The sequence below is a fragment of the Sorex araneus genome, chromosome 2, assembly GCF_027595985.1.
Source record: "Sorex araneus isolate mSorAra2 chromosome 2, mSorAra2.pri, whole genome shotgun sequence".
NCBI lineage: Eukaryota > Metazoa > Chordata > Mammalia > Eulipotyphla > Soricidae > Sorex > Sorex araneus.
This window is the reverse complement of record NC_073303.1, coordinates 245,162,810-245,234,898: the sequence shown is the minus strand read 5'-3', so window position 1 is coordinate 245,234,898 and position 72,089 is coordinate 245,162,810. Positions and strand designations below refer to the sequence as shown.

Genomic DNA, 72,089 nt, shown 5'->3' with positions numbered 1-72,089 from the left:
TGGGTGACAGAGTGAGCTGACCCGAGCCCCATCTGGATCCCGTGAAGGATCTGTGCGTGTGAAGGACCCCAACGACATCATCATTTTCAAGGTCACAAATTCCCAGTGCCCTGTGAGCGACCACAGGTGGCAGCATGAAGCCTGAACCAGACTGACCTCCCACCCCAAAGCCTTCCTAGAGCGCTTGAGTGACGGGCCCCTGTGTCCTTCACCACCCCTTCCCCCAGGCTGTTTATGAAACGTTCTTCTCCACACTGCCCCGGTTTCGCTGAACACACCACAGGGGGCCAGTCTCGGCCCACCTCTCTCCTGTCCCATGCATCATGTGCAAGAACCCAACACCCTCGTGGGACCCACAGTGAGATGTATCTCTCTCCCCGTGAGTGGAACTGGCAGAGCTGACGCCAACCCAGGTGCCGTGAAGGAAGCACCCACACCCTCGCCAGAGCCATTTCGTGTTTGTTTGGGGGCCACACCAGGCGATGCTCAAGCCTGACTCCTGGCTCTTCAGTCAGTCACGACTCTGGCTCAAGAAAAATGGGATGCCAGGAACTGCAGTGCAGTTGGTCACGTGCCAGGTAAACGTCCTACCCACCGTGCAATCTCTCTGGCCCTTCAACTGCCCCCCCCTTTGACAATAAAACAAAAACACAGGGCTGGAGACAAATGGTTCGCTCATTGCACGTGGCTAGCCCACATGAGCTATGGCATGCTAGGTGGTCCCCAGAGCCCACCAGGAGTGATCCCTGAGTGAACAGCCAGCCCCGAGCATCGCCAGATATGGCTCAAAGGAATTAAGATGATAAGAAAAAAAGCTGTAAAAGGAACCTTTCGTGCACAGGTGGTGCTGGGACAGAGCAGACCCCTCCAGCCCCAAATGGATCCCACCCAGGTGCCAGCAAGAGGGACCCCAACGCCTCTGCTGGAACCTAAGACCGTATTTCCACTGCACTCTGTGCTGGTCTGAGCTGAGTGTTCTGGCCTGAGCTGTGCCCAGCTCCGCAGCCCACTCATGTGCAATCTGGGTGCGCATGAGGGAAGGACCCCAACTCCTTCGCCAGAGACACATTCGGAAACAGTTTCCGCCCAAGTGCTCTGTGAGCACAGCGCTGGACCCACACGTACACACATGTGCCTCCATATGTGCCAGTAAGGTCCGAGCCATCACCTATTATGTATTTTGTTAATTAATTATATATTGTTGGGCAGTTACTGCCACAAATAACGATGCTCAGGGCTGACTCCTGGCCCTACACTCAGGAATCACACCTGGTGGCTCTCAGAGAACCCTTTGGGATGCCGGATATTGAACTCAGGTTGGCTGTGTGCAAGGCCAGCGCCCTCCCCACATGGCTATCACTCAAGTCCCCTTGCCATAACCTTGTCCGAACTCTCTCCTCCCCCATGCTCTGTGGTTTGCTGGACTGGCTCAGTAAGGCCCCCCGAACCCTCCCAAGGACCCCTCTCAGGATGCTGAGTGCAGCGGGGCTACCTGAGCGGAACTGGCCATAGTCCAAAGGCCCAAAGGTGTCCCAGACACTGACGGAAGGACCCCTACAATCAGAACAGAGGCATTTTGGAACAAAATTCTGCATGCACCGGAGCCGCTCTAGCCCAGCTGGCACCACTCCTGCCCCACCCAGGCCCGGCCACTTGCCCGTCGAGAGGAGGACCCCAGGGCCCTCGCTGGTGGCTTTCAGACACACCAGCATGTGGTGAGCGTGGCAGAGCAGGGCCAGAGCCAGTCAAGTCTGAGTGTCCAGCTGCATCCCACTGCGGATGGCGGGGAGGACCCGGCACCCCCATCTCACCCACGCTCTAGGTTCTGGAGTGGCCAGAACTGAGCCAACCCCGGCTGGGCACCCCACAACTCTGCAGTCCAGGTGCGGGTGACTGAAGCACCCCAAAGCCCTGGGCAGAGCCTTGTCAGAAAGGATTCCCCCACCCTACCCTCAGTGATCTGAGCACTCGAGGGCCACCTAAGCAGAGATGGTGCTGCCCAACCCTCACCTGTGCCCACCACAGCCAGGGATACGCGAGAGAAGCTTCTCCGTGCCTGCCCAGGGCTGCTAAAGATGCCCTCTGAGGACCCGGTGTCCATTGGAAAAAAACTGCCTGTTAAGGAGGTTCCAGCCCCCCACCCCAACACTATCCTGTCAGCTGTGTGCAAGGAAAAGATCAAGACCCCTTTGCAGAGACTCCCTGACTCGGTGCTCTTGGGGTCCTGGGGTCCCATGCCAGTTTAGCAGCTGCACTCTGGGTTGAGAGAACACTCTGGTGCCCTAAAGTCTTTACTCCTGCCCCATCTGGGGCGCCATCGAGTGCCGAGCACGTGTGTTCATAATTCCAAGCTCAACTGGGACTGAAGAGCAGTTGTCAGTTGAGTCAGTTGAGTCAAAGAGAGTAAGTAGGAGCAGAGTTGCTCAGCAAAGGCTACAGAAGAGCTGAATGTAAAAGGTATGTGGTGTGTGTATGTGTGTTTGTGTGTGTGTATGTGTGTAGACCTTAGAATTGTATTATAGTTAAGGTAATTTGTTTGTACCAATATTGGCATTCCTGATCTTAGCATCCACCACTATTTCACTTCACCTCAAACAAATCCAACTTTTTTTGCTTTTCCTTTGTGCAGGGGCCTGGACCATGTGCCAGAAATCCAATCTGGGGCTCCAGTGTGCAGAGCACGTGTGTTACAGCCCACAGAGCCATCTCCCCGGCCCTAAACAAAGACTAAGAATTCTGTCACTCAGGACCACTCAAGAATTTTTTGTTCAAAAAGCAGAAGAAAACTAAGGACAATTCCATTGAATTACACAACAAGAATTACAGAATAAGAATTGAGTTGCACAAGAAACCCAATTGGGAACCTAGAGACATAGAGCACTTTGGTGCTTGCCCCAGTGAATGAAGGAGAAGTCACAGAAGACCTTCAAGCTCATCCAAGGAAATGAGAGTAAGGCCAGGGTCAGAAAACCAAAGCCCTCGGCAGAGCCATGTTGGAAAGGAATCCCTGGCCCCACCCTCGGTGATCTGAGCACTCGAGGGCCACCAAAGCAGAGACGGTGCTGCCCAACCCTCACCTGTGCCCACCACAGCCAGGGACATGCAGGGGAAGCCTACACGTGCCCTCCTAGGTCGCTAAGGATGCCCTCTGAGCACCCGTGTGTCCAGTGGGGCAAATCGTTGGGGAGAGCAGATTCTGGCCCCCAATCCCCAACACTATCCTGTCAGGTGTGTGCAAGTGAAAGACCAAAACCCTTTGCACAGACTCTCTGACTTGGTGCTCTTGGGGTCCTATGCAAATTTGGCAGCACTGCTACGTGTTGAGAGAACACTTTGGTGCCTGAAATCTTCACTCCTGTCCAATCTGTGGCTACAGTGGGCAGAGCATGTATGTTGCAGCCCACAGAGCCATCGCCCCGGCCCTAAACAAAGACTAAGAATTCTGTCACTAGGGGCCACTCAAGAATTTTTTCTCAAAAAGCGGAAAACAACACAAAACCATTGAATTGCACAACACAGACCCAATTGGCAACCTAGAGACATAGAGTTATCGCTTGCCACAGTAGATGAAGGATAATTCAAAGGAGACCTTTCAACTTACTCGAAAGTGAGCGTAAGTCCAGTGTCAGGGTTGGATGGAGCAGAAGGAAAGAGCATCTTCCAGTAGGGGAGGCCTTGTCTCTCATGGATCCTTCTACTCAGGAGGAAAATGGTTGAGAAAGACGTGACTGCTTTGGAATGAGAACGTTTCACACTAGAATTTGAGTTTCTTTATATATATGTATATATATTTATTTTGTTTTGGGTCACACCCAGCGATGCTCAGGGGTTCTTCCTGGCTCTGCACTCAGGAATCACTCCTGGTGGTGCTCAGGGTGTCCCGTGAGCAGCTGGTGATCAAACCCGGGTTGGTCACATGGAAGGGAAAGCCCCTCCATGCTAGCCTTTGCTCTGGCTTGGGCTGTGACTGCTGATCAGGCCTAAGCACTGTTGCCCCTTCCTGGGCAGCCTGGGGCTTGTCATGGGGACAAAGTGAGAGGACCACTGGTTTCCTGGGAGGGGCTGCAGCTGCTAGGAGCACCCTAGGCTGGAAGTCCTTGAAGCTGGAGTTTCCCCCTTCTAGAACCCAAGTCCTGGCCTTGAGGAAAGGCCCCCAGGTGACGCCTGACACTGAACGAAACCCAATTAGAGCTTGAGGCAGGTCCTCAAGGCAGTGCGTGATCTGAAAGCTGTCCTAAGACCCACCGTGCACAGGGAACTTCCACTTCTTTGCAGGGAACACCCCTTCCTGGAACCTGTTTGAGACATTTGTGGAGGGAGGTTGTTTTGTTGTATTTTGGGATTTATGTTTTCTTGGAGGGGGGAGGTGGAGTGTATACCCCGATGTGCTCAGGACTCCTGGCTCTGTGCTCAGGTGGCTCGGAAGACCCTATGGGATGCTGGGGATGCAACCTGATCAGCCACATCGAGGCCAGCACCCTACCCGCTCTACTGTACTCACAGCAAAATTTATCCTTATCATTTCTCTCAATTTTTTTCTGCTTGTTTATTGGGGGGCCACACCGGCTATGCTCCTTGTTTGAGCAACTTGAAGTCACTGTTCGGTTGCTGGGTGGAGAACAGACCTGTCAGGTCAAGCAGTTCTGGTCCGCCCAAGAGCCCCTGTTGCGCTTCCTTGTCAGGACCTGGACTGAGCAGGAGCTCTCATCTCCAGGGAGAGGGAACTCAGGGAGAATCCCCTGCCCGGGGCCACCCCTTGGGAGGTGGGAGGCTGTGAAAATCCCCACTCAGAGGCCCAGGAACTGCTCCTCGACTCAGCCCAGCAGCTGTTTCTCAGGTGGGGTCACAAACTGCCCTGGATCCGAAGCAGCCACAACCGAGATGGAAACAGATATTGGGCCCTTGAAATTTTCTCTCTACTCAATGGGGCACCAGGGGGAAAAAATCTTCTGCTGGACCTGGAGCCCCCACCAGTCCAGGGCTGAGAATACAGAGCCCGGTGGTGGTGTCATGCGTCAGGGACCAGCAGCCACCAGACCTGCAGCCTCTGGGCAGCGCTGCAGACTCACCCCTTCCCGAGGCCGCCTGAAGCCTGCTAGATCCCAGGCCTTGGGGGCAGTAGCCAAGGCTGGACTTGAAGTGCCTTAGGCAGCATCTGAAATCACCCCCTGGAAGAGATGGAAGCTTCTAGGCAGAGACTAAGGGAAGCACTGAACATTTAACACTTTCTCATATCAGAGCAGAACCAAAAATGCCAATTCTTTTTGTTCTGGCACAGGTTTCACACTTATTTCTTTTCTTAAGAGAAGAACCTTTACCACTTGCTCAAAAAAAGGCAAAACCTAAATGAACCATTCTCTCTCCTCCCTAGGAGAGACCCAGATCAACGTTTCCTTTGTAGAGATGTAGGCAAATTTCAGGTTGTCTTTGAAACCCAAAGCCCTAAGTTACTATGTATTCCCTAGTTAACAGAAAGGTACAAATCTAAGACATTTATGAAACAGCAAAACCCACATCAACCACTTTTTCTGTTAGAACCGAGACCCAAATGACCACCTTTGCACGGATGCAGGAATAACGTCACTGCTTTGGAAAAGAACCAAAGTAGCCAGTCTTCTTGTCAGGGAGATTTCAAAAAAGAAGTAAACATCTTTAAAAGCTCATTTCCCATTCCTTCAACTTCTTGTTGGTGAGGCCTAGAGCTGCTGCCATTTTAAACTATTTTCTAGATATATCCCTCGGGGCAACAGCTTGGTTGTCAATACTGCCTTCCTTGAACAAGGCCCTTTGTCACATCCTGAATCCAGTGCACTTCTTCCCCACCCCAAGGATTTCATGAAACAGCAGCGAGATCAGGAGCTGCTAAGACAATTGTCTGGAACAGAGCTGGCCTGGGATCCATCCCCAGAATCCTTAGGGTACCCTGAGCCAGCCAGGAGTGATCCCTGAGTGCAGAGCCAAGTCAGCCTTGAGCACCACTCGGTGATTAGCCCAAAAACGAAACTTTGAAAAACCACAGAACAAAATAGCACAATCGTCATCCTTGTACCAGAGAATTTTCCCCCGGGATCCTGCAGTGGCCACTGAAGTGGGCTTTTCCCGAGGGCATTCATTCTGAGTTGTGGGGTAAGACAGACCCGATGACTCAATTTTCCATCTATCTAGCGAGCTCAGCCTTGCGGTATTCTCACGTTCAAGGTTTGACACTGGGCTGTCTGATGTGGGAACGAAAACTGAGATGGGGCTGAGGCTGGGATCACGGCACCCGGCTGAAGAGGAGAAGGAGAATACAGAGGATAGTTGGGGATTCTGGCTGTTTCGCAAAGGCGACCATGTCTCTGCTCATCTGGGGGTTCTTTGTCTTCCATGTTGGCCAATTGAGGTCGGACAGAACTGACAAAGTCCAAGTTTTTCTTCCCCAACTTCTCGGTTCAAAGAGGGCGGGGAAAATGCTACCTTGGAAGTCCTGCCCTGGCTTTTCTCTGCAGTGATGACACAGCTCACTATGCACAAGTCCACTGTGTCTCTGGTCTGAATCCAAATGTCCCTGAGGAAAGGTCAACTCCGGACACCAAGACGTGGTCCCAAAACAGTGGATTTGTCCCTTGGCATGTGGTTCCTGAGGACTGCATGAAAGAACTGCAGATAGAATTAAAGACACTGAAGCAGCGCGAGATCAGAGTGCAGTTCCCTGAAACGCTCCAGGTCCTGGAGGGATGGGCGCCGGAAGCCTGTCTGATGGAAACCTAATCATGCACAGTTTTGTAAGGGTCTGTCTCACTGATTCAATTCAAGGGAAAACAATCAAAAGAAGAGATCCAAATCACATAAAAATTTTAAAATAATAAATGAACAATTTAGAAAAATCATCAAACAATTCAGGTCCTTTCCTGATTTCAGGTTTCACTATCCACCTTCATGTGGCTGTGATGTCACTTGACCTGCTGCCAGATGCCCCGTCTGCTTTAGTATGTCGTTTGTCTGGTGCCTGCCACCTGCCAGCCTCCTGGTTGGATGTCTACAATGCTGTCAGTTCAGCCTCTCCAGTTCCTGCTCTGGCATCTGCAGCTGCAGTCCTGTCCTCTGTCTCCTCGGTGGCCCCGCTGCACCGAATCTGTCCCTGCAGTTCCCATTCCCTATGGCCTTGTACCAGCCACAAGCACTGGGGCAGAACATTTGCTAGTCCTGCAGGAGTGGGGAAGGATGGCCGGCTTGGGGGCTGCCTGTCACCAGCTGCCATATCTCACCCCTTCCCGCCCCCCAAGACCTACTTGTTCCTAATTTGTCTTCGGCGGGCCAGGTTGAAAGTGACTTGTTAAAGGAACGAAGTGACCTGGCCCCGCCTCACCTCCCCTGGTCACTCCACTCACACCATCGCAGTCGTAGTCAGGGTGGCCTTGCCCCTCACGAGCCCATCAGCCTCTGTCAAACCTTGACAGAGCAATGGCAAATGCCTGCAGTGGCGACAGAGGGTAGCTGTATTCCAGCACGAACTGCTTCTTGATACCATGCTCAAGCTGCATGACCACACGGGAAGCTGGGAAGGAAAGACATGAGGCCATTAGGACACGGTGTAGGTGCGCTGGAGAAAAGCCTGTACTGAAGGGACAGAAACAAAATCTCAGGCTGGAGCCATACGACAGCAGATAGGGCATTTTGCCTTGCGCGCGGCAGACCGGATTTGGAGGATCCCTGGCATGCCATAGGGTCCCCCAAGGCCCACCAGGTTTGATTCCTGAGAAGAAAGAAGGAGTAACCCCTAAGTAGGGCCAAGTTTGGCCCAAAAATCAAATAAGAATAAAAAAAAAACAGCAAATTCTCCTCTACACATTTATTCATCAGCAGGTTACTCTGAAACGGGAAACGGGAAAGTGAGAACAGAGAATCTCTAAATCTCTGCATGCCTCAGCACAAACTAGGAGAAACTCAAACTAGGAGAGAGACCTGTGGGGAGAGTGTTTGCCTGGCATGCAGACGAACCTGGTTTGATCCCGGCATCCCATAGGGTCCCATAAGCACCACCAGGAGTGACTCCGTGCAGAGTGCGGAGCCAGAATGAACCCTTGAGCATGTCCGGGTGTGACCCAAAAAGCAAAGAGGGAAGGTCACACTGGTGGTATTGGTGTTGGAACACTGTATACTTGAAACAACTGTATTATGAGCAAACTTGTAAGTCACGGTGTTTTAGTAAAAATATATATTAAAAATCAAAAGGGAACCAAATAATAAATCATTTTTTTCTACATTTGTAAAGAACTGTACAAGAAGGGTTAAAAATTATATTTTTTACCAGAATACTCTTTGCTATTAATGCTATTATTATTATTATACATATTAATAGAATGGAAGTTAGCCTGATTTTGGATTTGGTTTGGGGGTCACACCTGGAGGTACTCAGGGGTTAGTTCTGGCTCTGCACTGAGGAATCACTCCCAGCACGCTCTGGAGCATATGGAATAGCAGGAATTGAACATGAGTCAGCTACATGCAAGGCAAGTGGCTTACCCACTGTATTATCACTCCAGCCCTGAAAGTGACCTATTTTAAAAACATGCATGGTTCGTTTGTGGATATATATATATATATATATATATATATATATATATATATAATGTATAAAAGTAATATCCAAGAGTTGCATGTCCTTCTCTCCCAGAAGAGAGCCTAACGTGACACTTACCATAACCATGCTGCCAGACCCCATGCCAGGCTGTTTCATTCAGGGCGCCCCAGAGGGGATGGGGGAGACCCACCCCCACCCCAAGGGACCCAGCCCCAGCAGCCATAAATGTCCAGAAACAACTGCCGCCTTGCTCACAGCCCCTCTCCACATGCTCGAGGCAAGCCTCACGCATGAGTGAAACTATTCCTGGACCACCCGGTTGCATTTGCAACTGTGAGACACTTCAAGCCACACACCACCAAGAGTACTCCAAGAGTACTGCACCACACTTGATGGGGTTCAAAGTAGGAGGCAACTAATCTTAAGAGGGAAATAGGATAACATTGAAAAAAATATATGTAGGATAACATTGGTTTGTCATTTCTGCCCCGCCACAGGGAACTTAGGTTTATTGGGTTACTCCCATACAGTGCTCCCATTCCTCTGTGTTTCTTTTTAACCTCATTCTTTTTTTAAAAAAAATTTTTTTTGCTTTTAGGGTCACACCCGGCGATGCACAGGGCTCACTCCTGGCTCTGCACTCAGGAATTACCCCTGGCGGTGCTCTGCTTTGGGGCAGGGGTTGGGGTTCAGGATGGAAACATCTGAAATCTGTTGGTGGGAAGGTGCAATGGTGGTGAGATAAGTGTTTGAATATTAGATGTAATCAAATATTGTGAACTACTTTATAAAATAACAAAAATAGCAAAAAAAAAAAAACCTCAATCATGTGAAATAGTTCTGGTGTGCAACTAACATTCTCAAGCATTTCTCTCTTTGGGAAAAGTTGGCAGTCGGGGATGTTGGACCACATCTGGCAGTGCTCAGGCTATTCCTGGCTTGGTGCTCAGAAGGGCTCAAGAATAAGATGTGGTCTGCACATGTATGTTCATCGCAGCACTGTTTACAATAGCCAGAATCTGGAAAAAACCCGAATGCCCCAGAACGGATGACTGGTTGAGGAAACTTTGGTACATCTATACAATGGAATACTATGCAGCTGTTAGAAAAAAGGAGGTCAAGAATTTTGTAGTCAAGTGGATGGGCATGAAAAGTTTCATGCTGAGTGAAATGAGTCAGAAAGAGAGAGACAGACATAGAAAGATTGCACTCATCTATGGTATATAGAATAACAGAGTGGGAGACTAACACCCAAGAACTGTAGAAATAAGTACCAGGAGGTTGACTCCATGGCTTCGAGGCTGGCCTCACGTTCCGGGGAATGGTCAACTCAGAGAAGCGATCACCAACTACATTGTAGTCGAAGGCCATGTGGGGGAAGGGAGTTGCGGGCTGAATGAGGGCTAGAGACTGAGCACAGCGGCCACTCAACACCTTTATTGCAAACCACAACAGCAAATTAGAGAGAGAAAACAGAAGGGAATGCCTTGCCACAGTGGCAGGGTGGGGTGGGGGGGAGATGGGATTGGGGAGGGTGGGAGGGACACTGGGTTTACGGGTGGTGGAGAATGGGCACTGGTGAAGGGATGGGTTCCAAACTTCGTATGAGGGAAGTATAAGCACAAAAGTGTATAAATCTGTAACTGTACCCTCACGGTGATTCTCTAATTAAAAATAAATAAATTTAAAAAAAAAAAGAATAAGATGTGGGCCAGATAATCTCATCAACAGCAACGATCCAGAGACTCATTGTCTTTCTCTCTTGGAAAACAGCATAAAACAACACACGCCCTAGCCATGCTGCTGGACCTCGGCACCAGGCTGCTTCATTCAGGGTACCGGGAGGGGGCGGGTGAGGCCCCTCCCCGCCCCAAGGGACCCAGCCCTGGCCACCAAAATCCTGGACTGCACAACCACACAATATCACACACCTCACACCACTCATATTCCAAAAGTACCACACATTAGATGGGGTTTAATTTCACAACATATTAATAATCTCTTATAGAAGGGATTAATGGCCCTTGGGTGAAATACAATAATCTTCACACACTCTCCCCTAAGGAAAGCTTTTGGGAGCATTTTCAGTGGTTTATTCATAACAAACAATAGAAATTAAACTACTTCTGTTCTGCTTTGGGGCAGAGGTTGGGGTTGGGGATGGAAACAACTAATATGGTGGCAGGAAGGTCTAATGGTGGTGGAATTGGTGTTCGAATATTAAGTGTAATCAAATATTGTCAACTACTTTAGAAATGTAAAATAAAATTTTTTAAATAAATATTTTTTAGAAAAAATCAGATGTGCACTAATTGGTCCTTACTGATTTATTTTCTGTTCCTTCTATTTGCCGTTCTCAAAGTTTTCTTGGAATAAACAATATAAAGTAAAATGCTTGAAACAAGTAACTATTTTCCACCCCGAGCCTTTCTGTGTTTTATTTTGATCCCTTACTGTGGAGCAGGGGTGGTGCCTGGTAGGGTCACCCTCTCGGGAAAACTCGCCGAGGTCCAGGTCCAAAGGTTTGGGGTGCACTTCAGTATACAACTTCAGTGCTGGGGGCCACCAGGGTTGGTGCTGCTGACGCCACACTCAGCGGTGCTGACGCGGAGATAAAGGAATAAAGGGAGCCCGCGTTTGAACTTGGGGTCTTTTGCCAGCCTGGCCCGCGCCCCAGCCGGTTGAGCCGTTGCCCAGGCTCGTGGCGATGTTTCAAACCCATTTCAAATTCAAACATAAACCAAGTTATCGGCGTTCATCTTAGGTGTGAAGAATGCATTTGCTACGGTTGAAATAGCATCAATTGAAGCTTCTCCCCTGAGTCAAATGAAGATACAAGACACACCGTTTCCCTTAAATCCCAATTAAAATATAAAAAGTTGACATCAAGGCACTAGAGTGGGGAAGCAGGCTGAGTTCTGGGCTCCAGAATCACGCCCAAGCTAAATCATTAAGTTAAAAATAACCCAACTTAAATTCTAAGAAATTGGCAACGTTTTAATACGATGTCATTCAATTCCCCTCCCCTAGCCCCCAAAAGTCTTCATAAACAAGAAATTGACAAACATCTCTGATCCGGAAATTTCTCAGGTTCTCTCTTTGTCCAAATGAGGGGTGGGACACCATTGGGTAGAGCATGACAAGAAAGATTACCCTCCCAAAAAATTTAATTAAAATAAATATTTTTTTAAATGAGAATCCCTAACTTGGGGCATTTAGCACTGTGAATCACAGTTTTGAGCCGGAGATTGCTGGACAGGCGAGAAACGGGCGTTTACCCTGGGTTATTAGTTCCGAGTCTGGCACCTGTTCCCCACAGCAAAAGCATTTCAGACACACACCCCTCCCCGGGGAGTCTGGCCCTGACCCAAGGGTGACTCTGCCTGGACTTGGGGAGCAGGTCCAGGAGCTGTCAGGAGGAAACTCCCCAAGACTTTCTCAGTGAAGACCCGAACCCTATCCCTGATGCCGCCGGTATAGACGCCTCTACCGACCGGGCCCACAATATGCTGGTCACCAGCCACCAAATCCGACTCGCCCCCCAGGACTTCACCCCCACCTGCCAGCGGGACCCTCAGAGTCTCGGCTGAGGCCCCACCCTCTTCACATTCCCTTCCTCCCCTGGCGCCCTCCAGGCGAAAGCAGCCCCCATCCTGCTGACCTGTCATCTGGGGATTCTTGGGATTCCTGGGAGGCTCGGGAGGCTCGGGATTCAGAGTGCAATTGCCTAGACCTCATCCTCGTGATTTAGAGTCAGCGACTAACCACTTGGATGGCGAGACAGGCAATGAGCCAAATCCCGCCCCAGGGCCAGAAAATACCCACGGACATGCCTCCTATTGGTCCACGAGGTGCCCCGCTCCTCTCTCATTGGCTGTTGCTAAGGCCCAGAGCCAGGAGTACCGGTTTCTAGGGGCGGGCTCAAAGGCACGTGTTCTTTACTCAGGAAACCTTTCAGTTCCCGCCACCAACTGTCACTGGGGCTGGCTCCAGCCACCAGCATCTCTTCTCTATCCTTAGAAGCTGACCGTTAGGCTACAGATCCTGTGCTTCGTCAGCGGAGCTAGTCCTCCAATGCTGTTTGTAAGCCTTTCCGCATGTTTTCCAAAGCCCAGAACAAATACCCAGACCTTGGCTCTAATTCATTAGAGGGCCTCAGTGGAACCTGTATACCAGAGTTTTAGGAAGAAAAATCAACCTTAGGACATTTGAAGTTTAACTTTAACTAACAAAGAACTGCTTAAGGGTCCATAAGATCCACCTGCCACATTTGTATTTGGGGCTTTATCACTTCCTCATTGAGAAACTTTCTACAAGACTTGCCGTGCACGTGACCAGCCCGAGACTTTGACTTTGGCATCGGACACAGCGAGTGTTGATCTACCCGTTACAGACGTGACTCTCCCAAACCCTGTGATCCTGGCTCAAATAATAAAGAATCTCAGACAACCCTGCCTTTCCTCGTTTCTTTCCTTTGTATTTCTGGGTCTCGGATGCAGGCTGACAAAACCAAAGGTGACTGACAGTTACCGGAATTTTACATTCAAACTAATACACACACCATCTCCATCTTTGTTTTCTTTTATCTTGAAATTGTTTTCTTTTTTTTTCTTTTTTATTTTTTTAATGAATCACTGTGAGATACAGTTAGAGACTTACAAACTTTCATGATTACTCTTGATCTTGAATTCTTTTGAGGGGAATAATGTGTGGTTTACCATAAAACAGCTCTGGGCATGTTGTATAGTAATCCCTCAATGTAATAATCAGGAAGATTAAGGTGTTTTAAGGAGTGACTGAGAAGTTATATATTTCTCATTTTCTACATTATGGCTTGCGATACAGATGCTGAAAAGTCATCATTTATATCCCTTTATCTGCTTTCAACACTCAGTTCTTGTCCAGAGTGATCATTTCCAACTAGTGTTGTCATAGTGGATCCTCCTCTATCTTAACTACCATCCATTCCCCACACCATTGACCAACCATTGACCAGTCCTCCTGGCTTGAAACTTGTCCATTTAGATTCAATTCAATTAGAGCAAGACCGCTTTACCCAGGAGGCATCTGGTCCTATTTTCCCAATTGCAGACCTTAGGGCAGTTTAGTTTTTTGGATTTTCTTTTTCTGCCTGACCCCAGAGGGTCCTTCTAGATCTCGGAGACAGAAGCACTGTTTTCCTCTGGTTAGAGGCTATCAGTATGTGTTGGCCCCATGAAAAAATATAATGCCGGTAGATGTTACTGACAAAGGAATAAGAAAGATTGAAGACAATGTACACAGAAGTTTCAGGTCAGTGATGTTCCTCTATGAATATAATGATTGATAAATAATATGAAATTCTCCAAACATCTAGAAAGTATAGCATCGAAAGTGAACCCTAGGGCCAGAGTGATATGGATAGTGTGCTTGTCTTGTATGTGGAAGATCTGGATAAGATCCCCAGTGTCCCATATGGTCCACTTGTGCACTGCCAGGAGTAATTCCTAAGGGCAGAGCTAGGAATAACCCCTGAGCATCACCAGATCAACAGGTGTGACCTCGAAAAGACAGTAGTAATAATAATTAATAATAATAATAATGTCCATCACAACAACTTCAGAAATGTCTTAATGATTGTTAAATGAAGGTAGTCAGAAAAAGGATAAAGACAGGATGATATCAATTTTATGTCGCATTTAGAATAACTGAATGAGGAAATGAAATGTTTTAAAAAGGAGGATGCTCTTATCAACCTTAGCCTCAGTGTAGATGGAGGAGAAGGAAAGAAAGAGTGGAGGGAAGGGAGAGAAAAGACAGATAAGAAGGAATGGGGGCCAGGTCCGAGATTCAGTTACAAAGTTGTCACTAAGGAAAGATAGAGGTAAATATCCAAACGACAGTGTCAATAACACTGAAATCAAGAGACCCAAACTTTCACAACCAAACTTAAAAAGCTGCTTGTCCACAGGGCAGGGCTGGAGGTGGGTTGGGCATACGGGCAGGAGCCTAAGAACGTTGGTGGGGGACCTTGGCACTAGTGGTGGCCAAAGCTCAACTATGAATAACTTTGGAAATCACGGTGCTTTAATTTTTTTAATGTGTGATTGGAAAATAAATTTTAAAAAGAAAAGAAGAAGAAATGCCTTTGATGATTATATTTTGTGGAGAAGAAAGTCAACGAGAAGGGAGTACATCATACTTAAACGCTTCTGCACTGCCAAGAAACAACGGCCCAAATTAAAACCCTCCCTCACTGAACGGGAGACAATATCTGCACAGCATTCATGTGACAAAAACAGAAATATGCAAGATGTGCGGACATTTGCAAAACTTAGCAATAAATAATACACTCAGCACTTACTCCTAGCTCTGTACTCAGGGATTACTCCTGGCTTCGGGGACCATAAGTGGTGACAGGGATCAAACCCAGGCCAGCCTCCACAATGTGCAATGCAAGCTCCCTTCCCACTGTCTAAGTAATCCAGCCCCTGTCCACATAGCTTTAATGGATGGTTTCAGGACCTCTGAGCCTGCCTGGAGTGATCTCTGAGCAGAGCCAAGTGTACCCCTCTTCCCCCAAAAGAAAAGAAAAACAACAGCAAAAACATATCTTCCCCCTTTTTACCATTCCTTTTTTGGGTCTCCTGTTTCTTTTGATCTAGTGGCATAGATCTCTCAGACTACCTACCTTCAGATGGATCCAATCAGCCTTACTTAGTCTAGGGCAGGCAAACCTCACTCAACTTTGACCCCTCAGCCTGCCAGGAGAAATCTCTGAGCAGAGCAAAGTGTGGCCAACTTCTTCAAAAAAGAAACACAAATGGCCAAAAGGCACATGAAAAAATGTTCCACATCGCTAGTCGCCAGGGAGATGCAAATCAAAACAACAATGAGATATCATCTCACACCGCACAGACTGGCACACATTCAAAAGAACAAAAGCAACCCGTGTTGGCGTGGATGTGGGGACAAAGGAACACTCCTTCACTCTTGGTGCGAATGCCGACTGGTCCAGCCTTTCTGGAATACTATATGGAAAGTCCTTCAAAAACTAGAAATTGAGCTTCCATATAACCCCCAATACCACTTCTGGGAATATATCCCGAGGATACAAAAAAAGCACAGTAGAAATGACGTCTGTACCTATATATTCATTGCAGCACTGTTCACAATAGCCAAAATCTGGAAACAACCCGAGTGCCCTAAAACAGATAACTGGTTAAAGAAACTTTGGTACATCTACACAATGGAATACTATGTAGGTGTTAGGAGAGATGAAGTCATGAAATTTGCTTATAAATGGATAGACATGGAGACTACCATGCTAAGTGAAATGAATCAGAAAGAGAAGGACAGACATAGGAGGACTGCACTCATTTGTGGAGTATAGAATAACATCACATGAGGCTGACACCCAGGACAGTAGACACAAGGGCCAGGAGGATTTCCCCATAGCTGGAAGCCTGCTTCATTAGTGGAGGGGAGAAGGCAGATGGAATAGAGAAGGGATCACTAAGAAAATGATGGCTGGAGGAACCAGTTGGGATGGGAGATGAATGCTGAATGTAGATAATGAACCAAACATGATGACCTCTCAGTGTCTGTATTGCAAGCCATAATGCCCAAAAGTAGAGCGAGAGTATGGGGAATATTGTCTGCCATGGAGGCAGGGGAAGGGTGGGAAAGGAGGGTATACCAGGGATATAGGTGGTGGGGAATGTGCACTGGTGGAGGGATGGGTGTTTGATCATTGTGAGATTGTCACCCAAACATGAAAGCTTGTAACTATCTCACAGTGACTCAATAAAAATTTTTTTTAAAAGTGTGGCCCACATGCGGGGGAAGGGTGATGCGGGCTGAATGTGAACTAGAGACTGAACACAGTGGCCACTCAACACCTTTATTGCAAACCACAACACCTCATTAGAGAGAGAGAACAGAAGGGAATACCCTGCCACAGTGGCAGGGTGCGGTGGGAGGAGATGGGATTGGGGAGGTTAGGAGGGATGCTGGGTTTACTGGTGGTGGAGAATGGGCACTGGTGAAGGGATGGGTTCTCGAACTTTGTATGAGGGAAACATGAGCACAAAAATGTATAAATCTGTAACTGTACCCTCACGGTGATTCACTAAGTAAAAATTAATAAATTTTAAAAAATTAAAAAATAAATACATGAATAAATAAAAAATAAAAACTCCCTTTACCACAAAAAAAAGTGTGGCCCAGGAAACAAAAAGAAGGAGAACAAAAGAAAACAAATTTTTTTTTTAAAAAAACATAACATCTACACAATGGAATACTATGCTGCTCTTAGGAACTTGAAGTCACGAATTTGCTTCTAAGTGGATAGTCATGGAGAGTATCATGCTAAGTGAAATGAGTCAGAAATAGAGAAACAGACACAGAAAGACTGCACTCAATTGTGGAATATAACATAACATAATATGAGACTGACACCAAAGGACAGAAAAGACAAGGGCCAGGAAGATTTCTCCACAGTTGGAAACCTGCATCATGAGCTAGGGTAGAAGGCAGCTGGAATGAACAAGGGATCACTAAGTTAATGAGAGTTGGAAGGGTTGTTTGGGGTGGGAGATGTGTGCTGAAAGTAGATAAAGGACCAAATGTGATAGCATCTCAGTCTCTATATTGCAAACCAGAATACCCAAATGTATAGAGTGAGAGAGTATGAGGGAAATTGTCTGCCATAGAGCAGAGGTAGGGGTGGGGTGGGGTGAGGGTGGGTACTAGGGACATTGGTATTAGAAAATGTGCACTGGTGGAGGGATGGGTGTTTGATCTTTGTATGACTGAACTCAAACATGAAAACTTTGTAACTGGAGCTCATGGTGATTTCAATTAAGAATAATAATAACAAATGAATAAATAAAAACCAACATAGCTTCCCCTTTTCACCTCCCCTCTTTCCTTGCTTAAAGACTGATGAGAGTCGGTCCCTTCCTACAAGCTTGTGTGACGTCACTGAGGAGCAGCTCATGAAAGGTTCTGCTCTACTCAGTATAGCCTCTCGCCACCAGTCAAGAACTGCAGGAGTGTAAGTACACGGTTGGGGTGCTGGGATTTTTTTTTCTTGAATCTAATTTTCATTGAGCAAGTTTAGTCCATTTTATTTTAGTTTTGTTTTTAGTTGGGGAGTCACACCTAGTGATGTTCAGGACTCACTTCTAGCTCTGCACTCAGGAATTCCTCCTGGCATTTCTTAGGATGTAGAGGATCAAACCCAGCTCGGTCACATGCCAGAAAAGCGCCTTACTCCCTGCACTATCTCTACAGCTCATGAAAGGCTGGTTTTTATCTGGGATGAACTGGAATGAAGAAGCCATTCAGAGGGACACACCAACCAACATCCCTCCTCTGCTGGAAGGTCGCTCTCCAAACTTGCTTACTTCATTCATGCCCACAGTACTATTGCTCCCATAGGGTCCCCCAAATCTCACCTTTGAAACAGGACACTTCCAATTTCCTATTTAAAATAAACATTCTCTTACTAGATCACAAACCTTTTGACAGTGCACTTAATTTCTAAAATGCTACATAACATAGCCTTTTCACTTAAAATGTGAACTTAAAGGTTTTAATAATCTCCCTTGCACACGTATGCATGACCAAATTTTTTGGAGGGACCACACTAAATAGTGATCATTACTACTGGCTCTGAACTCAGGAATTAGTCCTGGCGATGCTTGTGGGACCATATGGGATGCCAGGAATAGAATCTGGGTCCAGGGCATGCAAAGCCCTGTACTGTATCTCTCCAGCCCCTACATGGTAAATTAATAACACTGACAGATCATCAATAATATTTAGCCTATGAATTTTCAATAACTTCTGACAGTTACACATTAAAAATGTTCACAAATCTTGTCAAATGATTAAGTATTTCCAGATCAAAATGTGTAAAGAGGGCAGGAGCGATAGTACATCTGGGAGGGCATTTACCTTGCATGTGGCCAATCTGGGTTCAAACACCAGCATCCTCTATGGTCCCCCAAGCGTGCCAGGAGTGATCTATGAGTGCAGAGCCAGGGGTAAGCCCTGAGCACAACCAGGTGTGACCCAAAAATAAAACAAGACAAAACAAACAAACAAACAAAACCCCGTTTAAAGAATGGATCAACAGGAAAGAGTCTGCTCTACCCCTAAGAAGTCACAGTATTAGACATGAAATTTGCCTCAAAATACTATACAAATAAGGCTGATAAAAAAATTTTGTAAGAGAAGTATGAAACGAGCAATTATCTCAAGCTTTATTCTACATGCATTTCACTGCTCCGTTCACTATAAAATTGAATCATTTGTCCATTGCACTAAGTTCCCAAAAATAGAAGGCAGAGATTCGAGTGTTTTCATTTTCAAAGGATGTTTCTTTGGATCCTTAGTATGGTCTGGCAATGGGAGAATGAGCGACAGTAGAGCAGGTAGAGTGTTCAAACCTTGCACGAGGCTAAAGCAGGTTCGATCCACGGCATCCCATTTGGTCCCCGGAGCTCTGCCATTCCTGAGTGCAGAGCCAGAAGAAACCCCTGAGCATCATCAGGTGTGACCCCAAACTAGCCAAAAATCACTGTATCGCTGTCATCCTGTTGTTCATCAATGTGCTCGAGTGAGCACCAGTAATGTCTCCCTCCATTGTGAGACTTGTTAACTGTTTTTGGCATATCAAATACGCCATGGGGGGCTTGCCAGGCTCTGGTGTGTGCGCGAGATACTCTCTGTAGCTTGCAGGGCTCTCTGAGAGGGGCGGAGGAATTGAACCCAAGTTGGCCGTGTGCAAGGCAAACACCATGTGCAGGTTGATAGTTTTTATACTTAAGATTTATCATTTATGTGTGCTGATAGTAGACTATACACCAAACGTGATGGCCACTTGCTACCTTATTGCAAACCATAGCACTCAAAAGGAGAGAGAGAGAGAAAGGGAATGTGTCTGCCACAGAGGCAGGGGTCAGGGGGATAGGGTGGAGATAGCCAGAGGGGTTCTGAGAACATTGGTGCTGGAGAATGGGCACTGGTGGAGGGATGTTTAGGAAGCCATATTTCAATCCTGGCTCTTATCTTCAAGTAAGGCAGAGCCTGGCACTTCTCAAACAGGGGCCTAATTAAAACTTCTCTAACAAGGTCGCCGTTACTGACCTTACTGACCTTACCATTCCACTAGCTGACACCTGTGCCTGACATGATAGATGAACATGCACGATCTGTGATTGACTACTGTTTGTATGGGGTCCAGGCACGCGTACCTGCCTCCCAGCAGGCAAGTATAAAATGCTGTAGCTGCCAGTGAATAAAGCGCTCTCTCTCCTTTTCTCCTCCTCCCTCTGTCTCTGCGTCTGTTCATTCGGCTGCGTCCCCTCCTCAGCCCCACAAAGGGTCCTACCTGCTGGACAGGGCAGGGCCCTCACAGGGATGGGTACTCGATCATTGTGTGACTGAAACTCAAACATGAAAGCTTTGTAAGTCTGTAACTATATGTCAAGGTGATTCATTAAATTATTTTTAATTTTAAAAAGGAATTATCATTTATAATTCTTCTTTTCCTAAGTCAGTTCAGACTTGGTTGTTCCACAATAAATCCCAAATTGAGAGAAGCCTTAGAGAAAAGCAATTACTCTCCAAAAGTTGTCAGAGATACTTGATCAGTTATGAGAACTTTTGATTTCTCTGCGAGTAGCCAATTATGCCAAGTTTGTTTTCTGCTCTGCTCCTGCAGGACTCCGAAGACTCAGACTGACGTAATGGGAAAGTTTCTGAAGTGAATACCTGAGGGGGACTTGCATTAAAAACTTTTCTAAATTGATCCATTTGCAACTCAGACAGTAATTTTTGGGTCCATGGGCACATCAGAAAGTTTCCTGAGCTCCAAGTGACAGGGTCTCTGGGGACCAAGCCGCTGGTGTTTTTATAGCCCTGGATTAACACACAGGCATTCACCTGCAGCCTGGCAGAGGGTCCCGTCAACTTCGCCAGCCTCAGACTCAGTAAGTACCTGCTGTCTCTGCGCCTGCTCAAAGGAAGAAACAGGGATTTTTCTTTAGAAAATTTCCTTTCCCTGGGCTGGAGAGATAGTGCAGGGCGTAGGGCATTTGCCTTGGACACAGCTGACCCGGGCTCCAAAATCCCCAATATTCCATAGGGTCCCTGGAGCACTGCCAGGAGTATTTCCTTAATGCGGAGCCAGGAGTAACCCAAGTATCACTAGGGGTGACCCAAGAAAAAAAAAAGATAAGAAGAATTTATTTTTCCTGATCCTGTTTTTGTGGGACACTGGGGTGCATTTAGCATTAGCTTTCTAATGCTAAACTCACCCAAGTTCCTATACTCACATTCCTTTATACTGATTATATTCTGGAGGTTTTTTCTTCTTTGTTTTGTTTTTTCCTTTGAGTCACACCAAGTGATGCTGAAGGGTTACCCAGCCTCTGCACAAAGGAATTACTCCTGGTGGTGCTCAGGGGACCCTAAGGGATGGTAACTGGTCAGCTGTGTGCAAGGCAAGCAGGAATTACTGTGGTCATGCTCAGGGGATACTGGGGATGGAATCCTGGTGGACTGAGTGAAAGGCAACCGCCCTACCCACTGCACTGTCACTCTAGCCCCATCAATTTATTATTTTCTTCTCTGCAGTTTCAACCATATATTTTGTTATGCTTTGTATTCTTCTGTTCTTTCCCTTTTATTTAATTTTGGTTGTTTGGGGGCCACACCAGCAGTGCTCAGTACTTACTCCTGATTCTGTGCTCAGGGTTCACTCTTGGTGGGCTCTGAGGACCCTATACAATGTCGGGGATTAATCCCAAACAAACCATGAGCAAGGCAAGCACCCTATGCACTGGACTATCACTCTGGCCCCTTTGATTGATCTTAATCTGCATTTTCAGTTAAAAATATTTTTAAAAACTTTATGGTGGCCAAAACTAGTTCTTAGAGTAACACAGACCAATTCACTAAGCATATTGACATCCTCACTCATCACTTTTACAGCAACTCTGTTCTCCTTTCCACTCTGATTAACCTTAGTTTTCTGAGTTCAGTTTCCTTTCATTTATTCCCCCCCACCTCTATATGCATTTCTCATTAATTGTTAACTTTTCTCCCAAATGCCTTTTTATATATTTTTTCTTATTTCCTATAATCTAATAACCAAAATTTTAGAACAGTTGGGACTGGGACTGAAGCCACAGTGCAGCGGGGAGGGCTCTTGCTATGATTCTAGCTGACCCAGGTTAAGTCCCCGAATCCCACAGGGTCACCGAGCCACCAGGATTGATCCCTAAGTGCAGAGCCAGGAGTAAGCCCTGAGCACTGCCAAGTGTGGCAAAAAAAAAAAAAGAAAAGAAAAGAAAACCAACAAAGAGTATTAGGACTACCTTATCTAATTCAGCTTAATTAATTAATTTTAAGGTTGTTTGAGGTTTATTGTAATAAATTTTAGAGGTTTTAATTGGTGAGAATTGTCTACTACAATACCATATGTTCTGATTCATCAATGATTTATGGACTCAAAGTTTTTTTTTCTGCCTTACCAAAACATCTTTCTATGAGTTTAAAAAAATTTGAGGAAGAATTTCAATCATCAAGTGAAATTACTTTTTTCAATTAGAGTATTTTATCGGAGAAATAATGTTGAAAATCCTTTAACTTTGCGACTATTTTGTGAATTGTGTTATCACAATATTTTTGGAGGTTTCAATATTAACCAGTGTAGATCATTCATTAATAGTGAATCAAGAAATCTAACAATTGTTAATTTTCAATATTTATCCTCTTTATTTCTTTATCATATGATGAAGATATAATGGAATAAGGTGAACTTCCGATAGTTTATATGTTCATACTTTTTTTTTTTCTCTACACAAAACGCGTTTTAAAAAAAGTGATGAGCTATACATAGAAAGAAAGCAACAGAAAAAAGTGGGGAGGGCGGGCGTGGGGGAGCCCACCACAACCCCTCCCGCCCAAGCCCCAAGGCTGGGGCACTTGACCTGGCAGGGGGCAGCTGTCAGCTCTGAGCTCTTCCTGCTGGGGAAGCCACTGGGGGGCGAGGCAAGCAAGGGTTTCCGTGGCCTCCTGCTCAGTAGGGGCTCCCGGCCTCCCCTGAGCAAGCAGCTTGGCGGGATTTGGTCGCTCGACTCGGGAACTGGGGGGCTCGGCAGATCCCAGATCTCACGAGGTGCGTGCATGCAGGTGTCGCGAATGAGTGGGTCCATGGGGACAGGAGTGAGCCAGGACAGGGGGTCTTTGGAGGCACTGGGAATGGCCATCGAAGGCAAGCGCAGCCCAAACTGGCTGCCCCCCACGAGCCAGGAACCCCCACCCCAGGCCCCAAGTGCTCTGCTGGGGGCGGGTGTCCCGGCTGCAGTGTGCCCGGCCCCCTGGGGACGGTTGGAGGCTCTGGCTTGCTCCTTTGGAAACGGAAAGGAAAGAGGGAGGAGAGGGTGCAGGAGGGTGTGGACTGCGCGCGTCAGGGCGCCTCGGCCACGGCCGTCTGTGCCTGCGGGGCGGGGGGCTCTCCGGGAGGGGCGTCCACTCTGGAGAAGCTCCTGTCCAGGATGCGCCGCAGCAAGTGCCGCGCCCCCTCCTCCTGGGTGGACAGCGGCCCCCGGAACTGCGCCTCGCAGAACCCGGCCCTGAGGGGACAGACGTTGCCCGCAGACTTGACGAGTGACGTCTGAGGGGGTCGTGGCCCCGGGGAGGGGGCCGGCCGGACCCGGGGCGGGGGCTGCCGACCTCCTCTCGCTTCTGTCGCAGACCGCCAGCGTCCTCCCCGCCCGGGCCCCAGAGGCGCTGGCCGGGCGCGCTTGCCGGCGCTCACACTCGTTGCTGCTCGGCCGCTGGTGCTCCTCGGCCTTCCCCGTGCCTGGAGGGCCGAGGCCAGAGGCCGCTCGCTGCCACCAGCCGCGCGCCCAGCTCCAGCCCCGGCTCCCACAGGCGCTGCGCCCCCCACAGCCAGGCCACCGGGGCCACCCCAGCGGCGGCCGCTCGTCACCCTCACGCCTGTGGCCGGCACCGCGGAGCTTCCTGGTGCAGGGACGGCCGCCCCGGATGGAGCTGCGATGGGCGCCCACCTTTGGGGGCCGCCGCTTGGTCCCCTCGCTCAGCGTCTCCATGGGGGCCTCATTCCCGCACCGCTCGGTCACCCCAAACTGCCTCAGGGGCGCCGCCCGCGCGAGGCCGCCAGCGTCTTGCGGGTCTCAGAGTCGAGGCCGCGCAGCTCGCAGCAGGCGCCGGTGGGCGAGGGGGCGGCCTTGGCCGTGAAGGGCAGCTCGGTCTGGCGCGGGTCTTGGCCGTCACCTCAGGGGGCGGGCGGGGGTCCTTCCGCAGGGGCCGCTTGGGGGCCACGGAGCCTCGGGAGCCGCCGGCTGCCGCCTTGGCACGGCTGAGGGGCGCCAGGATGAGCCCGCGGGGGGTGCGGCCCCGCCCAGCGCCCGGGGTGCCCGGCCGGCCCGCCGTGGGCACCAGCGGCAGGGCACCCTGCACGGCCCGGCCACCCGGGGAGGCCCGTCCTGCACCAGCGCAGGGGCAGGTCCCCGGCCCGCGGCTCCTTCTTGACGAGGCGCGGCTGGGGCTTCTGTCTGAGGGTCTCCCGCAGGGTGTCGGTGGGCGAGGCAGCGACAGACACTCGGTGACGCCCATCTGGCGCAGGGGCGAGCGTGCGCGGCCCGACAGGCCCCTGCGGTGCTCGAAGAACTCAGGGCAGAACTCACAGTGGATGTCGCGCGCCGGCTCCGGGCCTGAGATCGGCGCGGGCGGGGCGAGGGCCCCGGCTCAGGCTCGGCCTTGGGCCCGTCCCTCGTTGGCGGCGCGTGCGGAGCGGCTGGGCCCTGGCTCTGGGGCCTGGGCGGGGGCGGCCCTGCCGGCGCGAGCTTCGGGCGCCCCACGCGTGCGGCCCCGCCGTGGCCTTGTTGTCCGCTTTTGTCACTGGGCCCTGGGCGGTGGAGCGATCTGTTCATACTTATGATCTAAAGTGATAAGTTTGGCACCTTATAGATTTGTTAGAATAACCTTGAATCAATTAGGGGCTGGAGCAATAGCACAGCGGGTGGGGTGTTTGCCTTGCAGGAGGCCGACCCTGGTTCCATTCCCTGCATCCCTTAGGGTCCCCTGAGCACTGCCAAGAGTCATTCCTGAGTGCAGAGCCAGGAGTAACCCCTGTGCATCGCCAGGTGTGACCCAAAAAAGAAAAAAAAATCGTTCTCCCTTTATTTATCATTTGCATACTACAAGATTTTTTGGTTTCTGTTTGGAGCCACACCCGGTGGTACTCAGGGCTTACTCCTGACTTTGAACTCAGGAATTACTCCAGGTGGGGTTTGGGACGTAAGGGATACCAAGGATCAAACCGTATCAGCTGCGTGCCAGCCAAGCGCCCTCATGGGACGCTGTGTTATCACTCTAGTCCCATGTGAGATGATTGCTTGGTTGGTTGGACTTGCTTTTTGGGTCACACCTGGCAATGTTCAGGGGATTGGCTGAATCTTGGCTCTGCACTCAGGAATTACTCTAGGGGGTGCTTGGGGACCTACGAAGTGCCGGGATCCAACGGGTCAGACGAATGCAAGGTAAACACCCTCCCGGCTGTACTCTCACTCCAGCCCCATGAATGAGATTTTTCAAGGAGAGAGCTGCCTGTCTCACTTGTCCTTTGGTAATCTGACTTATTTTGCCAAATGTTAAGTCTGCACTGCACTGTAGCATTGTCATCCTGTTGTTCATGATTTGCTCAATTGGGCGCCAGTTTGTCTCTGTCCATTTGTCTCTGTCTCGTTCTAGTGTAGCCCAGTGGCGTCTGCTGGCTCCAGGAACACGAAGTGAGGCCCATTATTGTTACTGTTTTTGGCATATCGAATATGCCAAGGGTATTACAGGCTCTGCCATAATGCTAAGTCAATTCTGTTAATATGTTTCTAAAGTGATGATATTCTACCATGTTTGTGAATTCCCTAATGGTCTTATGCTGTTTGCCTTGTGTTCCTTATTGCTTTTAGGTCACACCGGCTGTGCTCAAGGCTTACTCCTTGCTCTGTGTCGGGAATCACTGCAGCTGGGGCTCAGAGGATATGTGGTACCAAGGGATCGAACCCAAGACAGCCGTTGTCAAGGCAAGTGTCCTCCCTGCTGTGCTATTGCTCTAGGTCTTCTACTTATTTATTTATTTTTTGCTTTTTGGGTCACACCTGACGATGCACAGGGGTCACTCCTGGCTCTGCACTCAGGAACCACCCCTGATGGTGCTCAGGGGACTATATGGGATGCTGGAAATCGAACCTGGGTCAGCCACATGCAAGGCAAACACCCTACCCACTGTGCTATCGCTCCAGTCCCTCCAGGCCTTTCCTTATACTATTTTGAAAACGTTGTTAATAATTTACATGCATAGTTTTGTACTTCTTTAAATAATAAATGATGACTGAAACCAGGTTTTTTTTTTTTTTTTTTTTTGCTTTTTGGGTCACATCCAGCGATGCACAGGGGTTAATCCTGGCTCTGCACTCAGGAATCATTCCTTGCGGTGCTCAGAGGACCATATGGGATGCTGGGAATCAAACCCAGGTCGGCCGCGTGCAAGGCAAACGCCCTACTGGCTATGCTATTGCTCCAGCCCCGTGAAACCAATTCTTAAAATAATCCTTTTGCTTGTTTCACTCATGAGAAATATTGTGAAACTTTTGCTGAGTATCACCAGGGGTAGAAAATAGAACAAAATTGTCATTAGCAATCAGTATAAAATAAACTCTTTTTTTTCTTTATTTTCCACCCCTGGTGATACTCAGGGATTACTCCTGGCCCTGCAGTCAGGATTTACTCCCGGTAGTGCCCAGGGAACTATATGGAATGCCAGCCATTCAAGCCCAGGTGGCCACGTGCAAAGCAAATGTCTAGCTGCTGTACTATGGCTTCAACCCTAATCACAAATTTCTATAAAATAAGTAGAATAAGAATATGTGACAATGGCCAGGACCTGAGTGAGATGTGAGAACTAATAAATGTGAGAGGGTGAGGGGATGGGGACTGAAAATGGCTTTCCTCAGCATCGCACCACCAAATGGAGCAGGGTTGGGTTAGGCACTGCCACTGCGATTAGCATCTATGGAGGGAAGACAGTGATTTGGGCTCAATTAACTTTTCTACAGGGAACTCGACAGAGGTTGTAGGTGGATGACAAGTGTTTCAAAATGAATGACTGAGAATCGACTGGAAGTAGGCTCGTGATCAAAGGGAGCACTCCAATCCTTGGGTGCAGTATTTAAGGGGCAGGAAGAAGAGAGAGACACACACACAACAAATTTCTTTGTGTGTGTGTGTTAATTGAATCACTGTGAAATATAGTAACAAGTTTCCTTGAGGGAGTTACAGTCATACAATGTTCCAACACCCATTCCTCAACCAGTGTACATTTCCCACCACCAATGTGCCCAGTATCCCTCCTGCTACGGGTCCCCTTGCGCCTGCCTCTATGGCAGGCACTTTTCATCTTTCTCTCTCTGTCTCTGTCTCTGTATCTCTATGTCTCTGCCTATCTCTGTCTGTCTGCTTATCTGTCAGACTCTGTCTGTCTCTGTCTCTGCCTCTCTCTCTCTCTATCTCTCTATCTTTCTCTCTCTTTATGGGCATTGTAGCTTGCAATACAGATACTGAGAGTCTGTCATGTTTGGCCCTTTACCCACTCTCAGCACACATCTCCCACCCAGAGAAATCTGTTCCAACCAGCATTGTCAATAGTGGCTCCTCCTCTAAACCAACTGCCTCTCCTCCAGCCCTGAGACAGGCTTCCAATCACGAACCAATCCTCCTGGCCCTTCTTTCTACTGTCCATGGTTGTTAAACTTAAACTATATGGTTTTTTTTTAATCCCACAAATGAGTGCGTTCTAATTCTGTCCGTCTCCTTCTGACTTATTTCACTCTGCATGATATTCTCCATGTCCATGCATTTATAAGTAAATTGCACAGCACCATTTTTTCTAACAGCTGTGTTGGTATACAACATCCCATAATCTCAGGCCTAGCTAAGCCTGGATGTAAACGGGTTTTTTTTGCATATGCAAATCAACCAACGGAAACAGTAACTGTCATTTAAAGTTACAGTGACAAAAACATAAACTGTTTACATCCAGGCAGAGCTAGGCCTGAGATTATGGGATGTTGTATACCAACATTTCCCCCTTTTTTGTTTAAAATGACCAGTAGTAAACAATACAAACATTTTCACAAATCTTTCCAGTAATACCTCAAGAAAATCTTAAGAAAATCTAACCTTATTTTACAGAAATTGTTTTTCATTTTATAATACAGAGTTTATACACATTAAGCAATATTTCAGTTCCAGTCCTGGTTCAGAGACATTTGTCAACGAAGATCAACTAGTCTCTAAACAAAAACAACACTTTCATGCTATTTCTGGATGAACTTCATGGTCCAGGTTTTTCCACAATCAGTAACTGTCGAAGTACTCCTGTTATCAGATACTTCTCTCAGAAGAATCACTGGCATCCATAAGTAAAATTAGAAATTTCCTCCTTCTCAAACTTCATAGATGTCCCAATAAAATGTGCATGGAATATCATCCAGTTTCTTTTTTTTTGGGGGGGGTCACACCCAGCAATGCTCAGGGGTTACTCCTGGCTTTGCACTCAGGAATCACTCCTGGCAGTGCTTGGGGGACCATATGGGATGCCGGGGATCGAACCCGGGTCGGCCGCGTGCAAGGCAAACACCCTACCCACTGTGCTATTGCTCCGGCCCCCATCATCCAGTTTCTTATTTGAACCTATTTTATATACAGTTATTTCAATTCTCTTTTAACAGCTCATTTAATAGTTCTTATATTTTAGATATTTTAAATCATTAACCTTTTATATCAATCTTTAATAGTTTTTATCTTGGTTTCATGCTCTAATTTTACAACTCTTAATAAGCTCCAAAAAACACTCACACTTTAAAAAAATTTTTGGAGTAGGATTGCCACTTCTGATTTCAATCTGACTTCAATATTTAAACACTTAATACAGACAGACATACAGAAAAACAACAAAATCACATGCATGTGCATTCATACATACCTGATCCTGATTCTGACCCTCTAAGAACCAGAGGAAAACAAAAACTGATGGACAGAGAAAGGAAGGGCAGTCCCCAGGGTAAAAATTTTCCTGTTGGCCAATTGGGATGATCCCCTGTTTCTCAGTCCAACTAGCCTGTTTCCTGCTTATAGAATTGGATCCAAAAAGAAAAGAAGCACTTCTGTTTTTACAAAACCGGCAAAAATCCATAAAAAAGGAATCCATACTGCAGTTTTTCACTTGCTATCCATTATTCACTGAAAAGCTTTAGTCTCTTTGTAGGACACCAAAAGTGGTTTCTGTTTGCTGAAATAAAAACAAAACTTCGTCCCCACCTTTCCACCTGGCCTGGCATCCAACTCCCAGAGACTGGGTCCCTGTAAAGGACCTCAAGTCTCCTATTAATTTTATATAAATCACTTTTAATTCTGTTAGAATTTATTTATTATGAACTATCCTGAATTTCCCAATGTTTTACTAGACTTGTTACGTAAAAAACTCCATTCCACAATATCAGTTCCTTGTACCAAAATCCCAGTAGAAGAATGTGAAGTACACAACACTATCAGATTTAAACTTTCTGAAGAGTCAATTCTATCCAGCTGAGCCTTTTGTTATAATGGTAGGGGATGAAGAACTCTTTAACTTAATTTTAGATTTTATTGAAGATTTCCCGTATTGTTGAAGGGGCCCCAGGTCTTTCTTTCTATCCTTTCTCTCTATCTTCCACCTATTATAATATATACATAGATGTTATGCTGCATGGTACGTAAACCACTTCAGGCTCTTCACCCTGCCCCAGCCTGAAGTCCAGCCCCTGCACAAGAGAAAATTGGATCCTCGGAGTTTTGCCCCAGAATTGCCTCCCTGGGGCTTGTTTTGAGGGGCCACACCCGACAATGCTCAGGGCTTACTCCTGGCTCTGCACTCAAAAATCACTCCTGGCAGTGCTGGGGGCACCACTTGGGGTGCGGGAGATTGAGAACCTGGGTTGGCTGCATGGAAGGCAAATGCTCTACCCCAAGAAAGCGTTCTTGAGAAGCTCTAACTCATGGTAGAGAAGTAAATGAAGGTAATGTCCAGGAAAGATATTGAGACCTTCACTGAACCAAAGTACCTATGAATTCATGGACACTGCAAGACGCCTGGGTAAGGAATAGTGAGAGGTGGGAAATTCACCCCCTAACAGGAACCCCAAGATCGGGATAGTCCCTGGGAAAACAAGTTTAGACCAGAGGGAAGCAGACACACATGTCCAGGCCAGAATAGAATAGCAAATTGACACGTAATCTATCCTTTAAGGGTGCAGCTGATTATTCGTTTGAAATATCCGGGTCTCTGTCTTCATGCACCCCTTAATTGTGCTGTGTCTACTCACAGTGCTGAACGTGTCTGTCAGCTTCAACAGCGGCTCACATGACGGGAACCAGGATGCTGGAGCGATATGTATGAATAAATGGCCGCTCTGTGTGCTATCTGTTTGGGTGACCCTAAAGCTTGGACACTCCTGATGCGTATTCCATTCTGTGTGACCGAGCTCGCTGGTCAGAGCTCTCAAATCAAACCATTTTGGAACACTGGAGGTAATGATAGAAAAGATTCAGAGGAGAACTCTACAGAATCTGATGGTCCTGTGATTCTCTGAGACAGGATCTGGGGAGAGGCCAGAATGATTTTGTGTAAAATGGAGATCCAATATTATGATTTAAAAGACTAGAATGAGGCCAGAGCGAATGTTCATTGGCTAGGGCATTTAACTGGCATGTGGCCAACCAGGGTTTGATCCCTGGCACCCCATAGGGTGCCCTGAAAACCAAGAGAGGTAACTCCTTAGTACAGAGCCAGAAATAATTCCTGAGCATTCCTGGGTGTGATCCAAAAAGCAAAGGAAAAAAGTAAAAAGACCCGATTATCAGTATCTCGGAAATATTATGGAAAGTCATGAAAGCTGTCAAGTTAAATAGAACCAATCTAAGCTACATATGACTTAAATATATTCTATCATTATATATGACATAATATAACCTATAAGATATAATATAATAAAGAGAGTCTCTTGCCCACACGCCTGGCTGTCTTCCCCGGGCCCCTCGGAGGGGATGGGCTCCAGCTTCCCTCCCCACCCCGAGCAGAGCTCCCGATGGCTGAAGACCACCGGAACCTAGCTACAGCCATGCTGGAGGTCGGGCCTCATGCATGAAAGGTACCGGCAGAGGAACCCAGGTGTGTGTAATCCCATCAACGGCCAACATCCAGAGACTTAAAAGCAAGCTCCCAGAAGTGATATCTTTAGCCTTCTTCTCCCTCTGGGAGAAACTGGCAATCTTCTGAGAGTTTCCTGCCCACATGGGACAGCCTTGCAAGCTTCCCATGGTGTATTCATATGCAAAATCCAGTAACAAGCTGGATCTCATTCCCCTGACCCTGAAGAGCCCCCAGTGCAACATCATTAGGAGGGCTGAGTCGAGATGGACTTTCTAAGATCTCAGGGAAAGGACGAAATGAGATGTTACTGAGCCCGCCCTAGAAATTGGTGATTAACGGGATTTCGTGATTGTGATATGACATAAAATATATAATTGATTAAAAAATTACTCAACAAGATACTAACTTTAGGAGCTGGAGGGATAGCACAGTGGGTAGGTCGTTTGCCTTACACGCAGCCGACCCGGGTTCAATTCCCAGCATCCCATGTCCCCCAGCACTGCCAGGAGTAATTCCTGAGTGCAGAGCAGGAGCAACCCCTGTGCACTGCTGAGTGTGACAAAAAAGACACTAACTTTACTTCTCTGGAAATAGCCAGCTGGAATAGCTTTACAAAAATGGAAACAACAGGAGTCAGAGATAGTACAGTGTGGAGGGTGCCTGCCTTGCACATGGCAGACCCAGGTTCGATCCCCTACATCTCATAGGGTCCTCCACGCGTACCAGGAGTGATCCCTGAGTGCAGAGCCAGGAGTAATCGATGTGTAATTTTGGTTGTGACTAAAACACAAAACAAATAGAAGCAATAATTCCTCCTAAATGATGTTGATAACTCTTTAAAAATTCTTTTTTACATTAATTCTTCATTTTCTGAATAATGACAGCGCTTTTACTCATTCTACTGACGTAATGGGTAAGTCACATTCACACCAGCATTTCGTGACACTTCTCTCAAGTTCACCAACCAATCTGTTATTTGTACTTTGTCTAGGTCCTCATCCAACGAACAAGAAAGCAATGGACACAGTAACTCTTCAAGATATGGTTTGGGGAGTATTATTTTGCTTCCAATTCATGGTTGGTTTTATTGGAAACTCATTGTTGCTTATGCTATATGTCAAAACCTTTCTGCAAAGAAATAAGCCAATAGATTGGATATTTACCCACTTAACTTTTGCCAATATGATGATAATTTTATTCACCGGGGTTCCAGAATTAATGTCTTTCTTCAGAATTAGAAACTTTCTGAACGATGCTGGTTGTAAGGCAATTGTATTCTTTTACCGAGTGGGTCGGGGTCTTTCCCTCTGTACCACATCTTTCCTCAGTGTGTTCCAAGCCATCATGATCACCAACAACCATACTCAATGGGCGTGGTTCAAATCAAACATCTACACATGCATTTCTTCTGCCTTCCTCTTTTTCTGGGTACTCAACATGCTCATCTATATCCGGATCATCTTGTTAATGAAGGCCCCATTCAATATTTCTGGAATTGAAGACTTTTATGACCAAAATTACTGTATAGCACGTGATACTGAGAAGAATGGAGTGTCTGCATTCCAGGGAGTAATGTCTTTAAGAGACCTGGTGTGTGTGCTCCTCATGATCTGGACCAGCGGGCACATGGTAAAGTTCCTCTTCAACCACCGCAAAAATGTCCAGCACATCCGTAGGCACAGCCTCTGCCCACAGTCCTCTCTAGAGATCAAGGCCACCCACATCATCCTGGTCCACGTGATCTGCTTTACTTTATTTTACTGTATCAACTGCTGCCTTACCATTTATGTAGCACACCGTCATGATATACGAAAGTTAGAAAACATCACTATTTTTTTCTCCTCCTGCTATCCAATGATCTGTCCTTTCTTGCTGCTAAAAAACCTTCGAGGCCCCTTCCTGAACTGCACCTTTGGAAAGATGAGGAAATCTTCTCCACAAACCACTGCCGTCACAGATGGTGTGAGACTTGAAAACTCTCACACCATCTGTGACACAAAGTTCTCCGGACAGAAAAATTCCTCTGCAAAGGTTAAGTGATGGGGGTTTGGAGAGATAGCCCAATGGGTAGGGCACTTGCCTTGCACAGGGCCAGGAGTGATTCCTGAGCATCAGCAGGTGTGACCAGGGATTAAAAAAAAAGGGGGAGAATGTGATGTAAAATGAAAGAAAATAACATTTTTTTAATTATTGAATCATTATGAGATATTAACAAAGCCTTCATGATTGAGTTTCAGTCATACAATGTTTCAACACCCAACCACTCCCCTTCCAATGTATATTCCCCACCACCAATATCCCCAGTATCTCTCCTGCCACTGACCCTTCAGCCTGCCTCTATGCCAGGCTCTCTCTCTCTCTCTCTCTCTCTCTCTCTCTCTCTCTCTCTCTCTCTCTCTCTCTCTCTCTGTCTCACTCTCCCTCCTCTCTCTCTGTCCCCCTCTCTCTTCCTCTCCCCACCTCCTCTGCCCTTTTGGGCATTATCATTTCCCATATAGATACTGAGGGGCCATTATGTTTGGTTGTTTGCCCACTCTCAGCACACATCTCCCATGCAGAGCGATCCTTCCAACCATTATTGCCATCATGGTCCCTTCTCTGTCCCAACTGCCCTCCCCTAGCCCTTGAGGCAGGCTTCCAAGTGTTGACTCTTATCCTGACCCATGAGAAAATAACGTCGTATATGGACACGTCTCCAAGTCCACAGCTCATTGTACATGCTGAGAAAAATGAAGAGCTGAATTGAATGAAACACATTATAGAAAGCTGCACTTACAAGAGGCAATTTTTTCCCAGGTTTAATGGGTTACTCCCATCACAGTGCTCCCATTCCTCTGTGTTTCCTTGTAACCTCATTCTTTTTTTTAATTTTTTTTACTTTTTAGGTCACACCCGTCGATTCACTGGGGTCACTCCTGGCTATGCACTCAGGAATTACCCCTGGCGGTGCTCTGTTTGGGGCAGGGGTTGGGGTTCAGGATGGAAACATCCGAAATATGTTGGTGGGAAGGTGCAATAGTGGTGAGATAAGTGTTTGAATATTAGATGTAATCAAATATTGTGAACTACTTTATAAAATAACAAAAAGAACCAAAAGAACCCTCAATCAGTGAAGTAGTTCTGGTATGCAACTAACATTCTCAATAATCTTCACACACACTCCCCTAAAGACAGTTTTTTGGAGCCTTTTCAGTGGTTTATTCATAACAAACAATAGAAATTACACTACTTTGGTTCTGCTTTGGGGCTGGGTTGGGGTTGGGGATGAAAACATCTAAAATATGGTGGCAGGAAGGTCTAATGGTGGTGGAATTGGTGTTCGAATATTAAGTGTAATTAAATATTGTCAACTACTTTAGAAATGTAAAATAAAATTTTTTAAAAATGAATATTTTTTTAAAAGAATCAGATGTGCACTAATTGGTCCTTATTGATTTATTTTCTGTTCCTTCTATTTGCCGTTCTCAAAGTTTTGTTGGAATAAACAATATAAAGTAAAATGCTTAAAACAAGTAACTATTTTCAACCCCGAGCCTTTCTGTATTGTATTTTGATCCCTTACGGGGAGCAGGGGCGGTGCCTGGTAGTGTCACCCTATTGTGAAAACTCGCCGAGGTACGGGTCCAAAGGTTTGGGGTGCACTTCAGTATTCAACTTCAGTGTTGGGGGCCACCAGGGTTGGTGCTGCTGACGTCACACTCAACGGTGCTGATGCGGGGAGGGAGGAATAAAGGGAGCCCGCATTGGAACTTGGGGTCTTTTGCCAGCCTGGCCCACACCCCAGCCGGTTGAGCTGTTACCCAGGCGTGTGGCGATGTTTCAAACCCGTTTCAGTGGCTGGAGTGTTAGTACAGCGGGTAGGGCGTTTTCCTTGCACGCGGCCGACACGGGTTCGATTCCCAGCATCCCATACGGTCTCCTGAGCATTGACAGGAGTCATTCCTGAGTGCATGAACCAGGAGTAATTCCTGTGCATCGCTGAATGTGACCCCCCCCCAAAAAAAGCAGCTAAAACCCATTTCAAATGCAAACATAAACCAAGTTATCAGTGTTCATTTTAGGCGTTAAGAATGTATTTGCGCGGCTCTCGGGGGTGGGGGCAGTCGCCGCCGTCCGCGGCAGCACCGGCAGCGGTGCAGGGGGTGGGTGGGAGCGCTGAGGATCCCTGCCCGCCGTCTGTCCGTCCGCGCGGGCGTCCGCGGGCCGGGGCGCCCGGGGGACGTGCCGGCCTACGGCGGCCTCGCCGTGCCACAAACAGCCAACGCTTTCTCGGGCCGCCTGTGGGCGGGCCCGCGGGCGGGTCAGGGCCACCAGGACGCCTGCGCGCAGGGCTTGCAAGTGCACGCCGAGGCCCGTTCTGTAGCCCAAGTTAGGTTTCAGCTGCTCCGGAGGCTTCCCAAACTAGTTTCGTGCGTGCTTCGGGGGGGGCGTACCGGCAGCTTTAAAGCCTTTACCCCACCACCACCACCTTTTAGTCTCATAACTCGTGCACCTGGGACCTCACTGCACACAGCTCAAAGCCCCGTGTCAGATCCTAGCCGTGACACTGACTGATCGCCCCAGTGACCTTGACCAAGTCCCTGTCTCCTGTGCTCCAATCCCTGTGCTCAACGTAATGCCTGCCTCACATGCACTGCTCAGCGAGCTGGATGTGGCTATGCCCAGCTTGTTGCTCTGGGGACCGGCCCTGTGGTGCCAGGGATGAAAGCCCTAGTTCCCACATACAGGACATACCCACAGCCCTTGGCCCAACTTAGGGTTAAGTAATGAATGTCCTAATAAAAAGTTAGGGGGGGCGGAGAAATGGTACAGGGGAAAAAAAAAAAAGAATGTATTTGCTACAGTTGAAATAGCATCAACTGGAGCTTCTCCCCTGAGTCAAATGAAGATACAATACACACAGCTTCCTTTAAATCCAGACATCCCTATTAAAATATAAAAAGTTCTTTTGGAACCTGCTGCGGAGCCAGCACGATGGAAGAGCCCAAGGAAGCGCCCTTGGACTCTAAACTGCCCACTGAACTAATTCCGGCACGGGACCAGAGACCTCACGGCGCTGAAACAGTGGGAGCCGGGCATCCCCCAATTCCTCTAACCTCTCTCTCTCTCTCAACTCCTTCTGAACAGAGCGCAGGACCCGCGGTTTTCCTGAGCGCAAAATGGAAATGCTGAGCGGGCTGAATGAGGATGCGCGCGCCTGCGGGAGGCCCCAGGGGGCGGGGGCAGTGACCCCCGCCCACCGCGATAGATACTTAAACCCACCTCCCCCACGTGTGCCTCCTTTTGGAACCTGCTGCGGAGCCAGCACGATGGAAGAGCCCAAGGAAGCGCCCTTGGACTCTAAACTGCCCACTGAACTAATTCCGGCACGGGACCAGAGACCTCACGGCGCTGAAACAGTGGGAGCCGGGCACCCCCCAATTCCTCTAACCTCTCTCTCTCTCTCAACTCCTTCTGAACAGAGCGCAGGACCCGCGGTTTTCCTGAGCGCAAAATGGAAATGCTGAGCGGGCTGAATGAGGATGCGCGCGCCTGCGGGAGGCCCCAGGGGGCGGGGGCAGTGACCCCCGCCCACCGCGATAGATACTTAAACCCACCTCCCCCACGTGTGCCTCCTTTTGGAACCTGCTGCGGAGCCAGCACGATGGAAGAGCCCAAGGAAGCGCCCTTGGACTCTAAACTGCCCACTGAACTAATTCCGGCACGGGACCAGAGACCTCACGGCGCTGAAACAGTGGGAGCCGGGCATCCCCCAATTCCTCTAACCTCTCTCTCTCTCTCAACTCCTTCTGAACAGAGCGCAGGACCCGAGGTTTTCCTGAGCGCAAAATGGAAATGCTGAGCGGGCTGAATGAGGATGCGCGCGCCTGCGGGAGGCCCCAGGGGGCGGGGGCAGTGACCCCCGCCCACCGCGATAGATACTTAAACCCACCTCCCCCACGTGTGCCTCCTTTTGGAACCTGCTGCGGAGCCAGCACGATGGAAGAGCCCAAGGAAGCGCCCTTGGACTCTAAACTGCCCACTGAACTAATTCCGGCACGGGACCAGAGACCTCACGGCGCTGAAACAGTGGGAGCCGGGCATCCCCCAATTCCTCTAACCTCTCTCTCTCTCTCAACTCCTTCTGAACAGAGCGCAGGACCCGAGGTTTTCCTGAGCGCAAAATGGAAATGCTGAGCGGGCTGAATGAGGATGCGCGCGCCTGCGGGAGGCCCCAGGGGGCGGGGGCAGTGACCCCCGCCCACCGCGATAGATACTTAAACCCACCTCCCCCACGTGTGCCTCCTTTTGGAACCTGCTGCGGAGCCAGCACGATGGAAGAGCCCAAGGAAGCGCCCTTGGACTCTAAACTGCCCACTGAACTAATTCCGGCACGGGACCAGAGACCTCACGGCGCTGAAACAGTGGGAGCCGGGCATCCCCCAATTCCTCTAACCTCTCTCTCTCTCTCAACTCCTTCTGAACAGAGCGCAGGACCCGCGGTTTTCCTGAGCGCAAAATGGAAATGCTGAGCGGGCTGAATGAGGATGCGCGCGCCTGCGGGAGGCCCCAGGGGGCGGGGGCAGTGACCCCCGCCCACCGCGATAGATACTTAAACCCACCTCCCCCACGTGTGCCTCCTTTTGGAACCTGCTGCGGAGCCAGCACGATGGAAGAGCCCAAGGAAGCGCCCTTGGACTCTAAACTGCCCACTGAACTAATTCCGGCACGGGACCAGAGACCTCACGGCGCTGAAACAGTGGGAGCCGGGCATCCCCCAATTCCTCTAACCTCTCTCTCTCTCTCAACTCCTTCTGAACAGAGCGCAGGACCCGAGGTTTTCCTGAGCGCAAAATGGAAATGCTGAGCGGGCTGAATGAGGATGCGCGCGCCTGCGGGAGGCCCCAGGGGGCGGGGGCAGTGACCCCCGCCCACCGCGATAGATACTTAAACCCACCTCCCCCACGTGTGCCTCCTTTTGGAACCTGCTGCGGAGCCAGCACGATGGAAGAGCCCAAGGAAGCGCCCTTGGACTCTAAACTGCCCACTGAACTAATTCCGGCACGGGACCAGAGACCTCACGGCGCTGAAACAGTGGGAGCCGGGCATCCCCCAATTCCTCTAACCTCTCTCTCTCTCTCAACTCCGAGTCTCTCTCTAGATTTCTCCATCTTATGAGCACCATATAAGGGTAAAAGTTTGTAGTGATGTTATTTCTGGTTGTACTTTCCCTGGACTTTATACACAAACCCAAAACCGCGCGGCCGCTGGCGCGGCCGCGCGACCTAATGTCATCTTAGCATTAGCAATATGTAATGGTTCCTCTTTAACAGGTCGGACTTTTGTGGGAGATCCTATCAAGAATAGTCTGTTGCTGAAATATTGAAGGCAATCAAAGTGATAGCCATCTCTCTAGACTGAACTAAGCTATATCCCCACGCCGGCTGAGAAGAAATACCCTTCTTTCTCGGGAAGAAGCGCGGCGTGGTGTCAAACATAGTGTGATGTCCATTAGGCGAATAGACCTGGTGGCGTGGGAATGGGATATAAGGGGGAAATTATGTACATGGAACAGTGGGACGCTGGTGGAATCTCGAGCCGGAGCCGATACCAGCGCAGGACCTCTGTTCCCAGAAACTGCCTGCAGACACTCTGCTGGTCTATCAACTAAGCCAGAGCCCCACGCCTGCTGATGACGGGAAATAACCACCCTTTTTGGTTTTTTTTCCCTTGTCAGGCAGCGTGGCGATTACAAAACAGGCGTGAACTCGGTGGCGCGGGGCAAGGGGGAAAAAGAAAAGTTAGGTAACAAACAGCGGGACTTAATATCTCTATATTCTTAGCAGTGGAGAACTAATGCCTCCTTGGCAATAGGACTGCTTTTCTTTTTTGGGGGAAACCCCAACAACGGTAGTGAGTTATGTGTTGAAACATGGAATGTAATCGTGATAAGGCGTAAATGAAGCGAAGCATCATTTACAAGGTTGGGGACTGGGGAGGTGGGAGGGGGCGGCGGGTATACTGGGGGGGTTGGTGATGGAAGATGGGCACTGGTGAAGGGAAGGGTGTTTGAGAATTGTATAACCGACATAATCCTGAGAACTATGTAACCCTCCACATGGTGATTCAATAAAAAAAATAAAAAAAAAAAAAAAATAAAATATAAAAAGTTGAGATCAACACATTAGAGTGGGGAAACAGGCTGGGCTCTGGGCTCCAGAATCACGACTAAGTTAAATCATTAAGTTAAAAATAACCCAACTTACAGTCTCCGGCCAGGGCCAATACTGGCTCGCGCTCCACAGAGGCTTGACCCGGGTGGCCACGCTTTTTCGTAGCAGCTTTGCTGCTGATAGACCAAGATCTGGAGGCCTGCTACACAACTTTTGGTCCCAGCAAGGGCTTGCAGCCATGTCTCTAGACTGTGAACTAAGCCAGAGCCCCGTGCTGCCCCAGGAAGGAAATGATGCAATTTCTAACAAATCTCCCTGGACTTAATTACTAAAATACTAAAATACAGAAATCCTAAACCGCGCAGCTGCAGACTTTATATCTCTTCATTCTCATCAATAGAAAACTAATTATCAAATGCTTCCTTGTCAGAAGAGCCTTATTTTTTGGGGGGAAACTCCAACAACAATAGTGAGTTTTGTGTTGAAATATGGAATGTAATCAAGGTAAAGAGAAAATGAAGTGAAATTTATCAGTTACGCAGGCGGGGGGGGGTGTGCAGGGCGGAGGGGGAGGTATACTGGGGTTTTTGGTGGTGGAGTATGGGCACTGGTGAAGTGACGGGTGTTTGAGCATTGTATAACTGAGACATAAGCCTGAGGAGTTTGCAACTTTCCACATGGTGGTTCAATAAAATAAATTTTTAAAAAATAACCCAACTTAAATTCTAAGAAACTAAAAAAGTTATAAGAAACTGACATCGTGGTTTTTTTTGTTTTTTTTTTTTTGTGCTTTTTTTTGGGTCACACCCAGTGATGCTCAGGGGTTACTCCTGGCTTTGCACTCAGGAATTACTCCTGGCGGTGCTTGGGGGACCATATGGGATGCCGGGGATCGAACCCGGGTCGGCTGCGTGCAAGGCAAACGCCCTACCCGCTGTGCTATCGCTCCGGCCCCAGAAACTGACATCGTTTTAATATGATTTCACTCAATTCCCCTTCCCTACCTGCCATGAAGTCATCATAAACAAGAAACTGACAAATGTCTATATCCGGAAATTTCTCAGGTTCTCGCTTTGTCCAAACAAGGGGTGGGACACCGTTGGGTAGAACATGACAAGAAAGATTACCCCCACAAAAATAAAATTTTACTATACAATGGAATACTATGCAGCTGTTAGAAAAAAGGAAATCATGAATTTTGCATATAAGTGGATCGGCATGGAAAGTTTCATGCTGAGTGAAATGAGTCAGAAAGAGAGAGACAGACATAGAAAGATTGCACTCATCTGTGGTATATAGAATAACAGAGTGGGAGACTTAACACCCAAGAATTGTAGAAATAAGTACCAGGAGGTTGACTCCATGGTTTGGAGACTGGTCTCACATTCTGGGGAAAGGGCAACTCAGAGAAGGGATCACCAACTGTAATGTAGTCGAAGGCCATGTGGGGGAAGGGTGTTGAGAGCTGAAGGAGAGCTAGAGACTGAGCACAGTGGCCACTCACCACCTTTATTGGAAACCACAACAGGGAATGCCCTGCCACAGTGGCAGGGTGGGGTGGGGGGAGATGGGATTGGAGAGGGTGGGAGGGATGCTGGGTTTACTGGTGGTGGAGAATGGGTACTGGTGAAGGGATGGGTTCCCGAACTTTGTATGAGGGAAGCATGAGCACAAAAGTGTATAAATCTGTAACTATACCCTCACGGTGATTCACTAATTAAAAATAAATAAACTTAAAAAAATAAATAAATAAAATAAAATTTTACTTAAAATAATTCTTTTTTTTTTTTTAAAAAAAGGATCCCTACCTAACTCGGGGCATCGAGCAATATGAATGAGACAGTTTTGAGCAGGAGACAATTGCTGGACAGGCAAGAAATGGGCGTTTCACCCTGGATTATCAGTTCCGAATCTGGCACCTGCCCCCCACAGCAAAAGCATTTCAGACACAAACCGCTCCCCGGAGAGACTGACCCTGACCCAAGGGTGGCTCTACCTGATCTTGGGGAGCAGTGCCAGGAGCTGTCAGAAGGAAACTCCCCAAGAGTTTCTCAGTGAAGACCCGAACCCAATCCCTGATGCCGGCAGTATAGACGCCTCTACCAACCGGGTCCACACAGCGCTGGTCACCAGCCACCAAATCCGACTCGCCCCAGAGAACTTCACCCTTTCCTCCCCTGTCCACTCCAGGCGAGAGCAGCCCCCATCCTGCTGACCTCTCATCTGGGGATTCTTGGGATTCCTGGGAGGCTCGGGATGCTCGGGATTCACTGTGCAATTGCCTAGACCTCATCCTCGCAATTCAGAGTCCACGACTTACCGCCTGGATAGAGAGACAGGCAATGAGCCAAACCCCCTTCCAGGGCCGAAAAATACCAACGGACCCGCCTCCTATTGGTCCACATTGTGACCCGCTCCTCTCTCATTGGCTGTTGCTAAGGCCCAGCACCACGCTGAACGGTTTCTAGGGGCGGGCTGAAAGACTCCTGCTCCTTAGCCAGGAAATCTTTCTGCTGCCACCACCAACTGTCACTGGGGCTGGCTCCAGCCAACAGCATCTCTTCTCTATCCTTAGAAGCTGACCCTTAGGCTACAGACCCTGTGCTTCGTCAGCGGAGCTAGTCCTCCAATGCCTGTTTGTAAGCCTTTCCGCATGATTTGCAAAGCCCAGAACAAATACCCAGACCTTGGCTCTAACTCATTAGAGGGCATCAGTGGAACCTGTATACCAGAGTTTTAGGAAGAAAGGTCAATCTTAGGACATTTGATGTTTAAGTTAGCTAACAAGAGATCTGTTCAAGGTTCCATAAGATCCACCTGCCACATTTTTTTTCTTTTTGGGTCACACCCGGCAATGCACAGGGGTTACTCCTGGCTCATGCACTCAGGAATCACTCCAGGCGGTGCTCGAGGGACCATATGGGATGCTGGGAATCGAACCCCGGGTTGGCCGCGTACAAGGCAAACGACCTACCCGCTTGGCTATTGCTCCAGTCCCGATCCACCTGCCACATTTGTATTTGGGGGTTTATCACTTCCTCATTGAGGAACTATCTACAAAACTTGCCGTGCACGTGACCAGCCCAGGACTCTGAAGTTGGCATCGGGCACAGCTAGTGTTGATTTAACCATTACAAACGTGGCTCCCCCAAACCCTGTGATCACGGCTCAAATAATGAAGAATCTCAGACAACCCTGCCTTTCCTTGTTTCTTTCCTTAGCATGTCTGGTTCTCGGGTGCAGGATGACAAAACAAAAGGTGACTGACAGTTACAGGAATTTTACATTCAAACTAATACACACAGTGCCTTCACCTTTGCTTCCTTTGACTTCCTTTCTTTTCTTTTCTTTTCTTTTCTTTTCTTTTCTTTTCTTTTCTTTTCTTTTCTTTTCTTTACTTTTCTTTTCTTTTCTATGAATCACTGTGAGATACAGTTACAGTCTTACAAACTTTCATGATTGCATCTTGATCTTGAAATCTTTTGAGTCTTTTGAGGGGAATAGAGTGTGGTTTGTAGGAAGCTCATAGCTCTGGGCATGTTGTATGTAATCTCTCAATGTAATACTCAGGACGATTAAGGTGTTTTACAGGTGTGACTGAGAAAGTTGTGTATTTCTCAATATACATTGTGTTATTTTGTTCAGTTTAAATTATTTGTCTTGGTTTCGGTAGTGTCTCTAAGGTCTTATAAACCTGTTCCCTTTCCCTGGCAGTGAGGCAAGCCAGTAGAGAAGTCCAGTCTTCTGTCCCAAAGCAGCCCCCAGAAGCCTGATGGCTGGATCCCCCTCTGTCAGTGCAGTACCTAAGTACCAGGACTCAAACTCACTGCATGCTTTCAAGGGTGTAGCAAACAACACTTTTGATTTTTCTTTTGTTTTGAGGCCTCACCTGGAAGTGCTCAGCAATTACTCCTGGCGGGGCTCAATGGATCATATGGGATGCAGGGATTATGCTCAGATTAGTCGCATGTAAGGCAACCACCCTACCTGCTGTACTATCACTCCAACAACTATTATGTTGGATTTGAACTGGAAATGTCAATATCCTTCCATAAGACAATAGTTTGTATTTTTTCTACAGAGAAACCTGTCTCTGAGGGGGCAATATAATTTTCCTTTTTTCAATTACAGTCACAGACTGTCTTCAGTAAAAGTGGCAATGTCTTCGCATTGGTATGGTAAGAACTAGGGCCAAAATTTATAAATTTATTAATTTTTTTATTGAGTCATGGTGCGTTAGAACGTTACAAAATTGTTCATGATTGTGTCTCAGCCACACAATGTTCCAACACCCATTCCTCTACCAGTGTAATTTCCCAGCACCAGTGTCCTCAGGTTTCCCTCCCAGCTCTTCAAGTTACCCCCGACCCCAGCCTGTCTCTATGGTAGGCACCTCTCTTCTCTCTCTCTCTCTCTCTCTCTCTCTCTCTCTCTCTCTCTCTCTCTCATTTTAGGAATTATGGATTGCAAACAGATGCTGAAAAGTTATCATTTATATCCCTTTACCTGCTTTCAACACTCAGCTCTTGTCCAGAGTGGTCATTTCCAACTAGTTTTGTCATAGTGAATCCTCCTCTATCTACCATCCATTCCCCACACCACTGACCAACCATTGACCAGTCCTCCTGGCTTGAAACTTGTCCATTTAGATTCAATTAAATTAGAGCAAGGCCGCTTTGCCCAGGAGGCATCTGGTCCTACATTCCCAACTGCAGGCCTCAGGGCAGTTTAGCTTTTTTGATTTTTTTTTTTGCCTGACCCCAAAGGATCATTCTAGATCTCAGAGATACAATGACTGTTTTCCTCTGGTTAGAGGCTATCTCCTTTACTCATCGCCCTACTATTAAAGTGTATGTGGTCCCTTGAAAAAAAAAAGTAGATGTTATTGACAAAGAAATAAGAAAGATTGAAAACATTGTACAGAGGTTTCAGGTCAGTGATGTTCCTGTATGATCATAATAATGTAAAATAATACGAATTCCTCAAAACATCTAGAAAGTATAGCATCGAGTGTGAATCCTGGCTCCAGAGTAATATGGGTAGGGTATTTGCCTTGTATGTGGCCGACCTGGGTTAGATCCCCAGTATCCCATGTGGTCCACCCATTGCCAGGAATAATTCCTAAGTTCAGAGCCAGGAGTAACCCCTGAGCATCACCAGTTGTGACCCCAAAAGCCAATAATAATAATAACAATAAGAATAACAATAAGAATAATAATGTCCATCATATCAACTTCAGAAGTGTCTGGATGATTGTTCAATGAAGCAAGTCAGGAGAAGAATAAACACAGGATGGTATTACTTGTATGTGGGATTTAGAATAACTGGATGAGGAACTGCAATGTTTTAAAGAGGAGGATGCTCTAATCAACCTTAGCCCCCGGGTAGATAGAGGAGAAGGAAAGAAAGGGTGGAGAGAAGGGAGAGAAAAAACAGATGAGAGGAATGGGGGCCAGGTCCGGGGATTCAGGTACAAAGGTGTTATTAAAGAAAGGTAGAACCAAATATCCAACCACAGTGTCAACAACACTGAAATCAAGAGACCTAAACTTTCATAACCAAACTTAGAAAGCTGCTTGTCCACAGGGCAGGGCTGGTGGTGGGTCGGGGATATGGGCAGGAACCTGAGAACGTTGGTGGGGGGACCTTGGGACTAGTGGTGCCGAAAGCTCAACTATGAATAACTTTGGGAATCATGGTGCTTTAATTTTTTTAATGTGTGACTGGGAAATAAATTTTAAAAAGAAAAGAAAAAGAAATTTCTTTGATAACTATATTTCATGGCAAAGAAAGTCAAAGAGGAGGGAGTACATCAAACTTAAACGCTTCTGCACTGCCAAAGAAACAACAGCCCAAATTAAAACCCTCCCTCACTGAATGGGAGAAAATACCTGCACAGCACTCATGTGACAAAAACACAAATATCCAAGATGTGCAGACATTTGCAAAACTTAGCAACAAAATAGTACACTCAGAACTTAGTCCTAGCGCTGTACTCAGGGATCACTCCTGGTGGTCTTCGGGGACCAGAAGTGGTGCAGGGTATCAAACCCAGGCCAGCCTCCACAGTGTGCAATGCAAGCTCCCTCCCCACTGTCTAAGTAATCCAGGCCTTGTGCACATAATTTTAATTGATGGTTTCAGGACCTCTGAGCCTGCCTGGAGTGATCCCTGAGCAGTGCCATGTGTACTCCCCTCCCTCAAAAAGAAAACAAAAACAAAACAACAACAGCAAAAACATATCTTACCCCTTTTTACCATTCCTTTTTCCTGGGTCTCCTGTTTCTTTTGATCTTGTAGCACAGATCTCTCAGGCTACCTACCTTCAGATGGATCCAATCAGCCTTGCTTAGCCTACGGCAGACAAACCTCACTCAACTTCGACCCCTCAGCCTGCCAGGAGAAATCTCTGAGCATAGCAAAGTGTGGCCCAGTTCCTCAAAAAAGAAATACAAATGGCCAAAAAGCACATGAAAAAATGCTCCACATCCTTAGTCATCAGGGAGATGTAAATCAAAACAACAATGAGATATCATCTCTCATCACAGAGACTGGCACACAATCAAAAGAACAAAAGCAACCAGTGTTGGCGTGGATGTGGGGACAAAGGGATGTTCTTTCACTGTTGGTGAAAATGCCGACTGGTCCAGCCTTTCTGGAAAACAATACAGACAGTCCTTCAAAAACTAGAAATTGAGCTTCTGTATGACCCCACAATACCACTTCTGGGAATATATCCCAAGGATACAAAAAAGCACAGTAGAAATGACATCTGTACCTATATATTCATTGCAGCATTGTTCACAATAGCCACAATCTGGAAACAACCCAAGTGCCCTAAAACAGATGACTGGTTAAAGAAACTTTGGCACATCTACACAATGGAATACTATGCAGCTGTTAGGAGAGATGAAGTCATGAAATTTGCTTATAAATGGATAGGCATGGAGAGTATCATGCTAAGTGAAATGAGTCAGAAAGAGAGGGACAGACATAGAACTGCACTCATTTGTGGAGTATAGAATAACATCACATGAGGCTGACACCCAGGACAGTAGACACAAGGGCCAGGAGGATTGCTCCATAGCTGGAAGACTGCTTCATGAGCATAGGGGAGAAGGCAGATGGAATAGAGAAGGGATCATTAAGATAATGATGACTGGAGGAATCAGTCAAGATGGAGATGTGTGTTGAAAGTAGATAATGGACCAAACATGATGACCTTTCAGTGTCTGTGTTGCAAGCCATAATGCCCAAAAGGAGAAAGAGAGCATGGGGAATATTGTCTGCCATGGAGTTAGAGGGAGGATGGAAAAGAGGGGGTATATCAGGGATACAGGTGGTGGGGAATGTGCACTGGTGAAGGGATGGGTGTTTGATCACTGTATGATTGGAACCCAAACATGCAATCTGAACTATCTCATGGTGACTCAATAAAATTTTTTAAAAAGTGTGGCCCAGAAAACAAAATGAAGCAGAACAAAAGAAAACAAAATAAATTTTTTTAAAAACATAGCATCTACACAATGGAATACTATGCAGCTTTTAGGAAGTTGAAGTCATGAAATTTGCTTCTAAGAGATAGTCATGGAGAGTATCACGCTATGTGAAATGAGTCAGAAAGAGAGGGACAGACACAGAATGACTGCACTCATTTGTGGAATATAACATAATATAATATGAGACTGACACCCAAGGACAGTAAAGACAAGGGCCAGGAAGATTGCTCCATAGATGAAAACCTGCATCATGAGCTAGGGGAGAAGGCAGCTGGAATGAAGAAGGGATCACTAAGTTAATGAGGGTTGCAGGGGTTGTTCGGGGTGGGAGATGTGTGCTGAAAATAGATAAAGGACCAAACGTGATAGCATCTCAGTCTCTATATTGCAAACCAGAATACCCAAAAGTAGAGAGAGAGAGAGAGAGAGAGAGTATGAGGGAAATTATCTGCCATAGAGCAGGGGTAGGGGTGGGGTGGGGTGGGGTGAGGGTGGGTACTGGAGACATTGGTGGTAGAAAATGTGCACTGGTTGGGGGATGGGTGTTTGATCATTGTATGACTGAACTCAAACATGAAAACTTTGTAACTGGAGCTCATGGTGAGTTCAATTAATAATAATAATAATAATAATAATAACAAATAAATAAATAAAAACCAACATACCTTCCCATTTTCACCTCCCCACTTTCCTTGCTTAAAGACTGATGAGAGTCGGTCCCTTCCTACAAGCTTGTGTGACGTCACTGAGGAGCAGCTCATGAGAGGTTCCGCTCTACTCAGTGTAGCCTCTCGCCACCAGTCAAGAACTGCAGGAGTGTAAGTACACGGTTGGGGTGCTGGGATTTTTTTTTCTTGAATCTCATTTTCCTTGAGCAAGATTCAGTTCCTTTATTTTAGTTTTGTTTTTAGTTGGGGAGTCACACCTAGTGATGTTCAGGACTCACTTCTGACTCTGCACTCAGGAATTTCTCCTGGCATTCCTTAGGATGTTGAGGATCAAAGCCAGGTCAGTCACATGCCAGAGAAGTGCCTTACTCACTGCACTATCTCTCCAGCCCCTGAAAGGCTGGTTTTTATCTGGAGTTAACTGGAATGAAGAAGCCATTCAGACGGACACACCAACCAACATCCCTCCTCTGCTGGAAGGTCACTCTCAGAATGAATGTGCTTACTTCATGCCCTCATCCCCTCTGAGTTTTTGTTAAAACCTTAGCTTTTTAAAAATTTTATTTATTTATTTATTTTTAGGTTTGGGGGGATCACAACCAGCAGTGCTCAGGGCTTATTACTGGTTCTGTGCTTATACCCCGCAGTGCTCAAGGGACCTCATGGGGTGCTAGGGATCAAATCCAGGTCAGTTTCGAAATGCCCTCCCCAAAGTAGTATTGCTCCCTTATGGTCCCCCAAATCTCAACTTTGAGACATGACACTTCCAACTTCCTATTTAAAATAAACATTCTTGGGGCTGGAGCGAGAGCACAGCATGTAGGGCGTTTGCCTTGTACGCAGCCGACCCGGGTTTGAATCCTAGCATCCCATATGGTCCCCTGAGCACTGCCAGGAGTAATTCCTGAATACAGAGCCAGGAGTAACTCCTGTACATGGCCAGGTGTGACCCAAAAGCAAATAAATAAATAAATAAATAAATAAATAAATAATAAAATAAACATTCTGTTACTAGATCACAAACCTTTTCACAGTGTACTTAATTTCTAAAATGCTACATAATATAGCTTTTTCACTTAAAATGTGAACTAAAAGGTTTTAATAATCTCTTTTGCACACATACGCATGGCTCAATTTTTTTGGAGGGACCACACTCAATAGTGATCATTACTACTGGCTCTGCACTCAGGAATTACTCCTGGCGATACTTGTGGGACCATATGGGATGCCAGGAATAGAATCTGGGTCCAGGGCATGCAAAGCAAGTGCCCTATCTAGCCACTGTACTATATCTCTCCAGCCCCTTGCAGGAGGCTAAAGCAGGTTTGATCCATGGCATCCCATTTGATCCCCTGAGCTCTGCCATTCCTGAGTGCAGAGCCAGAAGAAACCCCTGAGCATCGTCAGGTGTGGCCCCAAACTAGCCAAAAATCACTGTATCGCTGTCATCCTGTTGTTCATCCATTTGCTCGAGTGAGCATCAGTAATGTCTCCCTCCATTTTGAGACTTGTTAACTGTTTTTGGCATATCAAATACACCATGGGGAGCTTGCCAGGCTCTGCCATGTAGGCGAGCTACTCTCTGTAGCTTGCAGGGCTCTCTGAGAGGGGCAGAGGAATTGAACCCAGGTTGGCCGTGTGCAAGGCAAACACCATGTGCAGGTTGATAGTTTTTATCCTTAAGATTTATCATTTATGCGTGCTGAAAGTAGACTACACACCAAACGTGATGGCCACTTGCTACATGTATTGCAAACCATAGCACTCAAAAGGAGAGAGAAAGAAAAAGGGACTGTGTCTGCCACAGAGGCAGGGGTCAGGGGGATAGGGTGGGGGTAGCCGGAGGGGTACTGAGAACATTGGTGGTGGAGAATGGGCACTGGTGGAGGGATGGGTACTCGATCATTGTATGGCTGAAACTCAAACATAAAAGCTTTGTAAGTCTGTAACTATATCTCAAGGTGATTCATTTAAAAAATTTTAATTTTAAAAAGGAATTATCATTTATAATTCTTCTTTTCCTAAGTCAGTTCAGACTTGGTTGTTCCACAATAAATCCCAAATTGAGAGAAGCCTTAGAGAAAAACAATTACTCTCCAAAAGTTGTCAGAGATATTTGATCAGCTTGGAGATCTTTGGATTTCTCTGCGAGTAGCCAATTATCCCCAAGTTTGTTTTCTGCTCTGCTCCTGCAGGACTGCAAAGACTCGGGCTGATGTAATGGGAGAGTTTCTGAAGTGAACACCTGAGGGGGACTTGCATTAAAAACTTTTCTAAATTAATCCATTTGCGGCTCAGACAGTAATTTGCGAGTCCATGGGCACATCAGAAAGTTTGCTGAGCTCCAAGTGACAGGGTGTCTGGGGACTAAGTCACTGGTGTGTTTTATAGCCCTGGATTAACACACAGGCATTCACCCGCAGCCTGGCATAGAGTCCCGTCAACTTCACCAGCCTCGGACTCAGTAAGTACCTCCTGTCTCTGCTCCTGCTTGAAAGGAGAGACAGGGATTTTTCTTTAGAAAATTTCCTTTCCCTGGAGCTGGAGAGATAGTGCAGGGGGTAGGAAATTTGCATTGGACACAGCTGACCCGGGCTCCAACATCCCCGACTTTCCATAGGGTCCCTCGAGCACTGCCAGGAGTATTTCTTTAATGCCGAGCTAGGAGTAACCCGAGTATCACTAGGGGTGACCCAAAATGACAAGAAAAAAAAGAGAAGGAGAATTTATTTTTCCTGATGCTGTTTTTGTGGGACACGCTTTCTAATGCTAAGCTCACCTGAGTTCCCATACTCACATTCCTTTATACTCATGATATTCTGGAGGTTTTTTCTTCTTTGTTTTGTTTTTTGCTTTTGAGTCACACCAACTGATGCTGAGGGGTTACTCCTGCCTCTGCACACAGAAATTACTCCGGGTGGTGCTCAGGGGACCCTAAGGGATGGTAACTGGTCAGCTGTGTGCAAGGCAAGCAGGAATTACTGTGGTCGTGCTCAGGGGATGCTGGGGGTGGAATCCTGGTTGGCTGCGTGAAAGGCAAGTGCACTACCCACTGCACTATCACTCTAGCCCCATCAATTGATGATTTTCTTCTCTGCAGTTTCAACCATATATTTTGTTATGCTTTGTATTCTTCTGTTCTTTCCCTTTTATTTAGCTTTGTTTGTTTGGGGGCCATACCAGCGGTGCTCAGGACTTACTCCTGATTCCGTGCTCAGGGTTCACTCCTAGTGGGTTCCAAGGACCCCATATAATGCCAGGGGATTAATCCCAAACAAACCACGAGCAAGGCAAGCATCCTATGCACTGGACTATCACTCTGGCCCCTTTGATTGCTCTTAATCTGCATTTTCAGTTAAAACTATTTTTTAAAACCTTATGGTAGCCAAAACTAGTTCTTACAGTAACACATAGACCAATTCACTAAGAATATTGACATCCTCACTCATCACTTTTACAGCAACCATGTTCTCCTTTCCACTCTGATTAAACTTTGTTTTCTGAGCTGTTTTATTTTATTTATCTCCCCCCCACCTCTTTATGCATTTCTCATTAATTGTTAACTTTTCTCCCAAATGCCTTTTTGTAATATATTTTTTCTTAGATCCTATAATCTAATAACCAAAATTTTTTAACAGTTGGGACTGGGACTGAAGCCACAGTGCAGCGGGGAGGGCTCTTGCCATGCTTCCAGCTGACCCAGGTTAAATCCCCGAATCCCATAGGGTCACCGAGCCACAAGGATTGATCCCTAAGTGCAGAGCCAGGAGTAAGCCCTGAGCACTGCCAAGGCAAAAAAAAAAAAAAACACAAAGTGTATTAGGACTACCTTATCTAAATCAGTTTAATTAATGAATTTCAGGGTTGCTTGAGGTTTATTTTAATAAATTTTAGAGGTTTTAATTTTGGTGAGAATTTTCTAACTACAATACCAGATGTTCTGATTCATCAATGATTTATGTATTCAAAGTTTTTTTCTGCCTTAAGAAAACATCTTTCTAAGAGTTAAAAAATTTTGACGAAGAATTTTTTTTATCAAGTGAAATTATTTTTTTCAATTTGAATATTTTATCTGAGTAATAATGTTGAAAATCCTTTAACTTTGCAACTATTTTGTGAATTGTGTCATCATAATATTTTTGTTTCTTTTTTTTTTTTCCTTTTTGGGTCACACCCAGCGATGCACAGGGGTCACTCCTGGCTCATGCACTCAGGAATCAACCCTGGCGGTGCTCAGGGGACCATATGGGATGCTGGGATTCGAACCCGGGTCGGCCGCGTGCAAGGCAAACGCCCTATCCGCTGTGCTATCGCTCCAGCCCCCATCATAATATTTTTGGACGTTTCAATTATTAACCAGTGTAGATAATTTATTAATAGTTAATCAAGAAATCTAACAATTTTTAATTTTCAATATTTACCTTCTTTATTTCTTTATCATATAATGAAGATATAATGGAATAAAGTGAACATACGATAGTTAGTATGTTCATACTTTTTTTATTCTCTACATAAAATGCGTTTTTAAGACATTGATGAGCTATACACAGAAAGAAAGCAACAGAGAAAAGTGGGGAGGGCGGGCGTGGGGGAGCCCACCGCAACCCCTCCCGCCCAAGCCCCAAGGCTGGGGCACTTGACCTGGCAGGGGGCAGCTGTCAGCTCTGAGCTCTTCCTGCTGGGGAAGCCCCTGGGGGGCGTGGCCAGCAAGGGTTTCCGTGGCCTCATGGCTCAGTAGGGGCTCCCGGCCCCACCTGAGCAAGCACCGTGGCGTGACTTGGTCGCTCTATTCGGGAACTGGGGGGCTCGGCAGACCCCAGGTCTCACGAGGTGCGTGCGTGCAGGTGTCCGGAGTGAGTAGGTCCACGGGGACGGGAGTGAGCCAGGACAGGGGGTCTTTGGGGTCTCTGGGAATGGCCATCGAAGGCAAGTGCAGACCCCCCTAGCTGCCCCCACGGACCAGGGACCCCCCCAGGCCCCAAGTGCTCTGCTGGGGGAGGGTGTCCCGGCTGCAGTGTGCCCGGGCCCCTGGGGACGGTTGGAGGCTCTGGCTTGCTCCTTTGGAAACGGAAAGGAAAGAGGGAGGAGAGGGTGCAGGAGGGTGTGGACTGCGCGCGTCAGGGCGCCTCGGCCACGGCCGTCTGTGCCTGCGGGGCGGGGGGCTCTCCGGGAGGGGCGTCCACTCTGGAGAAGCTCCTGTCCAGGATGCGCCGCGGCAAGTGCCGCGCCCCCTCCTCCTGGGTGGACAGCGGCCCCCGGAACTGCGCCTCGCAGAACCCGCCCCCCGAGGGGACAGACGTTGCCCGCAGACTTGACGAGCGACGTCTGAGGGGTCGTGGCCCCGGGGAGGGGGCCGGCCGGACCCGGGGAGGGGGCTGCCGACCTCCTCTCGCTTCTGTCGCAGACCGCCGGCGTCCTCCCCGCCCGGGCCCCAGAGGCGCTGGCCGGGCGCGCTTGCCGGCGCTCACACTCGTTGCTGCTCGGCCGCTGGTGCTCCTCGGCCTTCCCCGAGCCTGGAGGGCCGAGGCCAGAGGCCGCTCGCTGCCACCAGCCGCGCGCCCAGCTCCAGCCCCGGCTCGCCACAGGCGCTGCGCCCCCCACAGCCAGGCCACCGGGGCCACCCCAGCGGCGGCCGCTCGTCACCCTCACGCCTGTGGCCGGCACCGCGGAGCTTCCTGGTGCAGGGACGGCCGCCCCGGATGGAGCTGCGATGGGCGCCCACCTTTGGGGGTCGCCGCTTGGTCCCCTCGCTCAGCGTCTCCATGGGGGCCTCATTCCCGCACCGCTCGGTCACCCCAAACTGCCTCAGGGGCGCCGCCCGCGCGGGGCCGCCAGCGCCTTGCGGGTCTCAGAGTCGAGGCCGCGCAGCTCGCAGCAGGCGCCGGTGGGCGAGGGGCGGCCTTGGCCGTGAAGGGCAGCTCGGTCTGGTGTGGGTCTTGGCCGTCACCTCAGGGGGCGGGCGGGGGTCCTCCCGCAGGGGCCGCTTGGGGGCCACGGAGCCTCGGGAGCCGCCGGCTGCCGCCTTGGCACGGCTGAGGGGCGCCAGGATGAGCCCGCGGGGGGTGCGGCCCCGCCCAGCGCCCGGGGTGCCCGGCCGGCCCGCCGTGGGCACCAGCGGCAGGGCACTCTGCACGGCCCGGCCACCCGGGGAGGCCCGTCCTCCACCAGCGCAGGGGCAGGTCCCCGGCCCGCGGCTCCTTCTTGACGAGGCGCGGCTGGGGCTTCTGTCTGAGGGTCTCCCGCAGGGTGTCGGTGGGCGAGGCAGCGACAGACCCTCGGTGACGCCCATCTGGCGCAGGGGCGAGCGTGCTCGGCCGGACAGGCCCCTGCGGTGCTCGAAGAACTCAGGGCAGAACTCACAGTGGATGTTGCGCGCGGGCTCGGGGCCTGAGGCCGGCGCGGGCGCAGGTCCGGGCCCCGGGTCTGGATCGGCCTTGGGCCAGTCCTGCCGGCTCTGGGGCCAGGCGGGGGCGCCCCTGCCAGCGCGCGCTCCCGGGCGCCCCCCGCGCGCGGCCCCGCTGTGGCCTTGCTGTCAGCTTTTGTCACTGGCCCTGGGCGGTGGAGCGATTGGTTCATACTTATGATCTAAAGTGATAAGTTTGGCACCTTATAGATTTGTTAGAATAACCTTGAATCAATTAGTTCTCCCTTAGGGGCTAGAGCGATCGCACAGCGGGTGGGGTGTTTGCCTTGCACTGGCCGACCCCGGTTCCATTCCCTGCATCCCATAGAGGCCCCTGAGCACTGCCAGGAGTCATTCCTGAGTGCAGAGCCAGGAGTAACCCCGGTGCATCGCCAGGTGTGACCCAAAAAAGAAAAAAATTCATTCTCCCTTTATTTATAATTTGCATATACAAGCTTTTCTTGTTTCTGTTTGGAGCCACACCCGGTGGTGCTCAGTGCTTACTCCTGACTTTGAACTCAGGAATTACTCCAGGTGGGCTTCGGGGACCGTAAGGGATACCAAGGATCAAACCTTATCAGCTGCGTGCCAGCCAAGCGCCCTCCCGGGACGCTGTGTTATCACTCTAGTCCCGTGTGAGATGATTGCTTGGTTGGTTGGATTTGCTTTTTGGGTCACATCTGGCAATGTTCAGGGGATACTCTTGGCTCTGCACTCAGGAATTACTCTAGGGGGTGCTTGGGGACCTACGAAGTGCCGGGATCCAACGGGTCAGACGAATGCAAGGTAAACACCCTCCCGCCTGTACTCTCACTCCAGCCCCATGAATGAGATTTTTCAAGGAGAGAGCTGCCCGTCTCATTTGTCCTTTGGTAATCTGACTTATTTTGCCAAATGTTAAGTCTGCACTGCACTGTAGCACTGTCATCCTGTTGTTCATGATTTGCTCCATTGGGCACCAATAATGCCTCCATTCGTCTCTATCTGGTGCTAGTGTAGCCCAGTGGCGTCTGCTGGCTCCAGGAACACGAAGTGAGGCCCATTATTGTTCCTGTTTTTGGCATATTCAATACGTCAAGGGCATTACAGGCTCTGCCATAATGTTAAGTCAATTCTGTGAATGTTTCCTAAAGTGATGATATTCTACCATGTTTCTGAAGTCCCTAATGGACTTATGCTGTTTGCCTTGTGTTCCTTATTGCTTTTAGGCCACACCCAGCTGTGCTCAAAGCTTACTCCTTCCTCTATGCCAGGAATCACTCTGGCCGTGGCTCAGAGGATATGTGGTACCAAAGGATCGAACCCAAGACAGCCGTGTTCAAGGCAAGTGTCCTCCCCACTGTGCTATTGCTCCAGGCCTTTTTTTCTTTTTGCTTTTTGGGTCACACCCGACAATGCACAGGGTCACTCCTGGCTCTGTGCTCAGGAACCACCCATGATGGTGCTCAAGGGAACATATGGGATGCTGGGAATCGAACCCAGGTTGGCTGCGTGCGAGGCAAATGCCCTACCAATTGTGCAATTGCTCCAGCCCTGTGAACCAATTCTTCTTAAAATAATCCTTTTGCTTGTTTCACTCATGGCTGTCCCTATGTGGGAAATATTGTGAAACTTTTGCTGAGTATCACCAGGGGTGGAAAATAAAGAAAACAAAATTGTCATTAGCATCAGAATAAAATAAACTCATTTCTTTTTTCTTTATTTTCCACCTCTGGTGATACTCAGGGATTACTCCTGACCCTGTATTCAGGAATTACTCCCAGTAGTGCCCAGGGAACCATATGGAATGCCAGCGATTGAACCTCAGCTGGCCACGTGCAAAGCAAATGTCTAGCTGCTGTACTATGGCTTCAACCCTAATCACAAATTTCTATAAAATAAGCAGAATAAGAATGTGTGATGACGGCCAGAATCTGAGTAAGAAGTGAGAATCAATAAATGTGAGAGGGTGAGGGGATGGGGACTGAAAATGGCTTTCCTCAGCATCGCACCACCAAATGGAGCAGGGGTTGGGTTAGGCAGTGCCACCGAGATTAGCATCTATGGAGGGAAGACAGTGATTTGGGCTCAATTAACTTTTCTGCAGGGAAAGTGACAGAGGTTGTAGGTGGATGACGAGTGTTTCAAAATGAGTGACTGAGAATCGACTGGAAGTAGGTTCGTGATCAAGGGGAGCACTCCAATCCTTGGGTGCGGTATTTAAGGGGCAGGAAGGAGAGAGACCCACAACACACAACAAATTTCTTTGTGTGTGTGTGTTAATTGAATCACTGTGAGATATAGTAAAAAGCTTTCAGTCATACAATGATCCAACACCCATTCCTCAACCAGTGTACATTTCCCACCACCAATATGCCCAGTATCCCTCCTGCTAAGGGTCCCCTTGTGCCTGCCTCTATGGCAGGCACTTTTCTTTCTTTTTTTCTATTTACTTATTTATTTATTTTTTAGAAAAATTTTTAAATTTTATAAAATTTTTAAATTAGTGAGTCACAGTGAGGGTACAGTTACAGATTCACACATCTTTGTGCTTGTTTTTCCCTCATCGAATGTTTGAGAGCCCAGTGTCCATTCTCCACCACCAATGAACCCATGTATCCCTCCCACCCACCCCCAATCCCATCCCCCCACCCCACCCTTCCTCTGTGGTGGGACTTTCCCATTTGATCTCTCTCTTTTCTTTTGGGTGTTGTGGTTTGCAATAGGGGTATTGAGTGGTCATCCTGTTCAGTCTCTAGTCTACTTTCAGCACGCATCTCCCTTCCCGAGAAGGATCTCCAATCACATATTACTTGGTGTTCCCTTCTCTATCTGGGAAGACTTTCCCCCAGCCTGTGAGGCCAGCATCCAATTTATGGAGCCAACCTCCTGGTATTAAATACTACTATTTTTGGGTATCAGTCTCCTACTCTGTTGATCTATATCCCACAGATGAGTGCAATCTTTCTATGTCTGTACCTCTCTTTCTGGCTCATTACACTTAGCATGATACTTTCCATGTTGATCCACTTATCTGCAAAGTTCATGACTTCATCCTTTCTAACAGCCGCATAGTATTCCATTGTATAGATGTACCAAAATTTCTTTAACCAGTCATCTGTTCTCAGACACTCTGTTTTTTTCTAGATTCTGGTTATTGTAAACAGTGCTGGCAGGCACTTTTCTTCTTTCTCTCTCTGTCTCTGACTCTCTATGTCTCTGCCTATCTCTGTCTGTTTATCTCTCAGTCTCTGTCTGTCTCGTCTCTGTCTCTATCTTTCTCTCTCTTTATGGGCATTGTAGCTTGCAATACAGATACTGAGAGTCCATCATGTTTGGCCCTTTACCCACTCTCAGCACACATCTCCCTTCCAGAGCAATCTGTTCCAACCAGCATTGTCAATAGTGGCTCCTCCTCTAAACCAACTGCCTCTCCTCCAGCCCTGAGACAGGCTTCCAATCACGAACCAATCCTCCTGGCCCTTGTTTCTACTGTCCATGGTTGTTAAACTTACATTATATGGGTTTGTTTTAATCCCACAAATGAGTGCATTTTCTGTCTGTCCGTCTCCTTCTGACTTATTTCACTCTGCATGATATTCTCCATGTCCATCCATTTATAAGCGAATTGCACAGCACCATTTTTTCTAACAGCTGTATGGTATGTAAACCACTTCAGGCTCTTCACCCTGCCCCAGCCTAAAGTCCAGGCCCTGCACAAGAGAAAATTGGATCCTCGGAGTTTTGCCCCAGAATTGCCTCCCTGGGGTTTGTTTTGAGGGGCCACACCCGACAATGCTCAGGGCTTACTCCTGGCTCTGCACTCAAAAATCACTCCTTGCAGTGCTTGGGGAACCACTTGGGGTGTGAGAGATTGAGAACCCGGGTCGGCTGCATGGAAGGCAAATGCTCTACCCCAAGAAAGGGTTCTTGAGAAGCTCTAACTCATGGTAGAGAAGTAAATGAAGATAATGTCCAGGAAAGATATTGAGACCTTCACTGAACCAAAGTACCTATGAATTCATGGACACTGCAAGAGACCTGGGTAAGGAATAGTGAGAGGTGGGAAATTCACCCCCTAACAGGAACCCCAAGGTTGGGATAGTCCCTGAGGAAAACAAGTTTAGACCAGAGGGAAGCAGACAGGCATGTCCAGGCCAGAATAGAATAGCAAATTGACACGTAATCTATCCTTTAAAGGTGCAGCTGATTCTCCATTTGAAATATCCAGGTTCATGCACCCTTTAATTTTGCCATGTCTACTCACAGTGCTGAACGTGTCTGTCAACTTCAACAGCGGCTCACATGACTGGAACCAGGATGCTGGAGCAATTTGGATGAATAAATGGCCACTCTGTGTGCTGTTTGGGTGACCTTAAAGCTTGGACACTCCTGATGTGTATTCCATTCTGCGTGACCGATCTGGCTGGTCAGAGCTCTCAAATCAAACCGTTTTGGAGCACTGGAGGTAATGATACAAAAGATTCAGAAGAGAAATCTGCAGAATCTGATGGTCTTGTGATTCTCTGAGACAGGATCTGGGGAGAGGCCTGAATGATTTCATGTAAAATGGAGATCCAATACTATCGTTTAAAAAACTAGAATGAGTCCAGAGCAAACTGTTTATTGGCTAGGGCATTTGACTGGCATATGGCCGACCAGGGTTCGATCCCTGGCACCCCATATGGTGCCCTGAACACCAAGAGAGGTAACTCCTGAGTGCAGAGCCAGAAATAATCCATGAGCATTCCTAGGTGTGACCCAAAAAGCCAATGGAAAAAAGTAAAAAGACCCGTTTATCAGTTTCTAGGAAATATTATGGAAACACATGAAAGCTGTCAAGTTAAATAGAACCAATCTAAGCTACATATGACTTAAATATAATCTATATGATATAAAATATATAATTAATTAAAAAAATCACTCAACAAGATACTAACTTTAGGAGCGGGAGCGATAGCACAGCAGGTAGGTCCTTTGCCTTACACGCAGCCGACCCAGGTTCGATTCCCAGCATCCCATATGGTCCGCCAGCACTACCAGGAGTAATTCCAGAGTGCAGAGCAGGAGCAACCCCTGTGCACAGCTGGGTGTGACCCAAAAAACAAAAGAAAAAAAAAGATACTAACTTTACTTCTCTGGAAATAGTCAACCAACTGGAATAGCTTTACAAAAATGGAAACAATAGGAGTCAGAGATAGTACAGTGTGGAGGGTGCCTGCCTTGCACATGGCAGACCCAGATTTGATCCCCATCTCATAGGGTCCTCCATGCATACCAGGACTGATCCCTGATTGCAGAGCCAGGAGGAATCGATGTGTAATTCTGGTTGTGACTAAAACACAAAATGAATAGAAGCAATAATTCCTCCTAAATGATGTCAATAACTCTTTACAAATTCTTTTTTGCATTAATTCTTCCTTTTCTGAAAAATGACAGTGCTTTTACACATTCTACTGACATAATGGGTAAGTCACATTCACACCAGCATGTTGGGACACTTCTCTCATGTTCACCAACCAATCTGTTATTTATACTTTTTCTAGGTCCTCATCCAACGAACAAGAAAGCGATGGACACAGTAAGTCTACAAGATACCGTTTGGGGAGTATTATTTTGCTTCCAATTCATGATTGGTTTTATTGGAAATTCATTGTTGCTTATGCTATATGTCAAAACCTTTCTGCAAAGAAATAAGCCAATAGATTGGATATTTACCCACTTAACTTTTGCCAATATGATGACAATTTTATTCACCGGGATTCCGGAATTAATCTCTTTCTTTGGATTAAGAAACTTTCTGAACGATGCTGGTTGTCAGGCAATTTTATTCTTTTACCGAGTGAGCCGGGGCCTTTCCCTCTGTACCACATCTTTCCTCAGTGTGTTCCAAGCCATCGTGATCACCAACAACCATGCTCAGTGGGCATGGTTCAAATCAAACATCTACACATGCATTTCTTCTGCCTTCCTCTTTTTCTGGGTAGTCAACATGCTGATCTATGCATGGCTTATCTTCATAGTGAAGGCCCCATTCAATATTACTGGAACTGAAGACTTTTTTAACCAAAACTACTGTATAGCACGTGATGCTGAGAGGAATGGAGTGTCTGCATTCCAGGGAGTAATGGCTATAAGAGACCTGCTGTGTGTGCTCCTCATGATCTGGACCAGCGGGCACATGGTAAAGTTCCTCTTCAACCACCGCAAGAATGTCCAGCACATCCTTAGAAACAGTCTCTGCCCACAGTCCTCTCTTGAGATCAAGGTCACCCACACCATCCTGGTCCACGTGAGCTGCTTTGCATTTTTTTACTGTATCAACTGCTGCCTTACCATTTATGTAGCATACCGTCGTGATATACGAAGGTTAGGAAACATCGCTATTTTTGTGTCTTCCTGCTATCCAATGATCTGTCCTGTCTTCCTGATAAAAAACCTTCGAGGCCCCTTCCTGAACTGCACCTTTGGAAAGATGAGAAAATCTTCTCCACAAACCACTGCTGTTAGAGACTTGAAAACTCTCACACAAGCTGTGACACAAAGCTCTCAGGACAGAAAAATATCCCTGCAAAGGTTAAGTGATGAGGGTTTGGAGAGATAGCCCAATGGGTAGGGCACTCGCCTTGCACATACCCTGCACAGGGCTAGGAGTGATTTCTGAACATCAACAGGTGTGACCAGGGATTTAAAAAAAACGAGGGGGCGAATGTGATGTAAAATGAAAGAAAATAGCATTTTTTAAATTATTGAATCACTATGAGATATTAACAAACTCTCATGATTGACTTTCAGTCATACAATGTTCCAACACCCAACCACTCCCCTTCCAGTGTATATTCCCCACCACCAATATCCCCAGTATCTCTCCTTCCACTGTACCCTAGCCTGCCTCTATGCCAGGCTCTCTCTCTCTCTCTCTCTCTCGATCTCTCTCTCCCCCTTCTTCTCCCCCTCTCTCTCCTTCTCCCCACCTCCTCCCCCCCTTTTGGGAATTATCATTTCTCATATAGATACTGAGGGGCCATTATGTTTGGTTGTTTGCCCACTCTCAGCACACCTCTCCTATGCAGAGCGATCCTTCCAACCATTATTGCCATCATGGTCCCTTCTCTGTCCCAACTGCCCTCCCCTAGCCCTTGAGGCAGGCTTCCAAGTGTGGACCCTTTGTCCTGACCCATGAGAAAATAACGTCGTATATGAACATGTCTCCAAGTTCACAGCTCATTGTTCATACTGAGAAAAATGAACAGCTGAAATGAATGAAACACATTACAGAAAGCTGCACTTACAAGAGGCAATTTTTTCCCAAGGTTTATTGGGTTACTCCCATCACAGTGCTCCCAATCCTCTGTGTTTCCTTGTAACCTCATTCTTTTAAAAAAAATTTTTTTTTGCTTATTAGGTCACACCCGACGATGCAAAGGGGTCACTCCTGGCTATGCACTCAGGAATTACCCCTGGCGGTGCTCTTTTTGGGGCAGGGGTTGGGGTTCAGGATGGAAACATCCAAAATATGTTAGTTGGAAGGTGCAATAGTGGTGAGATAAGTGTTTGAATATTAGATGTAATCAAATATTGTGAACTACTTTATAAAATAACAAAAAAGAACCAAAAGAACCCTCAATCAGGTGAAGTAGTTCTGGTGTGCAACTAACATTCTAAATAATCTTCACACAGGAAAGCTTTTTGGAGCATTTTCAGTGGTTTATTCACAACAAACAGAAATTAAACTACTTCAGTTTACCCCACAAAAAATTTTAATCAAAATAATTTTTTTTGAAAAGAGGATCCCTATCAGCATGGAAAGTATCATGCTAAGTGAAATGAGTCAGAAAGAGAGAGACAGACATAGAAAGATTGCACTCATCTGTGGAATATAGAATAATAGACTTTAAGACTAATACCCAAGAATAGTAGAAATAAGTACCAGGAGGTTGTCTCCATGGCTTGGAGGCTGGTCTCTCATTCTGGGCAACTCAGAGAAGGGAACACCAAGTAAAATGTGGTTGGAGGTCATGTGGGGGAAAGATGATGTGGGCCGAATATAGACTAGAGACTGAACACAATGGACACTCAACACCTTTATTGCAAACCACAACACCTAATCAGAGAGAACAAAAGGGAATACCCTCCCATAGTGGCAGTGTGGGGTGGGGGGAGAAGGGACTGGGGAGGGGGGGAGGGATGTTGGGTTTACTGGTGGTGGAGAATGGGCACTGGTGAAGGGATGGGTTATCGAACTTTGTAAGGGAGAAACTTGAGCACAAAAATGTATAAATCTGTAACTGTACCCTCAAAAAAAATTTAAAAAATAATTAAAAAAATGAATTTAGATCTTCACATCAAGTAAAAGATATAAAATAATGTAAAAGAAAAAAAGAAAAGAGGATCCCTAGCTCAGGGCATCAAGCACTGTAAACCAGACAGTTTTGAGCAGGAGATAATGGCTGGAGAGGTGAGAAACAGGCATTTCACCCTGGATTATCAGTTCCGAATCTGGCACCTGCCCCCCACAGCAAAAGCATTTCAGACACACACCCCTCCCTGGGAGACTCACCCTGACCCAGGCTGGTTCTACCTGGACTTAGGGAGCAGGACCAGGAGCTGCCAGAAGGAAACTCCCCAGGAGTTTCTCAGTGAAATCCGAACTCAATCCCTGCTGCCGGCAGCATAGACGCCTCTACCAACCGGGTCCACACCGCGCTGGTCACCAGCCACCAAATCCGACCCGCCCCCCAGAACTTCACTCTTTCCTCCCCTGGCCCACTCCAGGCGAGAGCAGCCCCCATCCTGCTGGGGATTCTTGGAATTCCTGGGAAACTCGGGATGCTCGGGATTCACTGTACAATTGCCTAGACCTCATCCTCGTGATTCAGAGTCCACGACTAACCGCTTGGATAGAGAGACAGGCAATAAGACAAACCCCGCCCCAGGGCTGAAAAATAACCACGGACACGCCTCCTATTGGCCCACGTGGTGCTGCGCTTCTCTCTCATTGGCTGTGGCTAAGGCCTAGTGTCAGACGGACGGGTTTCTAGGGGCGGGCTCAAAGGCACCTGCTCCTTAGCGAGGAAACCTTTGTGCTCCTGCCACCAACTGTCACTGGGGCTGGCTCCAGCCACCAGCATCTCTTCTCTATCCTTAGAAGCTGACCGTTAGGCTACAGACCCTGTGCTTCGTCAGCGGAGCTAGTCCTCCAATGCCTGTTTGTAAGCCTTTCCGCATGTTCTGCAAAACTCAGAACAAATACCCAGACCTTGGCTCTAACTCATTAGAGGGCCTCAGTGGAACCTGTATACCAGAGTTTTAGGAAGAAAGATCAACCTTAGGATATTTGAAGTTTAAGTTTAGCTAACAAGAGATCTGCTCAAGGTTCCATAAGATCCACCTGCCACATTTGTATCTGGGGGTTGATCACTTCCTCATTGAAGAACTTTCTACAAAACTTGCCATGCACGTGGCCAGCCCGGGACTTTGAAGTTGGCATCGGGCACAGCGAGTGTTGATCTACCCGTTACAGACGTGGCTCCCCCAAACCCTGTGACCGCGGCTCAAATAATGAAGAATCTCAGACAACCCTGCCTTTCTGCGTTTCTTTCCTTAGAATTTCTGGGTCTCGGGAGCAGGCTGACAAAACAAAAGGTGACTGACAGTGACCGGAATTTTACATTCAAACTAATACACGCAGCGTCTCCATCTTTGTTTTCTTTGATCTTGAAATCGTTTTCTTTTAATTTTTTATGTTAATGAATGACCGTGAGATATAGTTACAGACTTACAAATTTTCATGATTACGTTTTGATCTTGAAATCTTTTGAGGGGGATAGAGTGTGCTTTGTAGGGAGCTCATAGCTCTGGGCATGGTGTATGTAATCCCTCAGTGTAATACTGAGGAAGATTAAGGTGTTTTACAGGAGTGACTGAGAAGTTATGTACTTCTCAATATACATGGCGTTATTTTGTTCGGTTTAAATTGTTGGTTTCTTGCTTGCGGTACTGTCTCCAAGGTCTTATAAACCTGTTCCCTTTCCCTGGCAGTGAGGCAAGCCAGTAGAGAAGTCCAGTCTTCGGTCCCACAGCAGCCCCCAGAAGCCTGATGGCTGGAGCCCCCTCTGTCAATGCAGTACCTAAGTACCTAGACTGAAACTCACTGCATGCTTTCAAGGGTGTAGCTAATAATACTTTGGATTTTTCTTTTGTTTTGAGGCCTCACCTGGCAGTGCTTAGGAATTACTCCTGGCGGGGTTCAGTGAATTATATGGGATGCAGGGATTATGCTCAGATTAGTCACATGTAAGGCAACCACCCTACCTGCTGTACTATCACTCCAACGACTATTATGTTGGATTTGAACTGGAAAAATCATTATCCCTCAATAAGATGATGATTTTTTTTTCTCTAAGCGAACGTGTCTCTGAGGGGAATATGGTTTCCTTCGACCTTTACAATTACAGTCACAGATTGTCTTCAATAAAAGTGGCAATGTCTTGGCATTATTGTGGTAAGAATTGGGGTCAAAATTTATACATTTATTAATTTTTTTATTGAGTCACGGTGCATTAGAACATTGCAAAATTGTTCATGATTGTGTTTTAGTCATACAATGTTCCAACACCCATCCTTCTACCAGTGTAATTTCCCAGCACCAGTGTCCCCAAGTTTCACTCCCACCACTTCAAGTTACCCCCGACCCAGCCTGTCTCTATGGCAGGTACCTCTCTTCTCTCTCTCTCTCTCTCTCTCTCTCTCTCTCTCTCACTTTAGGCATTATGGCTTGGGATACAGATGCTGAAAGGTTATGATTTATATCCCTTTACTTGCTTTCAACACTCAGCTCTTGTCCAGAGTGATCATTTGCAACTAGTGTTGTCATAGTGGATCCTCCTCTATCTTAACTACCATCCATTCCCCACACCTCTGACCAACCATTGACCAGTCCACCTGGCTTGAAACTTGTCCATTTAGATTCAATTAAATTAGAGCAAGACCGATTTACCCAGGAGGCATCTGGTCCTATTTTCCCAACTGCAGGCCTCAGGGCAGTTTAGCGTTTTTGATTTTTTTTCTGCCTGACTTCAAAGGGTCATTCTAGATCTCTGAGACAGAAGCACTGCTTTCCTCAGTTTAGAGGCTGTCTCTTTAAGACATCGCCCGACTATCAATATGTGTGTGGCATCATGAAAAAAAATACCAGTCGATGTTATTGACAAAGGAATATAAAAGAAAGATTGAAGACAATGTACACCGAAGTTTCAGGTCATTGATGTTCCCCTATGAATATAATGATGAATAAATAATATAAAAATGAAATTCTCAAAATATCTAGAAAGTATAGCATCGAGAGTGAACCCTGAGGCCAGAGTGCTATGAGTAGTCTGTTTTCCTTGCATGTGGCCAAATGGGTGAGATCCCCAGTATCCCATATGGTCCACCTGTGCACTGCCAGGATTAATTCATAAGTGCAGAGCTAGGAGTAACCGCGGAGCATCACCAAGTGTGACCCAAAAAGCCAATAGTAATAATAATAATAATTAATAATAATATCCATCATATCAACTTCAGAAATGTGTTAATGATTGTTGAATGAAGCTAGTCAGAAGAAGGATAAAGACAGGATAATATCAATTTTATGTGGCATTTAGAATAACTGACTGAGGAAATGCAGTGTTTTAAAGAGGAGGATGCTCTAAATAACCTTAGCCCCAGAGTAGAGGGAGGAAAAGAAAGAAATAGTGCAGGGAAGGGAGAGAAAAGACAGATGAGCAGGAAATGGGGCCAGGTTCAGGAATTCAGCTACAAAGGTGTCATTAAGGAAAGATTGAGCCAAATATCCAAACCACAGTGTCAGCAACACTGAAATCAGGAGACCCAAACTTTCACAACCAAACTTAGAAAGCTGCTTGTCCAGAGGGCAGGTGGAGGTGGGTTGGGGATATGGGCAGGAACCTGAGACGTAGGTGGGGGGACCTTGGCACTAGTGGTGGCCAAAGCTCAACTATGAATAACTTTGGAAATCACGGTGCTTAATTTTTTTAATGTGTTTATTGGAAAATAAAGTTTAAAAAGAAAAGAAAAAGAAATGTCTTTGATGATTATATTTCATGGAGAAGAAAGTCAACGAGGAGGGAGTACATCAAACTTAAACGCTTCTGCACTGACAAAGAAACAACAGCCCAAATTAAAACTCTCCCTCACTGAACGGGAGAAAATACCTGCACAGCATTCATGTGACACAAACACAAATATCCAAGATGTGCGGACATTTGCAAAAGTTAGCAACAAAATAAGACACTCAGAACTTGCTCCTAGCTCTGTACTCAGGGATCACTCCTGGTGTCTTTGGGGACCAAAAGTGGTGCCGGGGATCAAACCCAGGCCAGCCTCAGCAATGTGCAAAGCAAGCTCCCTTCCCACCGTCTAAGTAATCCAGCCCCTGTCCACATAGCTTTAATGGATGGTTTCAGGACCTCTGAGCTTGCCTGGAGTGATTCCTGAGCAGAACCAAGCGTGCCACCCTCTCCCCCCGGAAAAAAACAACAACAAAACAACAACAATAGCAACAACATATCTTTTCCTTTTGTACCGTGCCTTTTTCCTGGGTCTCCTTTGTCTTATGATGTTGTCCCACAGATCTCTCAGGCTACCTACCTTCAGATGTTTCCAATCAGCTTTGCTTAGACTAGGGCAGGCAAACGTCACTCAACTATAACCCCTCAGCCTGCCAGTTAAGTGTCTCCCGATCCAAATGTTTAAAGAGGGCAAGAGCGATAGTACAGCTGGGAGGGCATTTGCCTTGCGTGTGGCTAACCTGGGTTCAAACACCAGCATCCTCTATGGTGCCCCAAGCCTGCCAGGAGTGATCCATGAGTGCAGAGCCAGGAGTAAACCCTGAGCACAACCAGGTGTGACCCAGAAATAAAACAAGACAAAACAAACAAGCAAACAAAAACCTGTTTAAAGAATGGATAAGCAGGAAAGATTCTGCTATACCCCTAAGAAGTCACAGTATTAGACATGAAATTTGCCACAAAATAAAATACAAAGAGGGCTGATAGAAAATTTTGTAAGAGAAGTATGAAGCCAGCAATTACCTCAAGCATTATTCTACATGCATTTCAGTGCTTTATTTCCTATAAAATAGAATCACTTGTCCACTGCACTAAGTTGCCAAAGATAGAAGGCAGAGATTCCATTGTTTTCATTCTCAAAGGATGTTTCTTTAGCTCCTTAGTATAGTCTGGCAATGTGAGAATGAGTGACAGTCCAGCGGGTAGGGTGTTCACACCTTACAAGAGGCCGATGCAGGTTCGATCCACGGCACCCCACTGGGTCCCCTGAACACTGCCATTCCTGACTGTAGAGCCAGAAGAAACCCCTAAGCATTGTCAAGTGTGACCACAAAATAGCCAAAATATAAACTCAAAATTAAATTTATTTATATATGATCTAGTGATCCCATTAAAATTCAGGTTGATAGTTTTTATCCTTAAGAATTATCATTTATGGGGCTGGAGAGATAGCACAGCGGGTAGGGCGTTTGCCTTGCACGCGGCCGACCCGGGTTCAAATCCCAGCATCCCATATGGTCCCCTGAGCATGGCCAGGGGTAATTCCTGAGTGCAGAGCCAGGAGTAACCCCTGTGCATTGCCAGGTGTGACCCAAAAAGCAAAAAAAAAAAAAAAAAAAAAAGAATTATCATTTATGTGAGCTGAAAGTAGACTATAGACCAAACATGATGACAACTTACAACCTGTATTACAAAACATAACATCCAAAAGGAGAGAGTAAAAGGGACTGTGCCTGCCACAGAGGCAGGGGACGGGGGATAAGGTGGGGGTGGCCCGAGGACTACTGAGAACATTGGTGGTGGAGAATGGGCACTGATGAAGTGATGGGTACTTGAGCATTATATGACTGAAACTCAAACATGAAAGCTTTATAAGTCTGTAACTGTATCCCAAGGTAATTCATTAAAATTTTTAAAAAATTTTAAGAAAATAATTATCATTTATAATTCTTCTTTTTCAAAGTCATCTCAGACTTGGTTGTTCCACAATAAACCCCAAATTGAGAGAAGCCTTAGAGAAAAGCAATTACTCTCCAAAAGTTGCCAAGCCATTTGATCAGCTATGAGAACTTTTGATTTCTCTGTGAGTAGCCAATTATGCCCAAGTTTGTTTTCTGCTCTGCTCCTGCAGAACTCTGAGAACTCAGGCTGATGTAATGGAAAAACTTCTGAAGTGAACACCTGAGGGGGACTTGCATTAAAAACTTTTCTAAATTGATCCATTTGCGGCTCAGACAATAATTTGTGGATCCATGGGCATATCAGAAAGTTTGCTGAGCTCCAAGTGACAGGGTCTCTGGGGACCAAGTCACTGGTGTGTTTTTATAGCCCTGGATTAACACACAGGCATTCACCGCAGCCTGGCAGAGGGTCCTGTCAACTTCACCAGCCTCAAACTCAGTAAGAACCTCCTGTCTCTGCTCCTGCTTGAAGGGAGAGACAGGATTTTTCTTTAGAAAAATTTCCTTTCCCTGGGGCTTGAGAGATAGAGCAGGAGGTAGGTCGATTGTCTTGCATTCAGCTGACCTGGGTTCCAACATCCCTGATATTCCATAGGGTCCCCCAAGCATTGCCAAGAGTATTTCCTGAATGCAGAGCCAGGAGTTTCCTAAGCATCACCAAGCATGTGATTTTACAAAGTAAAACTCAGGGGCTGCTGCTGTGATGCCTGTGTGCATTCGGTGGCTCAGAGCCTCCTCCCCGCCACCCCACCTCCTCAGGGCTCCCCAACAGAGAGACAGAGTGGGGAGATGGGGGACCATAGTCTGATGGTGAAAATGGCCCCTTTAATGCAGAGTTGCTAGCATACTTATAGAACATCTAAAGGGGGGTTGAGGTAAGGACATAGGTGTAATTGGTCATTTACAGAGATAAACATTTGGCAGAGAAAATTCTCTTGTGGAGATCAACTCAAGAAGATACTCTGTCTCCCAGGGACATCTACATTGCTTTTTTATTTCCCTCTAGTTGTATAAGTTATCAATACTTGCAGTTGTTTGGATAAACACAGTAAGAGACAAAGATCCCAACACTTAGTTCTCAGGGCTCTGAGAGCAAGCAAGGCTTTTACCATAAATCCCAGACAAAGTCCTCAGACCAGTTCAGCTTGTCCTTCCCCATGGGGGTTCTGTCTCTTAGGTCTAACAGCTTGCAGCAAGACCATGCATTTATGCCTTCTAGAATGTCCCATTTCCATGCCTGGTGGCTTTGCCTTCGTCCCAGGTCCATACCAGTCCCACTGCGGGACCTCTGTTTTGGGCTATTTGGAACTACAGCAACTCAAGCCTGAGTCAAGTAATTATGACCAAGTAATTATGCCCAGGAGCAGATATATCTCAGAGTCAATCCAAATATTAGGAGCATAGCATTAATAGTCTTTCTGTGTTTAACCGAAGAACATTGCTCTATAGCAAAATATAAAACGGCTAGAGGGGAGATAGAAAAGCAGGTACAAATATACAGCACTTCAAATACAAAGCAGAACAAATTTAAAGTTCAGAATTACCAGAGAGTTTTGGGTTAAAGTAATCAAGACTGACTTGGGGAACTGTGACAATGAGAGGTAAAGTATAAGGGAAAGGTTAAGGAAAAACTTGAACCAGATTAGGGCTGCCAGCAAGAGCATGTTAAGCTTCTCTGGGAGGGAGAAGGGGGCAATTCAGCGTAAAGCACTTAGGGTTAATATCCAACACAAAGGAAAGGTTGAAGATAGACTGTAACCAAATTAGGGCTGTTAGCAAGGGCAGGGGAAGCTTCTCTGGGAGGAGGAGGAAAGGGGCCATTCACAGGTGAAGCCTAAAACACTTAGGGTTGATATCCAACAAAGTGTGACCCAAAAAGTAAAAAAAAAAAAAAAAAAGACAAAAACCAGAGAATTAATTTTTCCTGATGCTGTTTTTGTGGGACACACTTTCTAATGCTAAGCTCACCCGAGTTCCTATACTCATGTTCCTTTATATTCATGATATTCTGGAGGTTTCTCCTTCTTTGTTTTGTTTTTTGCTTTTGAGTCACACCAAGTGAGGCTGAGGGGTTACTCCTGCCTCTGCACGCAGGAATTGCTCCTGATGGTGCTGGGGGACCCTATGGGATGGTAAGTGGTCAGCTGTGTGCAAGGCAAGCAGGAATTACTGTGGTCGTACTCAGGGGATACTGGGGATGGAATCCTGATGGACTGCATGAAAGGCAAGTGCCCTGCCCACTGCACTGTCACTCTAGCCCCATCAATTTATGATTTTCTTCTCTGCAGTTTCAACCATATATTTTGTTGCACTTTGTATTCTACTGTTCTTTCCCTTTCATTTTGCTTTGTTTGTTTGGGGGCCATACCAGCAGTGCTCAGGATTACTCCTGTTCTGTGCTCAAAGATCAGTTCTGGCGACCTTTATGGTTCCGGGGACCCTTTATGAAACCAGGGATTAATCCCAAAACCACCAAGAGCAAGGCAAGCCCCCTCGACACTGGACTATCTCTCTAGCCCCTTTTATTTCTCTTAATCTGCATTTTCATTTAAAATTACTTTTTAAAACTTTATGGTGGCCAAAATTAGTTCTTAGAGTAACACATACACCAATTCACTAAGAATATTGACATCCTCATTCATTACTTTTACAGCAACACTACTCACCTTTCCACTCTGATTAAACTTTGTTTTTTGAGTTCACTTTTCCTTTTCTTCTCACCTACCTGCCTCTTCATGCATTTCTCATTGATTTTTAACTTTTCTCCCAAATGCCTTTTTTTATGTTCTTGTCTTAGATCCTATGATCTAATAACCAAAATGTTAGAATGGCTGGGGGTTGCGGCCACGGTGCAGCCTGGAGGGCTCTTGCCGTGCTTGCAGCTGATGCAGGTTGGATCCCCGACAGCCCGTAGGGTCCCTGAGCCCGCCGGGAGTGATCCCTGAGTGCAGAGCCAGGAATAAGCCCCAAGTACTGCCGAGTGTGGCCCAAAAAACAAACAAAAGAAAATTAGAACTATCTTATCTAGTTCAGCTTAATGAAATGATTTTAGGGTTGTTTGGGGATTTGTTTTCTAAATTTTAGAGTTTTCAATTTTGGTGAGAATTTTCTATTACAGTGCCAGATGTTCTGATTCATAAATATTTTATTCATTCCAATGTCTTTTTCTGTCATCCAGGAAAATCTTTCTAAGAGTTTAAAAAGTTTTGACCAACAATTTCTTGCACCAAGTATTATTATTTTGTAGTAGCTTTTATGTTGCTAATTCTTTAACTTTATAACTATGAATTGTGCTGTCATAATGATACTCATGTTTGAAGATTTCATATTAGCCAATGTAGATCATTCATTAATATTGAATGAAGAAATCTAATCACTAATCATTTTCAATATTAAATTTTTGTTTATCATATTATTGTAGATATCATGGAATAAAATGAACTCTGATCATTGATATTCAGACTTATGACCTAAGATTATGAGTTTGGCAACTTACATATTTTGGTATAATATCCATGAATTAGTAAGTTTTCTCTAATATTCATAGTATTTTATAGTACAAAATTGTTTTGTTCTTGCTTCGGGACACACTTGGTGGTGCTCAAAGCTTACTCCTGTTTTTGAACTCAGGAATCACTTCAGGTGGGGTTCCAGGGACGGTAAGGAAAGCCAAGGATCAAACCCTATCAACCGCGTCCCAGGCAAGCGCCCTCTTCGCTGTGCTATTGCTCCAGACCTATACAAAATTTTTGGTTCTTTGTTTGATTGGTTTAGCTTTTTGGGTCACACCCGGCAATTTCAAGGGCTACTCTTGGCTCTCAACTCAGGAATTACTCCTGGTGGTGTTGGGGGCACCTTATAAAATGCCATGAACAAAAGGGTCAGCCTCTTTCAAGGTAAATGCCCTACCTGCAAGACTCTAAATCTGTCCCCAGGAATGAGAATTTTCGAGAAGAGAGTTGCCTGTCTCATTTGTGATACAGCAATCTGACATATTTTGCCAAATGTGAAGTCAATTATCTTAATGTTTCCTACAGTTATGAAATTTTCACTTTTTTGAGAATTCCCCAATTGCGTTTGATATTTTCCTCAAGCTACTTTATGGGTTTACGTTTAGGCCACACTCGGCTGCGCTCAAGGCTTACTCCTGGCCTGTGCTCAGGGATCACTCCTGCTGGGGCTCAGGGAGATCTGGTACCAGGGATCGAACCCAGGACAGCTGCATGCAAGGCAAGTGTCCTCCCCACTCTGCTCTTGCTCCAGGTCTTTTCTTACACTATTTTGAAAACACTGTCAATTATCACACACATATATTGGTACTGAATTAAGTAAATTAATGAAACAAATTATTCTTCAAATGATTTCTTTTACTGTGTTTCACTAACGACTGTCCCTCCTTGGAAATGTGCAACCTTTGCTTCTCTCTAGCTGAACAATTACATCGCCCAAAGAAAACAAATTGGGTTTATTTTGATTTGTTATGAAGAACTTTTTTCCTTTCTTTGCCACACCTGGTGACACAAAG

The 72,089-nt window shown here is 46.9% G+C and overlaps 2 pseudogenes; both read right to left on the bottom strand.

The window, feature by feature from the left end:
- Positions 1–22,477: 22,477 nt before the first annotated feature.
- Positions 22,478–32,192, bottom strand: LOC129401825 (protein Wiz-like; annotated as a pseudogene).
- Positions 32,193–51,820: 19,628 nt separating this feature from the next.
- On the bottom strand, positions 51,821–59,430 carry LOC129401824 (protein Wiz-like; annotated as a pseudogene).
- Between the last annotated feature and the right edge of the window lie 12,659 nt (positions 59,431–72,089).